Source organism: Aristolochia californica, unplaced genomic scaffold, assembly GCF_029961685.1.
Source record: "Aristolochia californica isolate CCGP_79_NKW_82.1479 unplaced genomic scaffold, dmAriCali1.0.hap1 SCAF_3, whole genome shotgun sequence".
Classification (NCBI taxonomy): domain Eukaryota; kingdom Viridiplantae; phylum Streptophyta; class Magnoliopsida; order Piperales; family Aristolochiaceae; genus Aristolochia; species Aristolochia californica.
Genome location: NW_027181992.1, coordinates 16,057,591 through 16,129,679, shown reverse-complemented (window position 1 = coordinate 16,129,679; position 72,089 = coordinate 16,057,591). Strand labels below are relative to the sequence as shown.

General features: G+C 37.1%; 1 long non-coding RNA gene and 2 pseudogenes across 1 annotated transcript; 2 read left to right on the top strand and 1 right to left on the bottom strand.

Annotated features, from left to right (window-relative positions):
- Positions 1 to 14,439: 14,439 nt before the first annotated feature.
- LOC137958744 (ferric reduction oxidase 2-like) lies at positions 14,440 to 20,514 on the bottom strand (annotated as a pseudogene).
- Positions 20,515 to 22,014: 1,500 nt separating this feature from the next.
- LOC137959407 (uncharacterized) lies at positions 22,015 to 30,229 on the top strand (annotated as a pseudogene).
- A 10,458-nt stretch (positions 30,230 to 40,687) lies between these two features.
- Positions 40,688 to 44,219, top strand: LOC137959874 (uncharacterized). Its single transcript, XR_011114084.1, has 3 exons — positions 40,688 to 40,851; positions 42,976 to 43,058; positions 43,916 to 44,219. It is a non-coding gene; the product is annotated as an uncharacterized lncRNA (long non-coding RNA).
- Positions 44,220 to 72,089: the final 27,870 nt, after the last annotated feature.

The window sequence follows — 72,089 nt, the reverse complement described above, 5'->3', positions numbered from 1 at the left end:
TTTACAGCATAAACGTGAGGCTTTTGGGAAGGAAGAACACCTCGGGTTGTTGTTGCTGGGTTGGTCGGAGAATAGCAGGAAGTTTGTAATCTCACTACAGCAGACCAGGTACACCAAGATCCCTCCCCTGAACAGCAGCCCAAACCATCTCTGGTCTCAGGTGCTGCTGTTCGTGTGTTTTACAGCAAGCCGAGACCCCTTGCAAACAGAACAGCACTCGGGGTGTTGTCTCTGGATTTGGTCGGGAGAACAACAAGGAGATTGTAGATTTCTTACATCTGAGCAGGCACAGCGGAAGGGGCTCTCTGAATGAGCCAGCACAGCAGGGAGTTGCTGCCAAAATTTTGCCAGACAACAGGGAACTGCTGCTCAGACGTCGAACCACGAGCAGCCCCTAGCTGTTCAGTTTCCGAGCATACCAGGGTGGATTCCCAGTCCACCAAGTTCAGAAGAGAGTCACGATCCCGATCGAGTAAATTCCCGCAGCTCGCAGCCCACGGCTGCTAACAGTGACGAGCATACCCGGGAGGATTTAATAAAAATCAGTCAGTTACTGCTGTCCAAACCCGGGTCGGGCACCCAGGAAAGGTTCTAAACCAGACCAGTCCAGATCTGTGGGCTCACTCTCTCACAGCACTGGATCCATCCGTCCCACGCCGTGTTACTTAATCTATGACTCGGGACCATAACAGGACAACCTTCTGATGGACTCACGATGGATTATTTTATGGGTCCCTTTTTAAGGATTTTTATTATTTGGTACGTGTTATTAGGCTTAGGGCCATTTTAGCTACTGCTATTGTGTCTTTTTGGCTGAAACATTATTATTGAAAGACTTCTCTCAATTGCTGACTGTTGTCGGCATTAGTTCCTTTGATGTGGAATTTGAATTTCTTAAAAAAATAAAACACATGGTGGCCTCAACATCCTATCTTCCTCTTTACCCATTACCCTTTGGCAGTTTATCATACCATCCTTTATTTGACTCTTATATACCCCTTTAGTATATATAAATTAAGACTTTTTATATGTATTTGTGGGTATTTTATCGCCGTCTTGTGAATGACAGACATTACCCACTTCTCACCCATTTATACCTTTGAGAGTTGGTGCCAAGGTTGGGACACTGTGATTGAAGAGGGGGGGGGGGGAAGGGAGAGATCAAGAAGAAATACAAGAAAGAGGTATTTTCTTCCATATGTTATGGTAATTTTTATGTGAACAAAATATTCAAGAAAGGGGGAGCACAAAAGACGAAGTTTTTGAATCTATGAAGAATTGTATTTGTGAAGAATTTTTTTGGAAAAATAAAATTAAAGACCAAGAAACCTTTTCATTGCAAGCTGAAGTTATAAACTCCAATTTGAGGGGGAGTGTTGAAGAACAAATATGGAAGAGTCTTACATGACTCTCACAATAAGAAGTTTTATAGAGCCAAATTATTATGGAAGCAGGTCTCACATAAGAGTTTTAGTTTAAATGTGTTTTAGTTATTTTAGTCTTCTATTTATTTTGGTTTATTTAATTATGGTAGGACTTATCTTTAAGTGTTAGAGTTTGGGTGTAATTGGGACAAAGGTAGTTTAATTTTAATTGGACTCTACTACGTTTCTCTATTATAAATAGGGGTATATGTATTCTGATTACAAAAGGTCAATGAAGTTTTTCTCTTTTCCATAAATTCAACATGCTCCATGCCAGGAAATAGATGGTATCGTTGTCATCTTTCTGGAAAGAATTAGGTCTCAAGCACGGGAAGAATGTGTTGTATAGTGACAGTTAGAGTACTATTCACTTAGTAAAGAATCCTATTTATCATGTCAGAAGAAAGCACATACAGGTACATTATCACTTCATCAGATTGGCTCTTGAGGATGGTGTCTTAGCACTTGAGAAGATTCAAGGAAGTCAGAATCCAGCTGATATGTTGACAAAGACTGTTACAATTGCGAAATTGAAGTTTTGTGCAACTTCAGTTGGACTTCTCAATGACTGTTACAATTGAGAAACTGAAGTTGTGTCCAACTTTAGTTGGATTTTTCTCTGAGGATTAAGAAGTTGTTGCCACTATAGAGGAGATATTGATGATGGATTAATTTCCAAGTGGGAGATTGTTAAGTTGTGGAGCTTAATTAATGCCTTACGCTAAGTTGGTACGTGGGTCAAACTATAAGTGTGTGTGATCTCTCATGTAAACTATTTCATCTTCATAGTGGATTACTGTAGAGGTGGAAGACAGGATGTAGTCTCACATCGAGGCGAACCTTTATAATTCTTAGTGTCTTTTATTGCTTGCTTTTTCCTTCTTCTGCATTTATTATTATTGCTTTTGTTAGTTTGGAATTAGGGTATCTAATTCCTAACACTTTGCTGGAGTGTAAACCTCACTAGAATCAGCCATATTAGATATATATAAGGTATTGAAGAGCAGGTATGGAAGAGTCTCACATGACTCTCACAACAAGATGTCTTACAGAACCAGAATTATTATGGAATGAGGTCTCATAGAAGAGTCTCACTTTATAGGTGTTTTAGTTATGTTAATGTTCTATTTATTTTCAATTGTTCAATTGTTGTAGGACTTAATTTTTAGTGTTTAACTTTGGATGTAACTAGGATAAGGGTACTTTAATTGTAATTGGATTGTACTTGTTTGCTCTATTGTAAATAGAGGCGCATGTACTCAAATTACAACAAGTCAATGAAGTATTTCTCTTTTCCAGAAATTCAACATGGTAACAAAATAGGTTTTGTGAGTTGACTCAGTTAACCCACAGAGATAATGTGATCCTTTTATTATCTATTATCTCAAGTAGTTCAAGTTTGTATTCTATTTTTTTTATTTCTATGTTGTCCCAGTAGGCATTGTTTTCTTATTGTTTTCACCTCTATACTGAGTTTTTAATAATGTAAGTTATATATTGATGAAAAGATCTTTGAGTTTAATTTCCAACAAAAAAATAAATTTGGCAATCACAATTTTGTATAAACGAAAACCAATATTTGAAGTAGCAAAGGTTAAACTCCAAGAGAAGTTCGAGCAGTAGCTGAAAGCTTCAACTTTTGAGCTATTGTAAGCCATCAGGAATGAGTTTTTTTTTTTAATTTTGGACCCCATGCTTAGAACCTCGAACAAAATTAGAGAAGGAGAAGAAAATGAAGAGAGAATAGAAGAAAGGAGAAGAGTAAAGAGAGATTTCGGGTAGAAAAAATAGAGAAGGGACAAAAGAGAAAGAAATCCTTTAGGATAAGGGAGAAAGTCTTCCACGAATTGTGAGAAGAGGAAAGAGCTTGATGCTCTACCTCTAGCCAAAGGCCTCTATTTATAATTTTTGAGTGAAATTTATAATGTTGTTGAATTTAGGACTCCATGATTGAAACCTTGAGCAAGATGAGAGAGGGAGAAGAAAAAGAGTAAAGAGAGAGAGTGAGAGCTCGGGTAGAGAGAAGAAAAGAGAAGAGAGAGAAAAAGAGTTTAGGCTAGAAAGAGACTCTTCACGAGTTGAGAAGTGGAAAACTTGATTGAACCCTTCAACCAAGACCCCTATTTATACTATTTCAATTACATATTAAGAGATAAGATAGGATCCCTAATATCCCTAATTATATCAATCATGATTATCCAAATCTACATAAATCAAGGAAAGATAAATCGATTACATTAATCAAGGAAGATTGCCAAATCTTCCAACTCATGTGATAAAGATTCCAGCTCGTGAGATGACTCGTCATGCCACCTCACGTGATCATGGTCAGTCCTACCAGCTCGTGTGATCATGGTTGGTCCCACCTTGTAACACTCTCCCTCAAGTTGGGGGTGAGAAAGCATCATAAATGCCTAGCTTGCTGCTAATGGTGGACAAGATCTGATGAGTGACTGGTTTGGTGAGAATGTCTGCAACTTGCCCTTGTGAGGAGATATGTTTGAGAGATAATATGCCGACTTGGAAATTCTCTCGTATGAAATGGCAGGCTACGTCAATGTGCTTTGTTCTCTCATGGAAGACCAGACTTGAGTGACCTTGGTTCTTATAGAGAAACCCTCTTCCTAGAGCTCCTTTCAAATATTGTAATATTCTTTCTAGTGCTTGCCAGTGAGTAAGTGGTGGTTTGTGTATGTATTGACTCACTACACTTACTGCATATGATATATCCAACCTTGTTACACAAAGATAAATGAGTTTCCCCACAAGTCTTTGATATTTTCTAATATCCATATCTTCTACAGTGCCTGCAGATAATTTTGTATTGGAATCCATAGGGGTTTTTGTTGATCTACACCCCATCATTCTTGTTTCCTCTAGTAGATCAAGGACATACTTCCTTTGAGATAGTATAATTCCATGTTTTTACTATAGTACTTTGTTGGAAGATAAGGCCCAAGCCCACACTACCAAGGAAGGCCCACATATCCAAGTGTGTTGGAAGATGGGCTCAAGCCCATAAGACCAAGGAAGGCCCATACATCCAAGAGATATAGAAGACGGGCTCAAGGCCCGCAGATCAAGGAGAATGTCCATAGGCCCACATACAATGATGACAGGATGGTAAATAAAGGGCCATCTCATAGATATGAAATTGATGTAATTAAGTTAAAGTTCCAGGGTTAAAACCCTAAACCCTAAACCCTAAGTTCAGGGGTATTATTGTAATACAGTAGTTTCATTAATCTATAAATAGAGCTTCAAGGGGAGGGTTAGGACATCAAGTCCATAGCCTCTTATTCCTCTGGTTTTCTCCCAATGGGTCTCTCTCCATTTTTCTCCATAAGCTAAATCCATGGAGTCCTAAAAATCAACATGGTATCAGATCATTGATTTTCAGGATTTCGACTATGGTTTTTTTCCAGGATTCATTGTCCTTCATTTTTTCCCATAGTTTTTTTTATATTGTTGCATGTGTTTATTTTTTAGTACCTACACCCCTTAGTTGTTCTATGTTTTCACCTCCATACTATACTGCTATCTTGCTCCATTTAGAATCAGGGAAGTTCTCTGGTTCTTTTTCTTGTACAAGGCAGAGATTATTTTCCTTCTCAATCTCTTCCTCTATTGTTAAATTTAGGACCCCATGAACAATACCTCGAGCAAGGGGAGGGAGAAATAAAAAATAGGAAAAATCGAAGAGTTCTCAGGTAGAGAGAGAAGAGAAGGAAAATAAAAGAGAGCAGACAAAGAACACTTCACACGAGAGAGAAGAGAAAAAAAGAAACTTGCTTGATGAATTTCGAGTTACAATCACTTCTATTTATAGTTGAGGAGGTGATAGAGTCCATATACAAGTAATTTTAGGACTCCAAATTACATTCCAACTAGAACTCTCCAAGATAAGCCTATCATGATAAGATTACATTATCTATTTAAGAGACTAATTTAACTCAACTACAAACACCTTCTTTAAGGACATGAATCAAGCTAGAGAGCCAACTCTTGGTCTTATCTTTGTGGGTCGCACATGATCTTCCAGCTCATGGTATCTTTGAGGGTCCCACTTGATCTTCAAATCTTTTATTTAATTCCAGCACATGTTCCTTATCTCTTAGCTAGAGCCACTTTGTATAAGGACTCTTGTTGACACCTCTCAAACTCATGGTGGGTCCCACCAGCTTGTGTAGCCATGGTGGGTCCCACATTGTAACACTCCCCCTCAGGCTGGGGGTGAGAAAACTTCGTAGATGCCCAACTTGTCGCAAATGTTGGAAAAAATTTTGTGACTGACTGGTTTGGTGAGAATGTCTGCAACCTGGTTCTGTGAAGATACATGCTGGAGAGATAAGATGCCAGTAGTGATTTTTTCTTGTATGAAGTGGCAGTCTATTTCTATATGCTTTGTTCTCTCATGGAAGACTAGATTTGATGTGATGTGAATTGCATCCTGATTATCACAATATTGATTCATAAGAGTGTCTTTGTAAAAACTCAATTCAGTTAGGAGAGATCTGATCCATAGGAGTTCACTGATGGTGTGTTCAATGGCTCTATACTATGCTTCTACACTAGACCTTGCAACTATATTCTGTTTCTTGCTCCTCCATGTAACCAAGTTTCCTCCAACCATCGTACAATATCCTGAAGTAGATTTTCTGTCATCCGGGGATCCGGCCCAATCTACATCTGAGAATCCTTCGATGTTGAATTTTCCATGATTTTTAAAGAGGAGCCCTCTTCCTGGTGCTCCTTTTAGATATCATAATATCCATTTTAGTGCTTGCCAATGACTGAGTTGTGGTTTGTGCATATATTGACTTACCACATTGACTGCATATGAAATATTTGGCCTCATTACTCAGAGATAAATAAGTCTTCCCACCAATCTTTGATATTTTTCGACATCTACTTCTTCTCTAGTACCTGCACATAATTTTGTATTCGAATCCATAGGAGTTTCTGTTAGTCTACATCCTAGTATTCCAGTTTCCTCTAGTAGGTCAAGGACATATTTCTTTTGAGATAATATAATTTCATGTCTGGATTGTAGTACATCAATACCTAAAAACTATTTGAGCAGTCTGAGATCCTTTGTCTTGAATTCAGTACATATCTTTTCTTTTGTCTTTTGGATGCCCTCGAGATCAATGCCAGTTATAATAATGTCATCAACATATACAACTAGAATTAGCTTGCCCTTTGGTGTGTCTCTAATAAAGACATAGTGATCTCCGGAGCATCTGTGAAATCCGGCCCGTATGAGTGCTTGTCTAAAATTTTCAAACCATGAAGAGGCAACTATTTGAGACCATAAATATATTTTTGTAGTCGACATACGGACTCCCCCTCAACCACATACCCAGGTGGTTACTAGATATAAATGTCCTCCTTTATATCCCCATTCAGAAAAACATTTTTTACATCAAGTTGATAGATCTGCCATAAAAAGTTGGCTGCCAGAGATAATAACAAATGTACCGAGTTTAATTTAGCCACTAGAGAGAAGGTTTCTTCATAATCAATGCCATAACATTGTGTATAGCCTTTGGCAACAAGGTGAATTTTCAATCGAGCCACAGACCCATCCGGACTGTGTTTCACTGTAAATACCCATTTGGAGCAGACGGGTTTCTTATATGAAGGAAGGGGGACTAGAGCCCATGTCTGATTTTCATAAAGAGCCTGCATTTCTTCATCCATAGCCGCCTTCCACCCTGGATGTTTGAGAGCCTCCTGATAAGAGTGTGGTATAGGTACCAATAGAAATTGACAACAAACAGGGGATAGACAATGATGAGACACAAAGTTTGTTATGGGATGAGAAGTAGAAGGCAAGGTGCATGATTTGGGCTTTTTCCTAACAGGAATAGGACGAGTATCATATTCTGGGCCAAAAATAATCAAAGAAGATGGATTTACCTTGGTAGGATCCGACAACTCAACAGGTGTGGTGTCAGCCAGTGTTTCTGGGGGCTAAGTAGTTTCTATAGCATGGGGCACAACCGGTCGAGGAGAGCCTGGTACAGAAGATAAACCTGGAGGAGCATTATCAGAATAATATGGAGAGTCTTCAAAAAATGTGACATCCTGAGACACAAATAAACGCTGAAGAGAGGGATTATAGCAAACATAACCCTTTTGTGTGTGACAATATCCTTAGAAGATACACTTCACATATTAGGGATCAAGTTTACTGTGTTTTGGGGAGGACATATGGACAAAACATTGATAGCAGAAGACTCTCAAAAGCAGTGAAAAAGGATCTTCATCAAGTAATAATAGAGAGTAGGGAGATTTTTTACCAAGAATGGAAGAGGGTAATCGGTTTATAAGAAAACATGCGGTAAGAATTGCATGCGGCCAATAAAAATATGGAACTTTCATGGCATATAGTAAATCGCGAGCTACCTCAAGAATATGATGGTTCTTCCATTTGGTTACACCATTTTTTTGAGGGGTGTAGGCACATGATGTCGGATGAATAATGCCATTTTCTTAACAAAACGAGTCAAGATCTTTGGATGTGTATTTTTTGGCATTATCCGACTGAAGGACTTCAATTTTCTGCCCAAACTGAGTGAATACCATTTCATGAAAGATTTAAATATCAATGGTATTTTAGAACACTCTTTAAACAAAAATGACCAAGTGGTATGATAGAAGTCATCAATGAATGTAATAAAGAATATTTCACGTGAGAAATGTTGAAGACACTCAAGGGTCCCCACACATCAGTATGAATTAACGAAAAAGGAGAGACTTTTAATTTTTAGACGAGGTGAGTATGTTGACCTCTGATGTTTACTCATTTGCCATGCTTCACAATGAAGGTCCAATCGCGCTTTGGAAAAAAATGATGAAGAGATAGGGTGGATGGATGTCCCAAACGGTTGTACCATAACCTGGTTTCAATGTCATAGGTGGATGTAGTATTTATTTGTGGCACATCCAGATAGTAGAGTCCCCCTTGTTCATGGCCTCCACCAATCAACCACTTCATTGTAAGATCTTGAAACACACATGAAGTGGTTGAGAAAGTGATAAAGCACTTAAAATATTTTGTGAGTTGACTAACCGATAAAAGATTCAAAGGGAAAGTTGGAACAAAAAGGATATCAGTGACCGGAAGTGATGGTGTAACAGAAGTGGATCCTTTCCCTTGAACTTTAGTTTGTGAACCACCAACAATGGTTAAAAATTTATGTGAAAGATATGGAGAAACTGAGTATAGAAGATGTCTGTTACCTGTAAGATGTTTGGAGGCTCCTGAGTCAATTATCCAGGATGAAGAGGAGGCAGAAAACATACCTGAAGCGGTGGCGGCAGCGGTTGGTGAAAAAGTACTTGGGGAGGACCCCATCATGGTCTTCTTTTTCTGGAATAGTTCATAGTCTTTATCAGTAAAAGTATTCTCATTAGCTTTATAACATCTTTTGCGAGAGTCGCCCAATCTACCACTTATAGAGCATTCTTTCAGGTGAAAGCTTGTGTCTCTAGTGTGGCCATATCCCTTGCAATGGGTGCATTCCTTCCCATCTGTTCAGTCAAAACCAGTCCTTCCACCTCTTCCTCTTCCTTCTCTATAAAATCTGCCTCTGCCTCGGCCTTGGTCAGATGGTATTCCCCTATGTCCAAAGTACATAGCGATTGGTATTTCAGTAGTAGAGGGAGAAACATCTGGAATATGGAGAAGTGTAGAACATACATCATCAAAAGTGGGAACCGCAGAAGAGTTAAGAAGGTGAGCCTTAGCAACTTCAGGATACGGTTTAATGTTAGCAAGGCATATGGCAGTTAACAAGGCCTCTTTCTATTTATCTTAGATAAAGATATCTGTAGAGGTTGGCAGGTCAAGTTTCCATTCTTGAAGAAAGCCTCGAAAGTGGGCCAAATATTCATGTATATTGTCTCCTTATTTGGTGGTAAGCATCAGTTGTAAAATATCATATGGCCTGTTATGGACTCCATAGCATCTAGAGTAGCAGGTAGACTTAGGGGGTAATTGATGTAATTTTCTACATGTTTTATTTAGTGGCATTTTTGTAATTTTGTCAGACATTTGTGTTTTGTGTGATTGTGTAGGGGGCGTTCCTATTATTTATAGGAACATCATTTGAATGAAAGGTAAGCTTGATGTTACAATGTGAGGCCCACCATGGTGGTTGAGCTGGTGGGATCCACCATGAGGACGTAGGTCATCAAGAAGAATCCTAGAGGACTTGCGACACCAAGAAGAGTCCTCTCCCAAAGCAAGTAAAGGATTCAAGAAGCACAAGCTGAGTTGATTTAGAAGACTTGAAGATCAAGAGGGGCCCACAGGACCTCACGAGCTGGCACAATTATCAAGGTGCACTGGAGAATCATGAGGGGCCCACTAGGATAAGGCCACGAGCTGGCTGATCCCTTATATTCACGTGGATAATAATGAACTCCTAGTTCTACTCCAATTAGTTTTCTGGGAGTTCTAGTTGGAATAGACTTTACTTATATTGAGACTTACTTATATTGAAGAGTTAGAGTTAGAATGTAATTAGGATTGAATGACAACTTGTATGATGACTCTACCTCCTCCTATCCTATAAATAGAGAGATTGTAATTCGAAATTAATCAAGCAACACATTCAATCCCGAGTTTGTTTTTTCTCTCGCTCTCCTTGCTTGGCTCAACTCATCCTTTCCCTTCTAATTTTTCTGCTCTACCCGAGAGGTTTTCTCCCCTTTTCTCTCTTTTTCTTTCTTCTTTATTTTGCTTGTGATTATGAAAAAGGGGTCCTAAATTCAATATAGTATCAGAGCAACATATTTAGGATCCCTCGACAAAGGAATGCCCTAGAGAAGTGATGATCAACACCACTCAAAGAAGGCTTTCGTATGATGGAAGAACACTAGCCAAGAGACAAGTGTTAAAAAAAAAAAAATTTATGCTACTGTTCTCTTTTTTAGATGATGATTCAAGGATGAATATGTGAATACTCCCATCTTATTATGTTATGAATATTCACGCCCCTCTATCTAGAAGGACCTATCAAAATAGTTTTATCGGTTTGAAAATTTTGTTTACTGAGACCAGTCCATACTCAGATTATTAAATTTTTTTTTCGTGGGATAAGATTTCACTGATAATAGAAGATTTCTATTGAGCCTCTTATGAGTGGTTTTCTGGAAAAAAAATTATTTCGCATTGATGCTATATTTACATATACCGAGTTGATTGAAGAAGTGCTACTAGGTGATATTATTTGAAGTTTTTTGAAGAAAAAGAGCCTATCATGGCTGATGAGAATATGAATATCAAAGGTGATATACTAAAAATCACCATCATACCCTTATGTGGGGTATCAAATTTTATGAGTCGGTGCACCTCGGTTAGGAGGTTTCTCATAACCAAAGACCTACTTGGTCACCACTACCCGAGGACCACCTATTGATGAAGATGATATTTTTTATAAGAAATGGCTGAAGAATGATACTTTGGTAATTGGTTGGCTGATAAATAGCATGGAAGCACATGTCTCTTGTAATGTTATTCATCTTGACACTACTAAACATATTTGGGAGACATGTACTAAACTATATTCAAGCCTTGATACGCTGCATAGACCCTATAGTGTTGGCAGAATAGATATTAAATGCACTCATTGTAAATTTTGGGGCCACACTATAGACCAATGCCATTATAGGCCATACACTTACTGTGGTAGATACGGCCACTATAAATAAATATGCTATAAGGCTAATGACAAGTCAGAATCAACAAGGGCTAATCAAGGCCTCATTAGTGATGCGCAAGCAGTCCATCCCTCAACACCAGCTGCACAGAAAATTATTACTGGTGAAGAGTATGAATTATTTCAGAAAATAAAGACCATGCTAGGGTCTTCTCCTAGCCCCTCTGCCACTACTGCTGCCACTACTGCTTCAGGTATGCTATCTGCTTCCTCTTCAGCCTGGATAATTGATTCAAGAGCCTCTAAGCATCTTACAGGTAACAAAACTTTATTACATTCTTTATCTCCGAGTCTTTCACACAAGTTTGTTATCATAGCTGACGTTTCTCAAACCAAAGTCCAAGGAAATGGTTCCACTTCTGTCACCCCATCACTTCTGCTCAATGAAATTCTTTTTGTTCCTTCCTTTCCTTTAAACTTTCTCTCTATGAGTCAGCTTACAAAATATTTTAATTGCTCGGTTACCTTCACACCTACTTCATGTATTTTTCAAGATCTTATAATGAAGCAGGTGATTGGTGGAGGCCATGAACAAGGGAGGCTCTACTACTTGGATGTGTCAAAGGTCAATATGGTGTCTACTACTGAGAATGAGACACGATTATGGTACAATTGGATGGGACATCCTTCCATATAATCTCTTCATCATATGTTTCCATCTCTTAAGATAAGGTCAGAATTCAGTTGTGAGATGTGTCAGTTAAGTAAACATCAAAGGAGTACATACTCTCCTCGTCCAGAAGTCAAAAGTAACATTCCTTTTTCATTGATTCATATTGAGTTTCTAATATTGGGGGCCTTAGAGTGTTTCTAATATTTCCCAAGCCAAATATTTTATCACTTTTATTGATGATTTCACTCGCACAACTTGGTTGTTTATTTTTAAGGAGTATTCTGAGATACCATCTATTTTTAAATCTTTTTATGCGATGGTACTCACACAATTTGGTCAGAAGATAAAAATCCTCAGGTCTGATAATACCAAAGAGTATATTTCGAAAGACCTTGACTCCTTTTGTCAAGAGAATGGCATTATCCATCAGACATCATGTGCCTACACTCCTCAATAAAATGGTGTAGCCAAAAGGAAAAATCGTCATATTCTTGAGGTAGCTCGAGGTCTATTATATGCCATGAAAGTTCTATATTTTTATTGGCGCCATGCTGTCCTTACAGCGTGTTTTCTTATAAATTGTCTATCGTCTACTGTTCTTGGGAATAAATTCCCCTACACTAAACTTTTACCACATGATGATCTGTTTGCATTACCATTGAAAGTCTTCGATTGTCAATGTTTTGTTCATAATACTTTATCTAGACACAACAAACTTGATCCTAAATCTATAAAGTGTATCTTTTTGGGATACTCTCGAAGACAAAAGGGTTATGTTTGTTGTAGTCCCTCTTTACAATGTTTATTTGTGTCTAGGGATGTAACATTCTTTGAAGACTCTTCATATTATTTTGATAGTGCTCCACCTGGTATGTCATCAGTACCAAGTTCTCCTCGACCGGTTGTGCCTCGTGATACAGAGATTGTTCAGCCCCCAGAGATAGTGGCCGATACCACACCTGTCGAATTGTCGGATTCACCAGAGGTAAGTCCTCCATCACCAGTCATTTTTGGTCCTGAATTTGATACTCGTCCTATTTCTATAAGAAAAAAACCTCGTTCATGCACTCAACCTTCTACTTCTCATCCTATCTCCAATTTTGTGTCTCATAATCGCCTCTCACCTCTATGTTGTCAGTTTCTTTCTTCTATTTCCTCCATATCTGTTCCATAGTCATATCAGGAGGCTCTACAACATCTAAGGTAGAAGGCAGCAATGGATGAAGAGATGAAGGCCCTTAATGATAATCACACAAGGTCTCTGGTTCCACTACCTACAGATAAAAAACCCATTGGTTGCAAGTGGGTTTATAAAGTAAAACATAATCCAGATGGGACCACTGCACGATTGAAGGCCCGATGGTTGCAAAAGGCTACACTCAATGCTATGGCATTGATTATGATGATACATTCTCTCCAGTGGCAAAAATGACCTCGATACGTATATTATTATCATTGGTGGCTAATTCTTCTTGGCCCATATATCAATTGGATGATAAAAATGCATTTCTCAATGGTGATATCAAAGAAGAGATTTATATGCAACAACCACCTAGATATGTGGTTGAGGAGGAGTCCGTATGTCACCATAAAGAATCTCTATATGGGCTAAAGCAATCCGCACGGGCATGGTTTGAGAAATTTAGTGAAGCCATCATACGGGCAGGTTTTTAAAAATGCTCTGCAGACCACTCAGTCTTTATTGAGAGTACAACAAGAGGTAAGGTGATTCTAACTGTTAATGTTGATGATATTACTTTAACTGGGAGTGATTCTAAGGGCATTCAAAAAATAAAAGAAAGGATATGTGCTGAATTCAAGATGAAGGAACTTGGAACATTCCATAGCAAAGGTCTACAAATTAAAACAAAAATTATATTTCATCGCAATTCAATAAAATGATAGTATTTATCATCTCAATATACATATATATTTTTACTCCATTTTGAAGTGATGTCAATATTGGTAAAACGATAATTAAACCCAATTGATTAGGGTTAGATTGGACACAATCACCATATTGGGTTAGGTTTTGAGCTTCTATAGTTGAACCAAGAAAGATTAAGGAAACAAATCTCTCAATTTAATTATATATTTTTATTGTTTTGAAGTAACATCGACACTAGTTTAACCACTAATCAAACACAGTTGATTAGGATTAGATTGGCCCAATGTATTATTGGGTTTAATAACATCGACAATAATCTTAATTAATTAATATAAATTATAAAATAATTTTTAATGAAAAACACCCACGACCACTCATTAGTTTCGACTTAATTCAAAATTTCAAATATATATTTTTCATTGACGGAATTAACATATATACTGGTTAATGGTTCTTAATGTATAAAAGGTTGCTTAGAGAGAGAGAGAGAGAGAGAGACGAACATGAACAAGTTAATAATGAAAAGTTTGTATACCTTGCCACTATTCACAAAAAAAAATTAGTTACAACATCTCTCCTAAACTCATTCTATATTGGGAAGTGGAAAGGGATAAAAAAATCAAAGCATGGAAATGTTAAATAAAGGTCACCGTCTAAGGCATCCTACAAGATAGAACTAGATTATTCCACATTTTGTTAACAAGCTCTTCAAGAGTAATCTAGCTTCACTTCAAGGTGTGCTTAGTATTTTCATCTCATCAATGGGACCCCTCTCATCCGTCGTTACCAGCTAAAGCTGATGGATTCAAAATGTAGGTTATCAGCCAAACTAGCATGACAGATCGCTGCCACATGTTGCCGCATCCCCTTTGGCCCGCTGGCTAATACTCCAACGCTTGATTCATCACATGACTCCAATAGTATTTCTACCATGAAAATTAAATCCGAGCTTCAGTCGTCATTACCATGAGGGGATTAGAAAAGAAATAGCAAATTAAAGTTTGGTTATGTATATGCTTACTTTCAATGTCCGGTCTCTTGCCGTAGTGAACTCTGATGGATTGACTGAGTGACTGATGAGGTTGACTCTCCAATTCTCTGTCACCATTATTGAACCACGACCCATCTTCGATGACCATCGCTTCCATGGCACTTCGCTTCTTATTCCATAGAACCGCAACAGTAGATGCAATAGCTATGGATAAACAGATGAACAACAAGTTAAGCAACGATCTTGAGATGTGAGGGAAGATCATGTTAGTGTCGAGGTCAATTGGGTAGAAATAATAATGTGTGGTGATCCCCAGCAATATCAAGAACATAACGAAGGAGCTGGAGATGATTGCAGCAAGCCAAAGCCAGCCGTTGGGACCCAAAACAGCTGAGACCGGGGCATGACACGGGTTAGTCTTGAACCACAAGGTTCGCGGGAGATGTTTTTGCTTGTTGTTTTCACTGTTGGGTCCTTCTCTAGTTACATAGGCGTCGATTAGCAACCGCAAGCGGGACATATCACACCCAGTTCCGGCGAGAGGTATGAGGAGGTCGGTCATGGAGAGTTGTTCTGAGTTCCTGAAGATACAAACGAGCTGCACTTGTGGTAGTACTGCTTGTTGCTCGAGTGTTGAGCTCTGGAAGATTAATTCTTGAATGATGGATATGAATGGAGTGATTCCGCTGCCTCCGCTTACCATCACAAGCTTGTCGTGCCTATAGTTTGAAGAAAAATTCACAAGGTTAATTGGATAATTAATGGATGAAGCCATACTAACGGACAAAATTGGATTATGGAGCACAAAATTTCATACAGTTACCTGAAGAAGTTGGTAGAAGAAGGTGATCCGTATGGTCCTTCAATTGAAACATCTAAGTGATCCACCGGAGATGGAGAAGAGAGTATCTGATATAGTTTCCGTTGCCAGATTCCTTCACTCTTGATGACGACACTGAGCTTATCTTGCTCCAAGCTGCTATTGGAGGTGATTGTGAAAGGGTGCCACTGTCAGCGAGAAATACTCGGCACATTTACAAACATTATGCTCGTAGGCGAATAGCTCAACCCTGTACTCTTGGAGAAGCTGAGCTCGAGTGTTTCTCAAGGGAGGAGACGGGCGGCGAGCAATCGAACTCGTTGTCGAGATTGCAGGAATCGCAAGCAGCGGTCAACCAAGAAGAGGTATATGCTAGGAAGAATAAGTCCAAAAATGGCAAGGCCATAGAAGGAGGTGTCGACATGGACTATGAAGAAGAAGAAGAAGAGAAAGAAGAGATGGTGCGTGTAGTAGAAGACCTCGAACATCTTTCGTCTCACCCTTCCAGAACTTGTAACCCACATGAGCAACCCACAAATCAAAGCTCATTCGCCTGCAACATTCCACACTCCAATCATAACCCACTTCAGCATCTGCTCCATTGAAACAACAACAAAAAAAGTCAGGAATCATCATGGAGTCGACTCGATCGATAGAATTTGTGCAGATATTCAGAAGAAGAAATCGAGAAGTCAGATATATGTACCTGAAAAATCTTTTTTTTTTTGCAGCCCAATAGAAATGTAACATAATCCATGAGCAGTGAAGAGGGCCATGACGATATGTCCAAGCCATATGTGATACTTGATGCTGGCCTCCGAGGTGAGTCCCACCAATGGCAACAGAGATGATCCTTGAGTGACGGGGAAGAAGAGAAAGGAGAAACAGATAGTTCCAACGAGGCCTAATCGGAGACCTGCACTTTCTAGCTTTTGCTTCCCACCTGATCATACATTCCAAAATTAGTCATCTTACAACTTCTCTTACGGGTTAGAATAAATAACACAATATGATACTGATCTAGATCTCTTACAGTTTCTCGCCTGATGGTGAGCAGATGTAGCATTCATCTTGGCATAGCTGTTGTGTAAATACATTGTCAAAGGCCAGACAAGCAGTGCAAGAAACATCGCGAAGAAGATCAGCTCTATTCCTGAAACGATTCCAAGAGGGCCCTTCAATAGCACTGGTCGTCTCCATAGAGAAAGAAGACTGTTGCCTCCACTCTTAGCCCCGATACTGCAATTAAAAAATGAGAATACATTTAGATTCAATCAAATAGTATCCCGTTATGGATTTCTTTTCCATTCAATACAACTACTGATCCATAGAGGAAGAAAAACAAAGAAAGGGAAGACAAAGATGAATTAAATACCTCTTCTTTTGGCAGGATTTCATATTCTTGCCAAGATGGAGATAGATGCACCCCAAAACAGACATGAACAGAATAGGTAACATGAACGTCAATAGGTCCGCCCCTGCAATAACAAGTAAAAATTGTTTGAGAAATAAAAGAAAAGAAAGATTTTAAAGAAACTAAAACTAAAAAAGTAGCAAACGAGCATTGTATCTGCAGAAGAACAATACCTTATGTCCCAAAATATGTGGAATCAACTCGGGCAGTGATCATAGCCTGCCACTTCATGTAATAGCTTATTGGGTATATTACCCACAGAAGCATCCATCCAACAAACACCACTCCAACCAGGAGCCCAATGGCCGCTCGAGCAAGTCTTGTCGCCACAACCTCTATGAGTACCCTCGTGTACACACCAATGCTAAGTTTTGAGATGAGAGAGAAGCTGAGTTCGGTCTCTTATTTAAACCCAAAAGCTAAGTAAACTCGTTGGAACTGCATTTTCTAAATTTATCCCAGCTGGCTTTGGTAAGAATAATTGCATTGCAACGGCGCTTTCCAAATTCGTTTGGTAAGAATAATTGGTGAAGTTTCCAATTTCAACAGGGCTTTCTTAGTGCCGTCATCAATATTGATCGGACGGTCCAAATGTTTTCTTTTAATTACAATTTCTCACTCTTCTGCCTAGATCTCACGCGTTCACAACTTCCACCGTCTCTTTGCGTCTCCCCGCAGCCTCCTGGATCGGACCACTTCCTTCCTTCTCTCTGTCTGCAGGCGTTGGACAAAAATCCTCGCCGCAGACGTCGGACGAGGACATTTGTTCGAGGTAATTTCTCCTCAATTTTTTTCGATATTTTTTAATGATAGATGCTTTCACGATCTATTTGTTCGTTAGGATTACCGATCCGGAGGTAAAACGATCTCTTTCTTTTGCAGAGTTCGAAGCTTGGAGTGCGGAATTATGTAATATATCTCAATATTTTTTCGGATCCTTTCTTTTTCTTTTTCGAAGTTCTTCGCTGATCTTGTTTGTGTGCGTCGTTTTGTCATTTGATTTAAGCGTCAGGATGTGGTGGTGACAAGTTTTTCAATTTGATAGGGGTTTTTCACTTTTGTTCCTTGCTGAATGACTCCAATTGGTTGCACTGTTATTCCACTTACACAACGCGCTGGATTGTATTTATATACAAGTGAACTGTGTAGCCTAAAAAGACTACGCATGCAGATTTTGAAAATTTTCGTCAAAAGAATTCGTAATGTAGTGTATGTACAGTGTGTGCTTTTCTTCTAGGATGCTAAACTCTATTTCAATTATCCATGCTTTCGTATGTTAGTTTGTCTTTATTGGATGAGTTTGCGGCAGATGGAGTGCTTCAATTTGTTCTGCATTTCATTTAAGTAATTCTTTATCACTGAGATAACATCAAGATCCTAACATACCATCTCTTACTATTTTAAGGTATCGAGAGAGCTAAAATATGTGCTTGTATTGTGTGATATGCTGGTTCAATAAATTCAGAGGACAATGTTCATCTGGATCATAAAAGATGAATTCTCTCTTAGTTTTTAAGGGCTTGTATAGATAGTTTTCAGAAGAATGTGACTTCAGGTGGTAATACAGTTAATTGAGATAGAGATTTTTTTGAAGTTTTAAAAATGAGTCTCCTAATGCTGAATGGAGGTGGAGTGGTACAACGGATCCAGTACAGTTGAGATGCTGCTGTCGTAATTCATGAAATTTTATCACATCTTAAAAGAAAAGAATCCGTTTTAGTTTCTCAGTGTGAGTTCTTTGTTTTTTCTTGGCATAGCTTTGTTCCCTTCTTTCTTTTCCTTTGTCTTGAATGAAATGAGACTTTTTTCCTGCTGAATTTACAGTTTTTTTCAATCTATGTTGTCCATATCCATGTTAAACTGACCTCTTCTCAATTTGGAACTGTCTACAGAAATGTATGAGAATATGGGAAGTCAAGCTGGCATGAGGGCCCCCCATTGAATCCTCAGCCTAGCCCCTTTGGGAATACCTTCTATGATGCTGGATCAGGACTCATCCGAGGTGGATTAGGAGCTTATGGTGAACGAATTTTGGGTTCAAGCTCTCAGTATGTGCAAAGCAATGTATGGACATTCGAAGTATATGTACCATGGCTATATAAGGGTACCCATGGATAGATCCACAGGCACTCACAAATACAAGAGGAATTTACTTTCAAAACTTGATCAGTCTCCATGTCTTTCAGTTTTGACTTCTTCTAGTGATCAATTTGCAAAAACAAGTAGGGTGATGGTCCTGACTTAAAACCATTATAATTAACTGAAATGGGGACATTGGGATCAATCAACTGATTATCATGGACAAACTAGAGCTTGTCAAATTGTGTTTTGATCTATCTTATCATAAGTTTTCAATATGATTTTTAAACTATCCTTCAGCTTAATCGTTGGACCAGTAAAAGACGGCATGACGAAAAGTTAGTTTTGTTTGTGAAGAGGTGGAGAAGTGCTTCAATTAGCCATAAACACGAATACATTGTTTTTTATGTTATAGTTATTATAGGAGTTGTAAATTTTCTTACAAGTACTTTCTGACCAGATAAGCAGGTTCTTCTCTGATCCCCAGTACTACTTTCAAGTGAATGACCAGTATGTGAGGAACAAGTTGAAGGTGATCTTGTTCCCGTTCCTACATAGAGTAAGCAATGTGTTCAAACTTATCTTTGTACTATTGATTGTTAATTAATGACCTGAGGAAGTATGTTCAGTAGTCAACCAAAAAGGTTACTGGTCGTGTGTGCCTTGGCAAGATTGATATTTCTTATGGAAATGAAATTTGGTCTTCTCGACGAGGCTTTGGAGGTCATTTTTTCTCTGGATTGTTTGTCGAAATGTCATGGGACATTCTTCAACCTTGAATTGTTGGTGCAACAGACTTTAGGATTAGTACAGACAGCATGATCGACAATTTTCGTGGTTGCTTCTACATCCTATCTCTTGTTCACTTTCAAGAAAGTAACCGACATCCTGATAGGCCATTTATTAAAACTGCTATTAATTTGTTTGCTTCATTTAGGGTCACTGGACAAGGATAACAGAGCCAGTGGGAGGCAGACTCTCCTCCAACCTCCTATCTATGATATAAATGTTCCTGACTTGTACATTCCCTTTATGGCTTTTGGGACCTATGTAGTTCTTGCTGGCTTTTTGTTGGGCATTCTTGGAAAGTAAGTGCAAAAATACTTTTACTTTCTCCATCTGTTATATTCAAGTCTCTTTCCAAGTTCAAAAAAACGTTCAAGTCTCTATTTTACATCTGTCTTCTCCTACACAGGTTTACTCTTGAAGCTTTGAGTATGCAATTTACAACAGGACTCCTTGGATGGTTCCTAGAGGCATTACTTTTTAAAGTTACGTTGTACATGTTAGGGAGTGGTGAGGCCCCATTATTGGATATGGTTTCTTATTGTATCTGCAGAAGAACAATACCTTCTGTCCCAAAATATGTGGAATCGACTCGAGCAGTGATCATAGCATGCCACTTCATGTAATAGCTTGTTGGGTATATTACCCACAGAAGCATCCATCCAGCAAACACCACTCCAACCAGGAGTCCAATGGCCGCTCGAGCAAGTCTTGTTGCCACAACCTCCATGAGTACCCTCGTGCACACACCAGTGCTAAGTTTTGAGATGAGAGAGAAGTTGAGTTAGGTCTCTTATTTATACCCAAAAGCTAAGTAAACTCGTTGGAACTGCATTTTCCAAATTCATCCCAGCTGGCTTTGGTAAGAATAATTGCATTGCAACTGCGCTTTACAAATTCGTTTCGTAAGAATAATGAGTGTAGTTTCCAATTTCTACAGGGCTTTCTTAGTGTCGTCATCAATATTGATCGGACGGTCCAAATGTATTCTTTTAATTACAAATTTCTCACTCTTCTGCCTAGATCTCACGCGTTCACAACTTTCACCGTGTCTCTGCGTCTCCCTGCAGCCTCCTGGATCGGACCACTTCCTTCCTTCTCTCTGTCTGTAGGCGTCCGACAAAAATCCTCACCGCAGACGTCGGACGAGGACATCTGTTCGAGCTAATTTCTCCTCAATTTTTTTCGATATTTTTTAATGTTAGATGCTTTCATGATCTATTTGTTCGGAGGTAAAACGATCTCTTTCTTTTGCAGAGTTTGAAGCTTGGAGTGCGGAATTATGTAATATATCTCAATATTTTTTCGGATCCTTTCTTTTTCTTTATCGAAGTTCTTCGCTGATCTTGTTTGTGTGCGTCGTTTTGTCATTTGATTTAAGCGTCAGGATGTGGTGCGGTGACAAGTTTTTCAATTTGATAGGGGTTTTTCACTTTTGTTCCTTGCTGAATGACTCCAATTGGTTGCACTGTTATTCCACTTACACAACGCGCTGGATTGTATTTATATACAAGTGAACTGTGTAGCCTAAAAAGACTACGCATGCAGATTTTGAAAATTTTCGTCACAAGAATTCGCAATGTAGTGTATGTATGGTGTGTGCTTTTCTTCTAGTATGCTAAACTCTATTTCAATTATCCATGCTTTCGTATGTTAGTTTGTCTTTATTGGATGAGTTTGCGGCAGATGGAGTGCTTCAATTTGTTCTGCATGTCATTTAAATAATTCTTTATCACTGAGATAACATGATCCTAACATACCATCTCTTACTACTTTAAGGTATCGAGAGAGCTAAAATATGTGCTTGTATTGTGTGATATGCTGGTTCAATAAATTCAGAGGACAATGTTCATCTGGATCATAAAAGATGAATTCTCTCTTAGTTTTTAAGGGCTTGTATAGATAGTTTTCAGAAGAATGTGACTTCAGGTGGTAATACAGTTAATTGAGATAGAGATTTTTTTGAAGTTTTAAAAATGAGTCTCCTAATGCTGAATGGAGGTGGAGTGGTACAACGGATCCAGTACAGTTGAGATGCTGCTGTCGTGATTCATGAAATTTTATCACATCTTAAAAGAAAAGAATCCGTTTTAGTTTCTCAGTGTGAGTTCTTTGTTTTTTCTTGGCATAGCTTTGTTCCCTTCTTTCCTTTCCCTTTTCTTGAACGAAATGAGACTTTTTTCCTGCTGAATTTACAGTTTTTTTCAATCTATGTTGTCCATATCATGGTTAAACTGACCTCTTCTCAATTTGGAACTGTCTACAGAAATGTATGAGAATATGGGAAGTCAAGCTGGCATGAGGACCCCCCATTGAATCCTCAGCCTAACCCCTTTGGGAATACCTTCTATGATGCTGGATCAGGACTCATCCGAGCTGAATTAGGAGCTTATGGTGAACGAATTTTGGGTTCAATCTCTCATTATGTGCAAAGCAATGTATGGACATTCGAAGTATATGTACCATGGCTATATAAGGGTACCCATGGATAGATCCACAAGCACTCACAAATACAAGAGGAATTTACTTGCAAAACTTGATCAATCTCCATGTCTTTCAGTTTTGACTTCTTCTAGTGATCAATTTACAAAAACAAGTAGGCTGATGGTTCTGACTTAAAACCATTATAACTAACTGAAATGGGGACATTGGGATCAATCAGCTAATTATCATGGACAAACTAGAGCTTGTTAAATTGTGTTTTGATCTATCTTATCATAAGTTGTCAATATGTTTTTTAAACTATCCTTCAGCTAAATCGTTCGACTGGTAAAAGACGGCATGACAAAATGTTAGTTTTGTTTGTGAAGAGGTGGAGAAGCGCTTCAATTATCCATAAACACGAATACATTGTTTTTTATGTTATAGTTATCATCGGAGTTGTAAATTTTCTTACAAGTGCTTTCTGGCCAGATAAGCAGGTCCTTCTCTGATCCCTAGTACTACTTTCAAGTGAATGACCAATATGTGAGGAACAAGTTGAAGGTGATCTTGTTCCCGTTCCTTCATAGAGTAAGCAATGTGTTCAAACTTATCTTTGTAATATTGATTGTTACTTAATGACTTGAGGAAGTATGTTCAGTAGTCAACCAAAAAGGTTACTGGTCGTGTGTGCCTTGGCAAGATTGATATTTCTGATGAAAATGAAATTTGGTCTTCTCGACGAGGCTTTGGAGGTCATTTTTTTTTCTGGATTGTTTGTCGAAATGTCATGGGACATTCTTCAACCTTGAATTGTTGGTGCAACAGACTTTAGGATTAGTACAAACAGCATGATCGACAATTTTCATGGTTGCTTCTGCATCCTATCTCTTGTTCTCTTTCAAGAAAGTAATCGACATCCTGATAGGCTATTTATTAAAATTGTTATTAATTTATTTTCTTCATTTAGGGTCACTGGACAAGGATAACAGAGCAAGTGGGAGGCAGACTCTCCTCCAAACCTCCTATCTATGATATAAATGTTCCTGACTTGTACAGTCCCTTTATGGCTTTTGGGACCTATGTAGTTCTTGCTGGCTTTTTGTTGGGCATTCTTGGAAAGTAAGTGCAACAATACTTTTACTTTCTCCATTTTTTATATTCAAGTCTCTTTCCAAGTTCAAAAAAACGTTCAAGTCTCTATGTTACATCTGTCTTCTCCTACACAGGTTTACTCTTGAAGCTTTGAGTATGCAATTTACAACAGTACTCCTTGGATGGTTCCTGGAGGCAATTACTTTTTAAAGTTACGTTGTACATGTTAGGCCCCATTATTGGATATGGTTTCTTATTTTGGTTATGCATTCACCGGGATTTCCATGGCTATAATGGCAAGGGTGGTGAAAGTGAATTTGAATTCACTCTACTTATCCAAAATGGTTAGTGCGTGCCCACGAGGAAAAGTGAAAGTGAATGAAGTATGTAATTCACTTTCACTCACTCCAGTGTAAAATGAGTAAAAAGTGAAATTTGAGGGTTTACCCTTTGAATTCACTTTCACTCGCTCCAGTGTAAAATGAGTAAAAAGTGAAATTTGAGGGTTTACCCTTTGAATTCACTTTCACTCGCTCACTTGATGCTCTCTGTATCCTTCTCTCTCTTGTCACTACTCGACCTCGCCGTTGCCCCCCTCCCTCTCGTCGTTGCTCACCCTTGTCGTTGTCCTCTCTCTCACTATTGCCCGACCTTGTCGTTGCTCCCTTCCCTCTCGCTCGACCTCTCGCCACAACTCGGCCTAACCCTCCCTTGCTGTCGTGTTTCTCCCTTCTCCTCTCACCACCCACACTCTCAAAACCGAAAAATGAATAATTTTTTTTTTAAATTATTTTATTATTTTTTATTACTCTAAAGTCTGTCTTATTTTATTAATAAAATACCCTATTTATTACTTTTAATAGTATATTAAATTCTTCTCAATGAGTTTCCCAATTTTGTTGGGTCTATTTTTTCTTTTTTCTTTTTTTTTCTTTTTGCTTTTCATTTGTTTAATTCTAAAAAGGCACAAGATAGAAGAAACACGAGAATAAATATACTATATTCACAAGATCATAAAGTACTGACAATAAACTCCAAGTAATACAAACACACATGTGGGCAACCTTGACGACAAAGGAGAAGGTGTTTCCAGTGATGCCTTACAAAACTAAAATAACTCCTTATATAGGAGGAGGAAACTAAGGTGGATTCAACTAATTTTGAAATCCACCACTACTACAACGATAAGCCTCTCTGATTGAGGCGGTTGTGATGAGTCATCTCTATTATTGAGATTGGTTGGACTAGTGTCTCCATAATTGAGATGTTTTTGACTTGGTTGTTCTTTATCTCCATTATTGGGATGTGAAAGAGACCTTTGATGGGCTTGGTCCCAGAGAATCTTTCTTTGTCTAAGAGCTTTTACTCTTATCCGATGAGATGGCTACATTCGGCATCCCATGAGTGTGACTTGATGGAAAATGACCGACCAAAGATATTGTAGATGCCTTGATTGATGTGACAAATAAGCCAACTATGGGCCGGAGGATAGGATTTTCTCTGTCGCTGTTGGACGGACTTGGCCGACGAATCTGGTACAGATGTATCTGACATAGTCATATCCTGCAAAATTATTTTCTTTTAGATTTTGCTTTGAATAGTTGAAACATGGTAGCAATGTATTCGTCATCTTCCAGAGGTTGACTATCTGGTAATGACTCATTAGCATTATCATCATGCTCTTCAATATTGTCATCTCCTTCTTCTTTTTCTTTTGCAGCAAATGGTTCAGACACAGACATATTGTCTTCTGCTGGGTGAGAGGATGTGCCTTCATTGCACTGTGGAACTATAGAATCCTTCATTGATTCTAATAATTTTTTCATAATTTCTTTCTCTGAAATATTTGGTATCAAACTCCTTAATTGAGTTTTGAAACTTGCAAATAAATTGTTAGAGTCATAATGGACTTCTGGGATTCTGTGTAATCCAAGATCATTTTCATTTTGAATGATAGCAAATGCAATTTCTACCACTTTAGCATCAATATTGGGGAAATTTTTCCACCAACGAACACGAAATATCCGCAATAATACTGGTAGGCCTTTATCATTAAAGCCTGTAGTACAATCCCATTTCCAGATCCATGGTATAGAAAATACCATAAAGAAGATAAGACTATTACTATTTCTGGGGGGGTTTTCAAAACCTAGAGCTTTAAGCTCTGGATTGAGTCCATTTCACAAAATGAACCTTAATTGGTTCTGGTAATATTGAAGTGGGTGGCCCAAATTTGTTCAAACATGCAAATACCCAACTGGGTAGAGGTAATGACCTCTGGTAGACATTCTTTTCCCACTGGAAAAACCAAGAATGTCTATGGGAGGGATTTTGGTAATAAAAGGTATTATTCCAAGAATCCATATAATCCCAATAATTAAATTCCTTATCATTAGGAAGATTAGTTATTTTAGCTAAATCAAAATTTCCCCATGTTGAGGGATGCATGAATCTTTGTATCGTACATTTACTGTACGCTCTTGGGCTATCCCATTTAGCCACATTTGACAGTGTATGATGCATTGCTATAGAATTTAAATGAACCAAAATTGATTCAAAGGAGTACCATCGTTTTCCTGCACGGAAGGGATAGTAGGCTTCTCCAAGCCATTTCTGTAACATCTCCTAGGAATCTAAAGTACCCTCTAAGTCCTCTCTATTGAGGACTAAAATTGTCTCCGTATCCGGAAGAGTAATATACTCTGGTTCTGTTTCAAGTGTCTCCTTATACGACACTGGGGCTTTGCCATTCTTGTCCAAGGAATATCCTCTTTCTTGATTTTTGCGGCCTCGACCTCTTGTTTGATTGCCACGTCCTCTCATTGGGAGTGGATTGCCCCTTGCGGGGTTATACATAATTTTGACCCTGGAGAAATTCACGGGTTAGAAAATCAAGTAAGGAGTTTAATTCTCCTTTGATATGTTCTATATCAAAATCAAAGGCGCTTAATTTTGCCTGCCATCTGGTAAATATTTGTTTGGAAGTAAGATTCTTTACATCCTTCTTAAGAATCGATTTGGCAGCTGAACAATCAACTCTTAAAAGGAATTTCTGATTTAATAAATCATCTTGAAATTTATGAATACACTTAATTATTGCCAATATTTCCTGTTTAACAGTGGAATAATTATTTTGTGCATCATGCCAGTTACCAGAGGTAAACCTAACAAGTTCTTCTTTACCAGCTGGATTTCTTTGTTTTAAAATGCCACCAAAGCCTATATGGGAAGCATCGGTCTCTACAACCTTCAGATAAGAAAGATTAGTCAGATTAAGACAAGGAAGTTGTTTAACCTTGCTTTTAATTAATTGGACTGTCTGAGTATGTTGAGGAGTCTAAGGCTCAGGATTCTTTCTGAGTTTTTTATGTAATATTGCTGAGTCTTGTGTAAGATGTGGATAATAGTCAGCAATATAATTGAGACTTCCTAGAAATCTCCGAAGTTGAGTTTTCTCCAAAACCGAACCATGAATAATTTAGTTTAAAAATTATTTTATTATTTTATATTACACTAAAGTCTGTCTTATTTTATTAATAAAATACCCTATTTATTACTTTTAATAGTATATTAAATTCTTCTCAGTGAGTTTCCCAATTTTGTTGGGACTATTTTTTTCTTTTTTTCTCTTTTTGCCTTCATTTGTTTAATTCTTCTCTTTTTTCCCTTCTTCTCATTCTTCTCCTTCTTTCCTTTTTTTTTTCTTTTTTCTTTCCTTCCCTTATTTTCTTCTACTTTTTCACCTTTTCTTCCTCCTTTTTTTCTTTTTTCTTTTTCCTCTTTTCTTTGTTGTCCTTTTTCCTTGTGGAAGAAAAGAACAAAATTGGAAAAAAAATGAGAAATTTGAATTTCTCCTCAGGAAATTGGGAAATTTGGTAGGAGGGGGTACTCTTTTGTAATGAATTTTCCAATTTTTTTTGGAGGGTACCCTTTCCCAGTGATATTTTCACTTCTCTGTGTGAGAGGTTTTTTTCTTCTCTTTTCTTTTTCCATTTTCTTCATTCTTCTCCTTCTTTCCTTTTTCCTTTTTTTATTTTTTTATTTTTCATGTTTACCCTTTTTTCCTTCTCTTCATTTTTTTTTCTTTATTGATTCCTCCTTTTTTTCCTTTTCTTTTTCCTTCTTCACCTTTTTCCTTGTGGGAAAAGAGAACAAAATTGGGGGGAAAATGGGAAAGTTGAATTTCAACTAATGAAATTCCCAATTTTTTTCCTTGGGAATTTTACTAGGAGAAATTTCAAATTTCGCTATGAGAAGGTACTATTTCCAACTCAAGTATGTATCTATTTATAACGAAATTCTATTCACGTAGAATGTTTTTAGTCTCGTAATAGTTGTAAAGCAAGGACTCCTTAGGAGTAAATGATTTTTTGAGCAGAGAAAGTATATTACCCAATGCTTATTCCTCATATTGGAAGTTGTTTTATTATGAAGCAAATAAGTGAGAAAGGGCTATCTTAGAAAAGTTCTAAGGATGAGGATATAATTCTTATTATGCTCGTATTTTTTACGCTTTATGTTAATCTTTTGTTTCTATATTAAATTATCATCTCGATATTATTGTTATAATTATGTCTGGTCAAACTAATGGTCCTATGACTCTTCCCTTCACTATCCAACCTAGTAACTAAGACAACTATAACAAATTTGAAAATATGGTGACTTGTCCTACAACACATAAATACAAATAAAAAAATCCACATGACGGTTTCATTGTATTCCTCCTCCTCAATTTAATTATATATTTTTATTGTTTTGAAGTAACATCGACACTAGTTTAACCACTATTCAATCATAGTTGATTAGGATTAGATTGGCCCAATGTATTATTGGGTTTTATAACATCGGTAATAATGTTAATTAATAAATATAAATTATAAAATAATTTTTAATGAAAAACACCCACAACCACTCATTAGTTTCTACTTAATTCATAATTTCAAATATATATTTTTCATTGACGGAATTAACATATATACTGGTTAATGGGTTCTTAATGTATAAAAGGTTGCTTAGAGAGAGAGAGAGAGAGAGAGAGAGAGAGAGAGAGAGAGAGAGAGAGGAACATGAACAAGATTAATAATGAAAATTTTGTAAACCTTGCCTCTATTCATCAAAATAAAATATAAAACTAAAATTAGTTACAACATCTCTCCTAAACTAATTCTAAGTTGGGAAGTGGAAAGGAATAAAAAAATCAAAGCATGGAAATGTTAAATAAAGGTCACCATCTAAGGCATCCTACAAGATAGAACCAGATTATTCCACAGTTTGTTAACAAGCTCTTCAAAAGTAATCTAGCTTCACTTCAAGGTGTGCTTAGTATTTTCATCTCATCAATGGGACCCTCTGATCCGTCGTTACCAGCTAAAGCTGATGGATTCAAAATGCAGGTTATCAACCAAACCAGCAGAACAGATCGCTGCCACACGTTGCCGCATCCCCTTTGGCCCGCTGGCTAATACTTCAACGCTTGATTCATCACATGACTCCAATAGTATTTCTGCCATGGAAATTAAATCCGAGCTTCAGTCATCATTACCATGAGAGGATTAGAAAAGAAACAACAAATTAAAGTTTGGTTACGTATATGCTTACTTTCAATGTCCGGTCTCTTGCCGTAGTGAACTTTGATGGATTGACTGAGTGACTGATGTGGCTGACTCTCCAATTCTCTGTCACCATTATTGAACCACGACCCATCTTCGATGACCATCGCTTCCATGACACTTCGCTTCTTATTCCATAGAACCGCAGCAGTAGATGCAACAACTATGGATAAACAGATGAACAGATGAACAACATGTTAAGCAACGATCTTGAGATGTGAGGGAAGATCATGTTAGTGTTGAGGTCAATTGGGTAGAAATAATAACGTGTGGTGATCCCCAGCAATATCAGGAACATAACGAAGGAGTTGGAGATGATTGCGGCAAGCCAAAGCCAGCCGTTGGGACCCAAAACAGCTGAGACCGGGGCATGACACGGGTTAGTCTTGAACCACAAGGTTCGCTAGAGATGTTTCTGCTTGTTGTTTTCACTGTTGGGTCCTTCTCTAGTTACATAGGCGTCGATTAGCAGCCGCAAACGGGACATATCACACTCAGTTCCGGCGAGATGTAGGAGGAGGTCAGTCATGGAGAGTTGTTCTGAGTTCCTGAAGATACAAACGAGTTGCACTTGTGGTAGTACTGCTTGTTGCTATAGTGTTGAGCTCTGGAAGATTAATTCTCGAATGATGGATATGAATGGAGTGATCCCGCTGCCTTCGTTTACCATCACAAGCTTGTCGTGCCTATAGTTTGAAGAAAAATTCACAATTATGGTGGACGGCTACTGCAAGGCACCAACAATTGCTGATGAGAAAAGGGTTTTCAAAAACATGAAGACATTTGCTGGATCTTCCTATGCTTTCAGCAATACAATTTTTGTTCCATGATTGTGTAAACAGCAGCAGCAGGGAGAGGTCATTGGGTTTTGCATTGAGATGTTGGGGGCAGCATATGTTGATGCCATGCCCTTGGCTGTTCAATTTCTCAGAGAACTCTCTTCCGGGACTGAAGTTACCATCCAATCACATGCTGGAAGGGAATGCTCTGCTTATGATAGTTCAAAGACTTGTGAGCTACTTGCATTTTCATGCTTTGTCATTGGTGACGACCCTATGCAGGCCACACAAAAGGGGCATGTACCTGACATAAGTATGCTGGAGCCACGGGTGAGAACATTTCAAACTGAAGTGTTAAAAAGAGAGAGAACAGGTGGCGAAGGCATACTTGTGATCTATTAGCCTTATCTTTTTGTTTACGAGAAAAAAGGGAGAGTGAAAACTCAAGTGTGGATTTTAAAGTAAAATTTGACATCTAAAATGAAAATGCACAAATGGTATCAAACAGGTGGCTCCAGCCTAACAACTTGGTATCATAAAGTGCATTTGTGCATTTGTGCACAGGTGGCTCCAGCATAACCTGATATATTAGCCTAACAACTTGGTATCAAACAGGTGGCTCCAGCATACTTGTGATCTATTAGCCTTATCTTTTTGTTTACGAGAAAAAAGGGAGAGTGAAAACTCAAGTGTGGATTTTAAAGTAAAATTTGACATCTAAAATGAAAATGCACAAATGCAGAGAGAGATAATTCTAAAAAGTCTCTGTAATGTTTAGGGATTGTAAACTCTTTCAATTTTTATATATTATGTTTTGCAAACATCGGAAAAGGGGGGAGTGGGGGATTTAATTGAGTGTGGACTCCTAATCCACAAGTAATTTCTTAAAAAATTACAGCCATTTACTCATAATTGATCGATAAATCACTTTACAATGAATTATGAATGTTAGGTCAGCTTTTCTTAAATACACAAAAAATGGCTTGCTTGGCTCGTGTAAATTTCCCACGACACGTTCACTTGAGAATATAATGAACATTTGTTGTTCTCCTTAAAAGTCTTGGATCCTTAGGTCATTTGCATGTTCGATATGTTTCATGCATGAATATCCATATTTAAAACATGTTAAGATAAATTAGCAATCTCTTCCTTATAAAATTATAAGCTAATAGGAGTTGCACTGGTGGAATTTCCGAAAACAGGATAACAAAACTTTGTTGTTCATTTGTGGTGTGTGAATAAATTTTTTTTACTTACATTTATTATTATTTTTAATTTTTTGCACACATACACTCTAAAATTTTCATAGTGTTGTAATCTATTTGCCCTATCTTTTTTTTTACGAGAAAAAATGGAGAGTGAAAACTCAAGTTTGGATTTAAAAAAAAAAAAACTTGACATCTAAAATGGAAATGCAGAGTTAGATAATTCCAAAAAGTCTCTGTAGTTTTTAGGGATTGTAAACTCTTTTAGTTTTTTATTATTAGGTTTAGAAAATATTAGAAAAAGGGGGGAGTGGAGGATTTAACTGAGTGTTGACTCCTAATCCACAAGTTATTTCTTACAAAACTATAGCTCATTATTCATGATTGATCGATCAATCACTTTACAATGATCTATGATTGTTAGGTCAACTTTTTGTCAATGGGCAAAAAATGGCTTGTTTGGCTTGAGTAAATATCCCACCGCATGTTCACTTGAGAATTTAATAAACATTTGTTGTTGTCCTTAAAATTTTTGGATCCTTAGGTCATTTGCATTTTCAACATATTTGATGCATGCATATCCATATTTAAAACATGTTAGGATTAATTAAAAATCTCTTTCTTATAAAATTCAAGCTATTATGGGTTGTACTAGTGGAATTTCCCAAACATGGTTAACAAAACTTTGGTGTTCATTTGTGGTGTGTGAATAAATTTTATTTACTTACATTTATTAATTTTTTTTAATTTTTTTATACAAAAACCGTAAAAAATTTATTTTGTTGTAATCTATTTGCCTTAGGTTTTTTTTTCACAAGAAAAAAGGGTGAGTGAAAACTCAAGTTTGGATTTTAAAATAAAACTTGACAATTAAAATTGAATTGAACAAATGCAGAGAGAGATAATTCCACAAAGTCTCTATAATTTTTAGGGATTGTAAACTCTTTCAGTTTTTATATATTTGGTTTTGCAAACATCGAAAAAAGGAGGGAGCAGGGGATTTAACTGAGTGTGGACTCCTAATCCACAAGTCATTTCGTACAAAATTACATCTCGTTATTCATAATTGATCGATCAATCACTTTACAATGATCTATGAATGTTAGGTCAGCTTTTACTAAATAGGCAAAAAATAGCTTGTTTGGCTCAGTTATATCCTACGGCACGTTCACATGAGAATTTAATGAACATTTGTTGTTCGCCTTAAAAGTCTTGGATCCTTAGGTCATTTTCATGTTCAACATGTTTATCTCTTCCTTATAAAATTATAAGCTAATATGGGTTATATGGATGGAATTTCCGAAACCTGGATAACAAAACTTTGGTGTTCATTTGTGGTGTGTGAATATATTTTCTTTACGTACACTTATTATTGTTTTTAATTTTTTGCAAACATAAACTCCAAAATTTTCATAGTGTTGTGATCTATTTGTCCTATCTTTTTGTTTACGAGAAAAAATAAGAGTGAAAATTCAAGTTTGGATTTAAAAAAAAAAAGAATTTGACATCTAAAACTGAAATATAAAAATACAGAGAGAGATAATTCCAAAAATTCTCTGTAGTTTTTAGGGATTGTAAACTCTTTTAGTTTTTTATTATTTGGTTTTGAAAACATCGAAAAAAGGGGGGAGTGGTGGATTTAACTGAGTGTTGACTCCTAATCCACAAGTCATTTCTTACAAATATATAGCTCATTACTCATGATTGATCGATCAATCACTTTACAATGATCTATGATTGTTAGGTCAGCTTTTTGAAAATGGGCAAAAAATGGCTTGTTTGGCTCGGTTAAATATCCCACTGCACGTTCAGTTGAGAATTTAATTAGCATTTGTTGTTCTCCTTAAAAGTCTTGGATCCTTAGGTCATTTGCATTTTCAACATGTTTGATGGATGCATATCCATATTTAAAACATGTTCGGATCAATTACAAATCTCTTTCTTATAAAATTCCAAGCTATTAGAGGTTGTTCTAGTGGAATTTCCAAAACATGGATAACAAAACTTTGGTGTTCATTTTTGGTGTGTGAATAAATTTTATTTACTTACATTTATTATTGTTTTTAATTTTTTGCATACAAAAACTATAAAATTTTCATTTTGTTGTCATTGAGTTGCCTTATCTTTTTGTTCACGAGAAAAAAGGGAGAGTGAAAAAGCAAGTTTGGATTTTAAAATAAAACTAGGCAATTAAAATTGAATTGCAAAAATTTAGTAGCAATTTTATCACTGGTGGTGAGCTATATGTTTTTTTTTTTTTTTTCGAGATTTTTTGCACTACCTTCTTTGTTCTCTTACTTTTCTTAAATAAATTCAAAATTTATCTTCCTAAGAACGCTCTTATTTTTTCAAGTAAAGTATTGTTTAGAATATGGCAAGCACCTCCTTCACTCCTCTACTTGTGAAGTTTGTGGGGAAGAAGGTCGGGTATTTTATCCCCCAAGGACATCCTCTGCGATAGGTAACACTTGGTTCTTCCTTCTCTTCAAAGATTCCATTGAATTGGTGATCTTCCTTCTCTTTTTTTTTTTTATAAAAACACACCTAGAGGCAAGGTAATTCTAGTAGTATATGTTGATGATATCATTTTAACTGGGAGTGATTCTGAGGGCATCCAGGAAACAAAAGAAAATATATGTGCTGAATTCATGATAAAGGATCTTGGACTACTTAAATATTTTCTAGGTATTGAAGTATTACAATCCAGACATGGGATTGTGCTATCCCAAAGAAAGTATGCCCTTGATGTACTGGAGGAGACAAAAATGTTGGGATGCAAACTAGTAGACACTCCTATGGACTCAAATACAAAATTATATCCAGGTATTGGAGAAGATGTAGATATCAGGAAATATCAAAGACTAGTGGGAAGATTTATTTACCTGTGTGTGACAAGATCGGATATATCATATACAATAAGTGTGGTGAGTCAATACATGCACAAACCACAACTTAGTCTTTGACAAACACTTGAAAGGATATTACGATATCTGAAAGGAGCTCCAGGAAGAGGGCTTCTCTATAAAAATCATGGTGACTTCAACAACGAAGGTTTCTCAGATGCAAACTGGGTAGGATTCCAGGATGACAGGAAATCTACTTTGGGATTTTGTACAATGGTTGGAGGGAATTTGGTTACATGGAGAAGCAAGAAGCAAAATGTAGTAGCACGTTCTAGTGTAGAAGCAGAATACGACACACACTAATAGTGAGCTCCTATGGATAAGATCTTTTCTCACTGAATTGGGATTCTACAAAGAAGCTCCGATGGATCTATATTGTGCTAATCAAGTAGCAATACACATTACATCGAATCCAGTCTTCCATGAAAGAACAAAGCATATTGAAGTGGACTACCATTTTATACGAGAAAAGTTCCACGCGGGTCTTTTATTTCTAAAGCATATATCATCACAAAGTCAAGTTGCAGATATTCTCACCAAGTCAGTCACTCACAAGATTATGTCTACCATCTGCAACAAGTTGGGTATCTACGATGTTTTCTCACCCCCATCTTGAGGTGGAATGTTAAAATATAGGACCCGCCATGGTTCACGAGCTGGTGGGACCCACCATGACGACTTGGGATGCCTAGAAGAGTCCTCACCCAAGCTAGCACGAGTTAAGAGATAAGAGGCACAAGTTAGAAGACTTGAAGATCAAGTGGGACCCACAAAGATACCACATGCTGGTAATCTTATCAATATGAGCTGGAAGATCATGTAGGACCCACAAATATAAGACCACGAGCCAACTTCCTCTCTTATGTCCACATGATTGAAGAAGAGTTAGAGTTCAAGTTATATTAGACCTCTAGTAGATTGTGTTATCTTTTCATGATAAACTTATCTTAGAGAGTTAGAGTTGGAATGCAATTAGGAGACTTAAAAGTTAATTGTATAAGGACTCTATCACTTCCTCTATGTTGAAACCAATGGGCTAAAAGGCTCGAACCTTTTAGGAAAGCAACTCCACGGATCTTATACAAGGACTGACCCAGTCGATATAAACACAAATTCCAATACTCCCCCGCACGGGAAAACCCGTGGATAAATTCACCGAAAAAACCCGGGACAAACTCCTGAAAAAACCTAGGACAAATTCACCAGAAATACCTGGGACAAAATTCAGTGGGAGCGGGACTCGAACTCGGGACCAACCTGCTCTGATACCATGTTGAAACCATTGGGCTAAAAGGCTCGAACCTTTTAGGAAAGCAACCCCACGGATTTTATACAAGGACTGACCCGGTCGATATAAACACAAATTCCAACACTCTACTATAAATAGAAGTGTTGTAATTCGGAATTAATCAAGTTCTAGAATTCTTTCTTGAGTAAATCTCTTTCTTTGCTTGGTGCACACCTTTCTTCTCTTCTTCTCTTCTCTCTACCCGAGTTTTTTTCTTCTTCTTTCTCTATTCTCTTACTTGGAATATTGGAAAAGAGATCCTAAATTTAACAGTTATTATGGTGGGTCTCACTTTATTTTTGGAGACCATTAATTTGGCGGTTATTTACACCCCTGCAGATTACAACACCCATCATGTCGATGCCATGTATAGCAATTTTATCGCTTGTGGTGAGCTATATGTTTTTTTTTGTCGAGATTTTCTACACTACCTGCATATTTTTGTTACTTTTCTTAAATAAATTCAAAATTTATCTTCCTAAGAACGCTCTTATTTTTCAAGTGAAGTATTGTTCAGAATATGGCAAGCGCCTCCTTCACTTCTCTACTTGTGAAGTTTGTGGGGAAGAAGGTCAGGTATTTTATCCCCCAAGGACATCCTCTGCGATAGGTAACACTTGGTTCTTCCTTCTCTTCAAAGATTCCATTGAATTGGTGATTGTAAGTAACAAGAAAAAATTAAAAGAGTCGTTTAGCTTCACAACTTACAACAGTGTCTGATTCAACATCAATGATGTTCTTCAGGAAAATCCTACCAGGGCTGATTGTAACATTTTCAATGTGGGCAATCCAAACAATGAAGTATTGTGAAGCAACTTGCTGAAATTATGAGACAGGTTAGTGAGGGATCTTGATTGAATCGAGCTTAAGTTGTATGGTGTCTTTGTTTCCTATAGTGAGGATTGGTGTTGTATTTTGTTGTTGATGTACGTAAAAATAAGTGGTGAACCATCATTGGAGGTAGCCACAATTGATGTAAGCTCCAAGGTGTTATATGGTGAAGGATATGATGACCGCGATGACATGACAATCATCAACAAACAGTTTGGTAAGTTTGTTTGCTATCTTAGCTATTTTGTGGCTTCAATGTTGCTTAAGCAAAGGCCCAAATTTTGATTTAGCATAAATGAACGTAAATTCTGAGTTGGACATTCCTATATTCTGGACGGTTAGTTTGTGTTTCATAAATATTGAGCACAATTGGGCATGTCAATGTCTACTCCTTATTCTCCTTGTTTAACTTTATCTGGAATTGATGGTATTTTCTTGGTCACTATTGGCTTCAATTCTTGTTTTGGATGTAACTTTGATTTTCAGTTGTTGGGTGCACCTCTAATTTTCTCGTTTTCTGGCTGGAACCCAAAAACTTGACTTTAGGATCTGCTTGAATCCACATTGATTTACTAACACCGGAGATAAGCAGAAGATATCAAGCTGGCCACCGCAAAAGAGATGGCATCCCCGTAAAACCGTTCACTTTCAATTGGTAAAGTGTGTAGTTTTAGAGATGCAGGGACCATAAGGAGAACGTGTCTACTCATTTCTTTCTTTTTCCAATAGAAACAAATGAACACGGAGAACGAAGGCAGTTTCTTGTTACTCTATGAATAGGTGTAATTTTGTTTTAAGGCTTATTTATTTAAATTGATCATTTTTTTTCTCTTTAATCTTGCTTCGTCAATTCAAATATGGAAAGAAAGAGCTATAAAAATGTGGGACCTCACTTGGCATCTGATCTTTCTTCATATTGCCCCACATTTTTCTATTATTTGTCTCCCACAAACTCCAAGCCCATTAGGTTATATTTGAATCGACCATATCTCTCCTTGTTAGATACCTTCTTCCCTTCTCTCTCCTCCCGATACAAAGGAAGTCATCCAACAAAAAAGAGAGGGGAAGGCGGGGTAGTCCTCTGCTGCCAGCCCTTTATGCCTCCTGCTCTGGGCAATTTGTATTTTAGGTAGCCTTTTCCTGCTCTGGGCAATTTGTATTTTAGGTAGCCTTTTCAACAATTTCAAGTTCGTTATAAACTGAAAACTATAATTATAACAATTCGATAATAAAATGAAACGGTGAAGATGAGAGCTAATTACTCAAGGTCTCCTTCAATGTAGACATTATTATTATGGGCAGCCAATGAATTGATCTGGTATAATATGTATACAAAATTGTTGGATATTAAATGTTTCCAACAAAGTTTCGTTGGACACGACTTATTACATAAGAAGAAGATGGATTTCCACCTTGCAGGAAAAAAAATGATGGTCCAAAACAGAATTTATAAATTTGATAACTCATATTACTACAGGCAGACCCAAATGATCTTAATCCAATTTCGATCTCCTCTTTCGTTTTCTTTGATCTGAATTTTCCCATCTTCGCTTTTGCCAGATCGTCAGGAGTATTGGAGAGTAGACTGACATCACGCCAATTCACACCAGAAACCTCGTCCGGGTACCTGAAATACCTGACAAACTCCCCTCGTATATCGTCAACGGTAATTCATGGAGCTGACGCAATTTCCTTATTTGCAGGACAGTGAGAGGAGTAACGCGGACGAAGCAGAAAGCCAGTTTAGTTATATACATGTATATACACGGACGAAGATCATTCGGACGCGACGACCGCAAAGCAAAGGCAATCGTCCTGTTTGTGGCGGAAGAGCCAGACACCCATCATAAGCTCGAGGTGTTGCCACTGCTTCTCTTGTAGTTTCCTTTGCAAATCATTTGATTCCACAAATCTTCTGTAATTTTTACCCTTGAAAACCAGCCAGTCGTTGCTGGGCCACTTGGCGAGCTGAACTTCATGCGTGCGACCCATTCTATCCAACACCCGAACTGGGTGTCCACCTTTCGTCCTTCCCTTCTCCCACGCTCTCATCTCCCTTGAAAGCGCCTCCTGCACTGCTTTGGGTAAGAGGAACCGATTGCTTTGGGCCTTCATCTCGGTGGCTGTCAGGTTTTTCTCGTCGAAGACCAACGGAAAAGCCCCACAAATTCGCGTCACCGACTCCACCCACCCGTGATGTTTCTCGACCTCCTCCGCTGATCGAAGCTTCTTGTAAGATCTAGAAGAGGGTAGCGAAGCGATACCCCTTTTCTTGGAAGTCCGTTGTCGTCTCCGCTCCTCTTCCTCTGCTATCTTACATGCCATGTCTCGCAGCTCAAACAGTTGGCTGAATTCCGGTGGCTTGCGCGCCTTGATCACCAACTTCATGGTCGATTGGAGAGGTGTGCCGATCGGAGAGGGTGGTATGTGACAGCGACAATGAGAGTGAGAGTTAGAGATTGAAGACTTTTAATATATAGTCAATGAGGTTGCCTCTTGGATGGTTCGGGTTGTCATTAGGATTGTGCAACTGCTTTAGTTTCCTGTTTTGATGTTTCCAAATTGAGATTCTTGAATTCCTATTCCAATTAAAATTGATAGTAAACTACTGCAAGTTAAGTTTCCTACTTCAGTTCAGAACTAATGAACTTTGTCTCGTTTAATTTCCTATTCACCGTTTTGACATTATGATGATAAAAGAGTTCATTCCTTCACCAAAATTATATCGAATCCCAGTAACAAAATGCAACGTCTTTTCTGGGTCTTCCCGGCCTCCTCATCTCCCTCTGCTCATAGCAGAAATTGGCGTCATCCACGAGGGTAGATCTCGACGGAAACCCGATACACCCGATTTCCATATGCATGATCGTTGCTGGAGGCTTCATTGGACTCCACCTCTGTGAGAAGATCCTCTCCGAGACTGCTCACAAGATCCTCCATGTCGATGTCTATAATCACAAGATTAAGCATCTTCTGGAGCCTGACGGTCTTCCCTGGGCCGATCAAATCCAGTTCCTCCGTATCAACATCAAGCATGAATCCCGCCTTGAAGGCCTCACAAAAAATGGCAGATCTTGTTTGTTTTTACTTTCTCTGTTGCTCCGACTATGCAATTTGAGAATCACGGTTTTGTTTTTTGTTAACTCTGTCTCTGTTGTTATTAACGGTGGGTGTCTCATTATTTTCATAAACCATTAATTTGGCGGCTATCTGCACTCCTGCGGATTAAGACACCCATCATGGCGACGCCATATATCTCAAATTTATTGATACGCTGCCTATGGTGAGCTTTCTGGAATTTGTTTTTTTTTTGTGTGGAGATTTTCTGTGCACCCTGTATAGTTCTCTTACTTTTCCTTACTAAATTCGAAATTTATCGTCTTAAGAACACTCTACTTGTGAAATCTGTGGGAAGAAGATCGGGTATTTTATCGCAGGGACGATCCTCTGCGATAGTTAACACTTGCTTCTTCCTCCTCTTTAAACTTGCCTTCAGTTCGTTTCCATTCTTTTCTATCCACTTGACCTGCTATTGTTGGCTGTTACATGTTTGCTTTATCATGCCACCTTGTCTTGCTGAAACTACACCTGTGGTTCATCATGTGCCCAATTATTGATTGTATTTTAGTGGATTCTCTTATTTTTAAAGCTTGAGCATTTGTTGCTAACACATTTAACAGAGTTTGCTGGTCTTCCAATTTACACAAATATCTTGTTGGCATGAGTTGAGAGGCTAACCTTTTTGAATTGGAGAAGTCTTCAGTTGGTTTTGGAAGTTTTCCTCATTGCCGAAAAATGAAATTAAATAAATAAACATAGTCTTTTAAGGATTCTGCATTTACAATACCGATCATTCTGTACTTGGTCAGAATTGTGTGTGAATTTTGATAAAACTTCAATATATGATACTCCTTTTTTGATACCACAAAAATGAGGAGCTATCTAATAATCTTCTTTTAAGCCTATTAAGTTTTACATTTACGAGTTTTTTTTGTGGCATGTTTAACCGTTTGTGTAATTTATTTAGGACCATTCTTTCCTTGACTTCTCAGATACGGCAGAAACTTATCTCAACAATTCTCTGTGAATCTGTTTTTGAGATATGATTGTAGTTTGTCAAAGGTAATTCTTCTAGAGTACTTAGGTTGTAGTTGTCATTGTTAAAACTTCTAGAGTAATTCGGTTGACACTTTGCTTGAAGAGAACATCTGTTTTAGGATTGAAAGAGATAGATAGATATTAGTGACATTTAATCATCTGTTATAGCTACTTATGTATTGACATATTCATGTTTAATACTAAAAACAAATCAAAATTTTGAATTGCCAGAATGTCAACTCTATTGGCCAATACAAGATTTGCTAAATATTAGGTCCTATAAATACTTATGTCAGAGTTCATTGTTTTTAACGGGACTCTGTCACTGTAGCTTGTTGTTTTTTGAAGAACAGGTAAATTGGGCAAATGCTTCCACTTGTAGCTTGGTGGTTGATGTCTCTATCATCTATATTTGGTGATTAATGATGTTGGACAGATTCAGTATCTTCTTGTACGTCTACCCCTCACACATGATCTTGTATGTGTAAATGAAAATCTGTTATTAAGATTTCAGGATTATGCTCTGGGTTTTCAAGCTTTGTTCTCTTTTCTTTTATGTTATTAGTAGCTTTGCTTGAAGATCAAAAATAAAATAAAAAGTAACTACAGTTGATTTGAAGTAGAGTCTCTCTTATGATTTTTGTATCACAATGTGTTATGCTTTTACTTCTTTCTGTTGTTATATTTTTAAAATAATCCAAGAAAAGACACATTGGTTTCACCATTGTCCTAAGATTGATTTGAAGATCTATTCTTCTAACAGGATTGATATTTTTATGTTCTCAAAGAAGATGCTTCCTCCTGCAATTTGTCCTATTCAGGAGCAAAGGTGATCATATGCATGTGCTAAACAGTTCATTGGAAGCCTAATTTATGGTAGGTAGGTGTTAGAAAATACATCCTGGGGTATTTTGGTCATTTTAGCCTCCACAACTATCATCATAGTCCACAACTAATGTTTGTTATAAAAAAATTACATCGATTAAATAGAGACATTGAGTAAGCTAATAAGCTAAGTTTCTGACATCCCAGCCCCCAGCATGAACATTCACATACTTTGCCTGAATCCTCCCTTCCCCATGTAGCATCTTTTGGAGGAAGATGGGTAAACTAGAAGAGCACCTAAATTTGAAGGCTGGAGTCATGACGAACCCTTCTGTGATTGAGTATGGCTGAAACACATTGCAACACGCCACCACAAGAAAAATAAGGGCAACATCGGGGAATAACTTGACCTTTCCTATGCTTCAGCTACAAAAATTGAAACACTAGATGAATGAGAACATAGCTTCACAATTCTAACTTTCATGCAATGTGCCAATTTTTGTTCTGGGGTGATAACGTCTGATCTGAGCACACACGAAAAGAGGACTACCAGATAGTTGCAGCCTCAAGTAGACCAAATCCCTAACCATGAATATTTTCTACTATGGGTTCCTATCTTATTGGTCCATCTGATTTCTGTCAGCAGCTAAATGTCCCTTGAGGTCACACTTCACATTCCTATCCTTCAACTACTGTTCCATTTCTCTGCTATATGGTTCTATGGTATAGGTCAATATAACCGATGGTGGCCTGCATTTTAATGACTCAAATGAAGTTGTGCCGATGGCTGAAGGAAGAGTAATGTTGTGGAATCAATCAACCCAAGGCCAAAGTTTCAGCAACTGATTTAGCTAATTCCCAAACAAATTAGGTCGATGCACCAATTCAACACTTGTGTCTAACCATTTCTTTGAGCATGATAACCTGTGTTTCTTTATGAATTGGTGCCCTGTAGAGTGAAAAATTCCTTCTAATAAGTATTCATAAAGATTGAGTCCACCAGAAAAATCAACTTCAACATGTCAATTAACTTCTCAAATTCCTTTGCAAAACCCTCTGAATTGTGTGAGTAGTATATTGGCATGAAGTCAACATTATACCATTCAACCATGGATTTGGAATGAAATTGGCGGTTAAATTGGTCGAACAAAGATCATTTTAACTAGTTCAACTAGAGCTCCTGAATGATTTTCAAGACACTTATTAAGAAAGGTTGAAAGAATCACATGAGTTGAAAACACTCGGTAGTAGAGACATGTTCTACAGCTTTGAGTTGCATACTGAAGGCAATTGTCATACCTACTTTATCTTTGAGAGACGGAATGAAGGAGTCACTGTCACTTTCTCTATCCTGTAGCGCTCGGATAGTGGCTTAGGCTGGTAGTGGCTTTTAGAAAATTTAGTAGAAGTCATCATCAAATCTTATGTGTTGTCCCATCTCTCCTTGCACATTTCCCTCTAGGAATAGTCAAACCAAGTTCCCTGCCAGCAAACATGAGCTCAACGACATAGCAGGTCCTTCTGTTGAGGTTCCCTGTACTATTAAACTAGAGGAAGCAACACAGCAGCATGACTACTTGCACTTTTGCAAGAAAAGAAAATCTGACTTACATGCAAGCTTTGCCAAACGATAGCCAAAACTAATAAAACCAAAACAAAAAGACAAATGCAGTGCCCTCTGGGATTTGAGTATATAACCCCAGATTCTACCAATGGTAAGTCTGGAAAGATTGAAAGTGTGCCTCATTCTCAGGTAAAAGATGAAGAAGTGGAGGACATAATGATGTGGGGAAATCCGTCTCACATTGGTTATCGAATCGGATGAACGTTGACATGTTATTTGGGAAAAAGCCTTGTAACTGTAACTATTCATTTTAGGATAGATCCAAACCCAACATTAAAATTCTTTTTTTAGGTATTTCTCTCAGAAAATTAATGTATTTAACTCTTCTTAATCAAGTTACTTTTCTCATTGTGTTAAAGAAATTAATCTATTTGACATTTCCAGTCTCCTTAAGATGCACCAAATTAAAATCAAAACATGCACAACCTGATGTTAAAGTGTGTGATGTGATTTATATAGTTTTCTGCCATGATGTGATCAACTACAGGAATTTCTTTTTCTTGCAATTTTTCTAATCAATGTCATTGAAATCTCTATGACGTTCTTAATAGGAGGGAAAATTTAAACCTTCAAAAGTTGAGGAAGATCGTGCCTTCTTGCTCCAATTGCTTTTCTGGTTCAAACCGTCATTCAGGTTCCAATCAATACTTAAGTCTCTTTGCCAATAGGAATACAGGCAATGTCTATCAATGATAAATAACTTTTCCTTTTCCTTACTTTACTTAAATCATGCTTTCTTTTTTGTGGGATCAGAGCAATTTGTAGCAATTCAAACTGTTTAGAGTTTTGCATCAATATAACTCGTCACTTACTGATAGGAGACAGGGTGGTGAATACTATAAGCTAAGGTTAATCTAGTCCTTGAGAGGAATAGATACCCCAGATTTGAGCATATGAACCTATTGATTTAAAGTGTGGTTCAAACACCAAGACCGGCTTTTAACACTTTAAAGAATCTTCTTCCGTGATTTTGAGTGCAAAAAGTTCCTTTAGTATCCCAAATAGCAAGACTGTTGGTTGACTGATGTAATTGGATTCCAAGTCCACCACCCTGGCAAGTGGTAGGTTTCCTTTAGAATTCCAATGAGCTCGATTTTTCAAACTAGGAGCTGGAAATTTTTGTGTCAAACATCTTTAATGAGTGTTGGATTTACATCTAAAGGACTTTTTAATTAGCTGTAAGAGATTCCCCGAATACCAATTTGCAGCAGCGTGGAAATTGGCAAGTTGGTGAATTGAAGAAAGTTCTTAGCTTTTATTCTTATATGTTGTGACCATCATTCTCATCAACATTTTTTCAATGCAACAAAACTTTTATACTTTCAAAAGGAGCCAAAAAAAAAGGTCATATTAGTCACATAAAATTTCTTCCTTTAATTATCTTGAACTATTTGAGAATACATTTCCTGTCAGTTGGTTTGATTTTGTTTATTTATAGAGGACCATTTAATGGCAACAGTTTCAGGCCTTCTAACTGTTCTATTTCTGTAGTTGGGTTAATTCACCTCCTTGTGATGGCTGTGGTGGTAGAACAAGTGCAATAGGCATGGAACTCACTCCCCTGCCTTCTGAGATTTAGTTCGGAGCTTAATGAGTTGAACTTTACCAGTAGAACAAGATGATGTTGCATTTTTATTAAATTTGTGCATAACTACCAAATCTATTAATCAATGAAATGCATTAGGATGTTTTGTTAAGATAGGCTTCCCACCAATGAAGTGCCACTTTATGTGCTCCATTAAACAGTGCAAGGCAAAATGCCATTTCCAATTTGTACTTTCAGATGGTTAATCAATGAAACACACGGTCATTCTCTATTATTACTAAGTTGTGTATATCCTTTTCTTGCTTGTTCTGTGTAGTTTTCTGTGTAATGGACAAATATGTTATGTAGAAGGAAAAGAATCTTTAGAATTACTTCTGCCAAATCTAAAGAATTACTTTGTTGATTGAACCTTTATTATCACTGCTATAAGTTCCAGACCGGATATGTTGACAGAACTAAGACCAATTGGAACCATCTCTGGTTTTGAAAATTTGAAACATGTCAAAGTGTAAAAATTGGATGATTTGGTTGGTTCTATTAATACTGTTTTGATGAACCATTAAACCAGCTGCATAATACCATCATTCCAATTTGCATTTGAAGAATCTTGGAAGTAAATATTTTTAAATAATGGAGAAAGTTACCACTCTTTCTTTTATTGAACTAATAAAGGAAGCCAAAGTGGTATTAATAGGTTTTGAATTAGTGATTATGCTTCACTTGTCCACTTCAGAACATCTTGAAAATAATTGTGTGGACCAACTGACTACATATATCTAGCAGGACAATACTAAACCAGCATTGAAAATCATTAAGGACTACATGGGACAATTGCTAAATAGTAGCGGCTAATCTAGACGAGGAACCATGCAAAATAAAAAAACCTTATGTGCGGTGAATGTACTTGATGTCAACAACTTGGGCTGCTTGTACCTCATGACTTTTAGGGTCATATTATTGTAATTGCTTTTTTATTATCTTTTATAGAACCTACACCATCAACTTATTTCTTGGTACTGCACATTAAGGGTTAGCTCGAAGAGGGAAAAAAGAATGAAAAAGGGTGTTTGGTGGAAAAGAGATAACTATATTGTTCAACATTGTGGTCTTTGAGTCAACTACAAGTTGGTAAGGAAGAAAGTATATGCTAAATTAAAAAAAGAAAAAGACTAGCAGTGTGCTTATCAAATTGGTTATTGAAACTAGTCAACCTCGAATGGAAATTACCAAATTGTACTAATCTGTGTTCAACAACAAGACTCTCTTACCATACAACTCGTGTAAATATAACTCGTTGGATTGAGAAACAAATCTATCCCAAAATGATTAGTTACTTAGGAGGCCTATTGCTAAATCTTATAACCATTAACTTTTTTTCCCATTTCTTAATGTGTGACTTTTTCCCACTCAACACTTCTCTTCATGTCTAGGTTCACACATAATGGGCCTAAAACATCGACAAAAACTCTCAATGGAATAAACAACATTGATTCTCACCCCATGAAGCTCATAATACATACATACCTCAGGGAACACTAATTGGGCTTTGATCCACTTACACTTGCTGCTCTGATACTACTATTGGATTGAATCATGTTCCATCCTAAAATGACTAGCCACATAGGAGGCCTTTTGTTTATAAGGTTTTTTCCCTCTCAACATAACTCTTATTGCATGGTGTCTACATCTCAGCTTATAGTAATAACTTGTTAAACTTGGAAACATATCGTAATAACTTGTTAAACTTGGAAACATATCGATCTAGTAAAAATGATAGAAATATTTTTGCAAATTTTATTAAGACTTGAACCTAGTAAGCTAGTTATTTTTATCATGCGGCCTTTCTTAACAATCTCAAAGGCCTAAGGTGAAGGTAAGGCTTTCTACTCACTAAATCTCCATTTCTAGATCTTGGACTTTAGTAACCATGTGTGGACGAAGTGCTTCTCAAATTTGCTCGGAAGGGAACAATTATTTGGTTGTCTTTTTATTTTATTATTTTTGCAAAGAAACATTTTGATGTAGAGAAATGGTAGACCATGTGCAAAAGTAACTGAAAAATATTAACTTTAAGAATGTAAAGAGAGGATTTGAGAGGGAGCAGAAAAAGAGAGATATGAGAGAAGAGATAATTATGGAAATACTCTCATTGGAGGTGTGCTTAACCTTGATCCACTTAAATAACTTAAGTGAAAATTACAGCTTTGCCCTTTTTACACTTAAATTCACTAAACTCCTTATATCTCCCACTATACATATCCAAATTATATGAAACTTGAACTAGAGATAGATCTAAACATGTAGAACAATATAAAACTTACTCGAGAGATCACATCTAATGTAAGAAGACAATACTATCCTTCAATTATTATTATAACACTCTCCTTCAAGTTGGATATATCTATCTATCTATCTATCTATCTATATATATATATACATAAGTCTCAGCATGTTACGGAAATATCCAAATTCGTGTTTACCCAAAGCGTTAGTAAATACATCTTTAAGTTGATCACCAAATCAACAACATCTTTTTTCTTCACAGTATCTCGAATGAAGTCACAATATACCTCAATTTGCTTGGTTCTTTCATGAAAATTGGGTTATCTGTAATGGATATGGCTGTTTGATTGTCAAATACATAGACATCTACTCATCTCTTTGTAGATTCACCTCTCTAACCACCGATCTAACCCACATCAATTTACTGACTGTATGAGTCATGACTCTATACTCAGTTTCAACACTGAAGAGGACCACAACGTTTTACTTTTTGCTCTTCTAGCTTATCAAATTACCTCCTAAGAAAGAAACCGGCGGTAGATTTTATGTCAAGTCTGGACCTAGCATAATTGGCCTCAAAGAAAAATTCTATTTTTAAATGATCATGGGGTCTAAAGAATAACCTCTTTCCTTGTGACCCCTTTAAGTACATTGTTGAAAAAAAGTACAAGGGTATTTTGGTTATTTTACCTTACCCTCACTCTCATATCTTGATGTAATCTTGTTACTTATGTTGAATTATGTCTATGTTCCAATTTTCATGTGTATAGGACATGTAGAATGGGAGAAATAAGAATATTAGGGTTGCACTTAACTGAGGGGGATTATTGTAATTTTGTCAAACCAACTTAAATAAATTGGTTGGGGGTTGTGGACGACCCCCAATGCACCTCTCTTTTCAGAGCTTTTTCCTCCTCTCTCTAACTCTGTCATTCTTTCTCCATCTCTCTCTCCTTACTTTTTTTTCATGGTATTTGAGCAGAAGATCACTTTTGGGATGACTCTTTGTCAACATTTTCATCATTAGAAGTCAATGTTTATATAAAAGAAGGATCTTCTCAGGTTTTCCGGCTATTGATTGGTAAAAATCCATTTTTTTCTTTTTTTCCCTCTGCCATAAACCTAGGTTTACTGGTTCTACTATTCCTAGGACAATTCTCTATGTTTTAAACTTCCCAAAAGGGTATTTTTATGCTTGTCCTGGGATATGCGCCAACTCCCATTCTGCCCTTGCTGACATTTCACCAATTTATGCTAATGTCAACCCTAATTGTTGACTATTTGGGTTATTTGATCTAGAATTTGAAGTCTTTGTAATTTGAGATTTTTCAACTGCGCACATCATAGTAACTGCCCTAACCATGATTCTGCATGGTGAGCCCCACCGAGGTTGCTCATACAAAAGATTTTGGAAGGTATAAATTTGATTTGTATTTATGTACATGCATTATTGTTGATCCTGGTGAAGTATATACTCCATCTAAAGATATTTCTAGTTTTGATGGGAAGGATATTGTTATTATTATATTAGAAAAATTGGATGGAAACAATTACCTCAATTGGGCTAAATCCATTAGGATGTATTTAAAAGACAGGAAGAAGTTAAAGTTTATTATGGATGACCCTCCTATCCTTCTTGATGATGATTGGGAAGCAGAAGACAACCAAGTTATGACTTGGATTGTCAACAATATAGACTCTTCTCTTTGGAACCAGGTTATGAATTTTGTGACTGCCAAAGCTATGTGGTTATCTCTAGAACCATTATATGTTTTAAGAGAGCAATATTTCAAGGGTGTATGAGTTATATAATGATTTCTTTGGCTTGAAAAGAAGCAACATGGTAGTGATAGAGTACTACAGTTCTATTCTGGTTATTTGGCAAGAAATTAATATTTATCATGAGAGGTCAGGAAACAACAAAATCAGCTTCTGGTCACAATCCTTGCCTCTGATGAAGTACCTAACCTGTCTACTACCTTTAATAGGGTAATGAGAGCTGAAAAGATAAGTGTGCCAAAAGCTGGGAAAGATGCAAAAATGGGTGAAGCCACGACTGTTAATACATCAACTAGTGCGTCCGATTCCATTGATTTGTCCAAGGAACGCATAGGGACTGGCAAAGGCAAGAGGTAGAGACAGTTCAAGGCAAGGACGAGGCCTAGGGGATGGAAAATTTGAAAGGAAGTGTGTTCATTGTGGATGCACTAATCATTACTCAAACAAATGTTGGATAAAGTTTGGAAAACCTGTATGGGTAAATTTTGCTATACATGATGGTACCGTACCTATACTTGATGTTACAACACCTATCACACCAAGAGCCACAAATAAAATGCAAGAAATAATTCAGCAATAACAACAAATTACTCAGTGTATGACACAACTCTCCATTACTTCCCCATCTTCATCATTGGCTCATACTTCTCCTCCAACAAGTATGTCTTCATTCACTGTGTGTCATAGGAGTGGGGACAACTGTCTCGTGACCAGTAGTAGATAGAAACACATCTAAGTTTGACAAAGTAAAGAATGAAGTATTCTAAAAAAATGTCACATTTGTCGATATAAATATTTTTTAGTAGAAGGAAAAAACATTGGCATCTTTTCTAGTACGAGAATATCCCAAGAAGGAACATTTTACTATATGAGGAGATAGTTTATCCTTGGAAGAACCAAAGACATGTGCAAAGTATACACATCCAAAAACAAGAGGGGATAAGTGATAGATGGCACCGACACATTTTAGGAGTTTCATCTCCAAGAAAAATGGAAGTCATCCTACTGATGAGAAAGCAAGTAGTAAGAACCGCATCACCCCAATATGATTTTTATACGTTCATGTCCATTAACATAGTGTGTGGCACTTCCAATAGATGGCGATTTTTATAGTTAACTACTCCATTATGCTGCAGAGTAAAGATATAATACCATGACTTTGACAAAACACATAAAAAAATTTTATTTATAAATTCCAGACCATTGTCAGTGCCAAGTACACAAATAGAAGTATCAAACTGATTGTTGATTTCATTATAAAAATGTAAAAACATATCAAATACTTTAGACTTCTCTCACAAGAGATACAACCAAATACATCGAATAAAATCATCAATAAACAAAAGGGTGTGCTTATAATGAACAATGTCAAATACTGGGCACAGGACACAAGCATTAACATCAGAATGAACAATGTAAGAAAAAAATGATTGCTTTTGGATTGGCTTAAAGGAAATGGAGGCCAGAGATGTTGTTTAGTTGATGAGTCAGACTGAAATGTAAGACTGGAAGGAAATGCAGGAAAAAGGCAAACCCATTTTGCAAGAGAGGAATGGCCTAGGTGTAGATGTCACCATAATGGTGAGACTATTGGATGTAGAGCTTGTAAAGCTTCTTTTAAGTGGCTCTCCAAACTATAATCCGTCTCTTTCACATGCAGAAACCGTCGTTCTCCTCGTTGTGAGATCATGAAACACATAATGAGAAGGGTTAAAAATGACAAAACAACTCATAGTTTTAGTGAGTTAACTAACTAATAACAAATTAATGGAAAATTTAGGAACAAACAACACATGCTAAGGTGACATGAATGCAGATGGAGCTAGAGTACTCATTCCTTGAATCGATGAAATGGATCCATCAGCTAAGGTGACATGTTTAATAGTAGAAAACTCATTTAAGTTAGAAAATTAAGATAATGTACCAAACATATATGGGTAGTAGCTCCTTTGTCAAGAACCCAAATGGATGAAGGATGCACATGAAGAGTTGGCGTGCCTGATCTAGTCTGAGTGGCTATAGGAATGTAAGACTGAGCCATAGATGTTGAAGAAGAAGCAGCAGTCAATTGTGCCATAAGCTGTACTAGTTGTTATATTCATTAGATGCACCAGGTATAACATTCACTATAGGCCCAGTAGATGCTTTTGTGCTTTCATGAACAAGAAAGTTTGCCTATGTAGGTTTACCAAATTTAGTCTTACACTTGTAAGAAAAGTAGTTGGAGTGGCCACAATGAATACATTTTCTATGAGGCCTAACATCACCCCTACCTCCTCTGCCTTGGTTATCTCTTCGTCTGCGTCTAGCACTTCCATCTCGACTTCTAGCAGATTTAGAGTTACCCAAAGCATTGAGTGCAAACATAGTAACATTAGTCATATCTTTGCTTCCCTGGGTTGTAACAACAAACTTTGTGTGTTAGTCTTTGCTTAAGCAGTGGACAAAGTGTTATGGTCCCTAGCCATGGATCTAGTAACTCGGTGAGGTAATTGTGAATCCAGCACTGTATTAGGGTTCTTCATCTCGGTAGTGAAGAAAAGAACCTCCTTTCCTTACCTGTTCTCGGTAGGATTGAAAAGGAGTTTCCTTTTCTTAGTCTTCTTGGTTATAAGAATACTTCTCTTTCTATTTTCGGCTAGGAAGGGCTAAACCCTTTTTGCTGCTCACGTCTAAGAGGGTAGGGACCCTCTAGAAAGGTTTCTGCTGCCCACGTAGGAGAGATTAAGACTTCCTAACCCTCCCTTACTCGGTTAGAGGCTAAAGCTGTGAGCTGCTCAATTAGGGAATCAAGACTTCCATTTTCTTGCTCGGATTGAAGGAGAATTATTCCCTCTTGCTGGTGTAAACGTCGAAGAGGCTAAAGCCCCTCCTTGAACTCGGAAAACAGTAACTTAAGTCCGTCTCCCTTATCTTGGATAATCTCAATGCAAACCAAAATTCAAAGAGAGAAGAGATAAAACTCAAATCAAGAGAACCATAGCTAGAGCTCGTCAAGGAGACCTCCCAACCCTAGAACTCGTCAAGGAGAACTCAAAACCCTATTTAACCTAATTCAATACTTTCTGTTTCTCTATTTTTCTACCCTCTAAATAGGGTTTGACGTCATAAGTGTTTTAGGGCTAAAACTGACAATTCTGCCCCTGTGTCCTTGCTCATTACATAATTAAAGAAAAAATATACTTAAAGCAATATAAAATATGAAATTTAAAAGTAATAAACTCAACGAGTCATTGCCTCCTACTTTGGGTGACTCGGTGTGCTAGTGAGCCCACAACATCTTCCCCCCACCCCCTCCCCTCCCCATGGAGAAAGAGCTTGTCCTCAAGCTCATAAGATGGGTGGACTTGTTGGAAGTTGGCTAGCTGCTCCCAAGTCACATCGTCTTTCTCAGTATCCTTCCACTGTACAAGAATCCCCCATTGGTCATCAATCTGACGGGCCCACAATACCGTAGCTGGAGTAAGAATAACTTGGCCATTGTCCACCGAAGGAAGAGATGGAATTATCGATGGAGGTGGAGCCTTAAAGGGTTTAAGTAATGAAACATGGAACATGGAACACATCATCCAGTTTAGCCATTGCAAGAAGTTGCAATTGATAGGCTACTGGCCCGATACATCGAATAATAGCGAAAAGCCCAAAGTATTTTGGGGAGAGTTTATGAGGAACAAATGTACTAATGTACCAAAGACCCCAACTGGTAGGTCAAAAGGAATTCAACGGTCCTTCTTATGACACCATGTTAAAAACTGGACACACAAATGTTTGTCCCATAATAGGTTATCCACATGGATGACATGATAAAAATAATCTAATATTAAATAATATAATGGATTTAGTTGGTGATATGCATCACAGCTTCTTTATGAAAAGATACTGGGAACAATACACCGCAGAAAATGTTGCTTTCTTAAGCGTAGGAATAGAAAGTAACGTCAATGAACAAGTACAGAAACTCAAGAGAAGAATTAATGCCTATCTTGAGGTACTTAAACCAGGAAATACTGAAGAAACAATACGTTTCCTTACTGATCTACAAAGCTATGTAGATCAAGAAATAAATCACTCTAGGATCTTAGAACCAATCCGAGAAGTGAAAATTAAAATGGTTAACAACAAACCATGTAGAAAAAAATTACAGGAAGTTATTTGCAAAATAGCTTCTGTAAAAACTCATCAAGGAATAGATAAAGATTGTCTTATACGAGACATCTGTTCCTTAACTCAAAATGAGGAATTGAGAGAACTAGTTATACAACACATCTCTCCTTTCATCACTTTCTATCAATTGGAACGACTGATTGAAATCTTGTTCCAAAAATTAGAAGAGACCTCAACTCATCTAAAATTCGTAAATGCCTGTACAAATAGGAATAGAATGTACTTCTCTCCAAAACAGTGTTCATGTACATCATGAAACACAGGGAGAATACGATGAACATGCTAATCTTATGCAGGATGGACAAAAGTGGACAATAAGTATCCCTAGGATAACTGAAGTCTACAACAAAGATTGGATTGAGTTCCAAAAGAAATATTTTGTCTTTCAAAAGGAACTATCAATAGAAATACATGATACCGATTCAGGTACCTTTTGCTACAGATTATTAAGTGAATCTGACTTAGCTAAGTTAAAAAGTTCAAATATGTCCATTATGGACTAGTTCGTATAGGATTAGACCCCTTAATACGAATCAATCAAAATTTACCCTTCATAGCAGCTATAGTAGATAACTCTATGAAGAATAATTTTGAAAAGCCCTACTCAAAGGAGTTAGAGCTAACTTAGGATTAGGCCCAGTATCCTTTACAACATGGCCCAATCAACAAATAGATTTAGAAGACAAGCACATCCAAGATACCTTGTCCCTAAAAGTCTATACATACAACTGGTCAAAAAATGGAATTCAACCAGGAAGAAGAGTTATGCGCATACTTGTATGCATAGTAGCCCGAGGAATCAACACTGGAAAGGTTCCAGTTAAAGATTCAATGAAACTCACAAAATTGGCCAAAAACATTGGTTATTCTTAGAACTGGACCATAGAAGAACTCGACACTAGAGAGTTAACATGGCCAACAGAATGGGTAGTCCAACCTTTGGCACCCAGACACCTTCCCCTCTCCCGAAAAACCATAAAGGAGATAGAAGGAAAACTAGTGATCACAAACACTAGATCCAGCTTTTCCATCGAATAGGATAGGCCCTCTACCTTAGCAAGTAGAACCTCAAACAATTCCCATATCGAAGGAATAGGAAATCCAAGGCCCAATGCTTATGTTCCTCTTCACATCGATGATGGCACATAACCCATATAAAGCCTTAGGCCCACCTATAGGAAATAGTGACATCGTCACCAATTCCAATCAAACCTTAGAGTCTTATGGTAAGACCCTTAATAGGTTAGAAAAATATTGTTGAGAATCTCCAACAGAAAATAGATTTCCTCTATGATGAACATAAACATAGAGAAATAATAAAGTGTCAAAACATCCTAGAAAATATTCTAGAAAAGATTGACCATGGAAATAGTCCTGTTTTCTTCAAAGATTTAACAGAACTAAAACAAAGTTTAGATAATCTAAACAAAGATAAAATGCAAGAACTTTTAACAGAAGTCTTAGCATTAAAAGAACGTCTAGGTTCTCCAGGTCCATCAAAGTATAAAACAACTTTTACACCTTGGACACCAGAATGATCTATAAAAGGAAACTTTTAGATCATTTAAAATTAAAACGAGAAAGCCTTGACCTTGCTTTACTCCAAAGAAATACTCTTCAACCAGAAGATAATACAATCCCAGAAATGGTATGGTATTACTATTTTCGGGAAAGATATATTGATCGCATCTACAACCTTAGATGCAAGATCAAGAAAATCAAACAAAAGCTAAACCTTTTAGCTTTATAAAATGATCTGTAGAGAAATACTACTAGATCAAATTCATCTGGTACGCTCAATGAAAGACTAAAATTGGCACACCAGAGAAAATCTTAGACCAATGAATGAAACCAATATAGCTTATCGAGCATATCTGATTGAATGGTGGAGATTAATCCATAGAGAAATTCTACTACGGTATATGATCAGAAGACTTCAAAGGAAGCTTCAAGAAATAGCTCTATGACAAAGTTTTTCTATTTAATGGATATGGAAACTCCATTACCATTAGGCCTTCCTGACATCACCGGATGACTTAAAAACCTAGTGTACTTTGCAACACCTTGCATAGCACCTAGAAAAAAGGATCCAACACCACTTGCTTTTAGGATCGCTTCCAAAACATCATCCTCCACCGATGATGAAGTTTACATAGAATATAATACCTTCGATATCCAACCGATTTATTATGTTCAAGAGGAAAAACCTTCCTCGAGTAAACAACAAGAGCAACACGACAGTGAACTAGGGACCTGGCAATCTGATGAAGTTGCAAAAGAAAATACCAAGAAAACAGACTACTTTGCTAAAGACAAAAAGGCAGATGATCTTGGTAAAAGATTTCGAATGCTTCGTGGTAGCGACCATATTGAAGCAGAAACATCAAGGGTACGAGACACCCGCATGGAAGATAAATTTCAAGATAACTTCCAAAACTGTACTGCGGTTCACCCGTAAGAACAAGAAAGTTTCTCCCACTCCAAAATATCCCTGGGAGGACAAAGGTATTCGACAAAATACACAAATGTCGATCCTTCAAATGCTACTAAGGGACACACATCCATAGATAGCATAAACCCTTTTGGATTTTATCTCAACTTGGATTGCCCCAAGGATGGAGAAAAAGTCCTTAAAGAATGGGAAAGAAGCATGAGCAATACTGCAAATATGCATGAATCTTGGAACAAAGAGTCGGCATTTAATTTCTTTACCCGTGCTTTACAGGGTAATGTAGCTCATTGGTGGGACAACCTTCCCGAAGACCCAAAATGAGCTAATAGCTCAATATCTATAGCCAATATCTTGAAGGGATTGGTGGCTAAGATTTAAAAAGAATTTCTAGGAATACATCCAACCCTAGAAGCTTATAATGAGAGTACTAAACAACGAAAACGTTTAGAAACTCTTAAAAAATTAAACAAGTTACAAATCTGTAACATTTGTTTTTATGAGAAGTATTATTGCGAATTTGCAAGTTACTTCTATAAACTGCAAAAAGAAGATCAGAAACCTTATCTGTCTATCTTTTATGCAAAATTTCCAGAACCTTTTGCACATGTAGCTGAACTACATTACAAAATATTGGCAAAATAATCCAGAACTTGGTACTTTAACCATGGATAATTTCCTAAACTTTGACACTTTAGGAAGAAGACACAGATTTGTACAAAACATGTTGGCAAATCTTTGTGAAGCCCAAAAACTATAAAAGAAAAGCAGTAAGACAAATAAACAAACATTATGTTGTTCAAAAAAGAACAAAAATGTAGGAGCTTATGGTTGTAAAACCACCTCCCATAAGCAACGAAAATATCCTAAGAAATTTCAACAGAAAAAATTTAGGATACAATAAAGTTCTACAACTAGGTATACTCCTAAAAAGAGATACTTTAGATAAAGAAAAAAATTTGGCCCTGCCACATCGAGTAAAGGGTCAAATGCATATTACCCAAAGGGAAAAACCCCAAGCAAATGCAAATGCTGGATATGCCAGAAAGAAGGACAATTTGCAAAAGATTGTCCAAATGATAAACAACAACGACGGTACAATACTTATATGTTACTAGCCAAAGAAAATGGATTGGAAATCATCCATTATGATGACATCCAGTCAGCAGATGAAGTATATGAACTTCATCTAGAAACTGAGTCTTCCTCCTTAGAAAACTCAGAAAATATAAGTGACTCTTAAGGCACAACCTTTGCCTAATAGATCTCTTATATTCGGCTATGCTTTAGCCTTCCCGATATATAACATGGCAGCAAGTGTGGTGATTTATCTTGGACTCAAAAAACAATAACTTAAGTCTGTCTCCCTTATCTTGGATAATCTCAATGCAAGCCATAATTCAAAGAGTGAAGAAATAAAACTCAAATCATGATAACCATACCTGGAGATTGTCAAGGAGACCTCCCAACCGTAGAGCCTATCAAGGAGAAATCCAAACCCTGTTTAACCTAATTCAATAATTTCCTTTTCTTTATTTGTCTACCCTCTAAATAGGGTTCGATGTCATAAGTGTTTTAGGGCTAAAACTGACAATTCTGCCCCTGCGTCCTTGTTCATTACATAATTAATGAAATAATATACTTAAACCAATATAAAATATGAAATTTAAAAGTAATAAACGCAGTGAGTCATTGCCTCCTCCTTTGGGTGACTCGGTGTGCTATTGAGCCCTCAACACAAAGATTGTATATCCTCTTAGGCTAATAGTTGTGCTTGAATTGCATCAAACTCTGGCCCCAAGGCATCCATAAATTTTGAAATATGTACCTATCCATGTTGTTTTGAAATTCCCTTTTATCATTAGTAAAGGGATGAAAAATATTTATCTCCTGCAATACCCAGCTGTTCACGATAGTATTCTGTAATAGATCTCTAACCTCTCTTGTGGTTGAACAATTTTGGCATTTCCTAAGCATAAATAGAATTTAAGGATACCTGTATTCCCTGAGCATAAATAGATTTTAAGTATACCTACATTTCCTTAATAATGTCACTATCGGTAACTTGATTCCTCATATTGGAATCAATGTTGTTGATCAATTAGGACATACCCTGATTATCTTCAACTTCCCAGTCAACATCCAGTGGGACAAGAGGATCATCCTTAATGAAGTTCATTTTCAGATATAAGTGAATTGATTTTGACCTAATGAGATAGTTTTGACCATTCAATATCTCAAATGTAATCAAAATCAGATATTTTCCATCTGAATTACCATATTTTCTTATTTGGGTGATGATTTCACCATAAACAACCATGATAATATCAATAGAATAATACTCACTTCGACCCTAATTTCACTTCACACCACAATTGCACAAGTTCCAATTGTGGGCCTCACTACAAAAAATTAGGGTAGGGTAAACAAACTCAATGTGCGCTGTTCACCAAGAGATTGAGCAATCAAACTTTGCAATTAAGTAACATCAGTCACAAATCCAACACAATTAGGGCTGGCATCAACCTTTTCAAGATGATGTAGGCTAGGCGATAGTAATAGGGGTACACACAACTCAAAAATAGGTAGATTCAATTTAATAAACCCTCATGAGGCAGTAATTAGTCTCAAAACTAGTCATTTTATAGTAGAGGCCATCAACCCTAAGGTTATGGTAGGCAGAGAAAACTAAAGTTCAGATTTTTGCCAACAGTCAAGCCCAAATCTCGAGGAATCCCACCTAGGAATTCACAAGCTTCAATGGAGAGAACTGGTGAAGAGTACATGCTTCCAACTAAGATCTACTACTTTGATACCAAGTAAAAGTATACAATTGAAGAATATAGACAGAGGAATTGAGAAGGAGAAGAAGGAGAGAGAGATGAGAGGAGAGAGTTATGAAAAGACTTATTGGGGGGTCAAGCTTGAAACCCATCCTCTTTAATAACTTAAGTTCAAATTACAGCTCGCGGTTATAGACTTAAATTCATTTAAGTCCTTATATCTTCAACTATACATATCCAAATTACATGAAACTTGAACTAGAGATAGATCTAAACATGTAGAACAATATAAAACCTACTACAGATATCACATCTTATGTAAAAAGACAAAACTACCTTTCAACTATTTTTCTAATAGTAACCTTTTAATACAATCAGTGGTGAGATGTCAAGCTAGGAAAACTTAATGTGAGCCACTCAATGGAACATAGATTTCTAACAGAACATAAACGGGGTATTGATAGTCTGATAAGGTTGGGCATTGTCTTGGTGGGAAGAGAATATGATTTTGACTCTTTCCATGGTTAGCCTGCATTTTATAATTCATAGATGTTGTCATGAAATGTGTACCAACAAATAATTTCTTTTAAAACTAAAGTAATTTTATATAAAATATTTTTTTAAATTAGAAAATATCTTAAATCGGTAATAAAATGTTTTAAATAGATTAGAAGAAGATTTTTGAATTGATTAATATAAATTTTTTATATTTTATTACAGTAAATAGAAGGCAATGAAATGTGCACAGATAAATAAGATTTTTGAAATCTTAAAATAATTGTTAATAAATATTTTTTAAATAACAAATATTAAATCAATAATGAAAGGAGTTAATATGATTAGAAGATGATTCTTTAATTAATTAATATATAAATATTATATTTTATTAATATAAATACAAGGTAATGAAACGGGTATAGATAAATAAGATTTTTAAAATTAGAAAATATCTTAAATCGACAATGAAAGAAGTTATATAGATTAAAATAAGATTTTTATTTTATTCATATAAAATTTTATATTTTATTACAATAAAAAATAATGTAATGAAATATGTAACAACAAATAAGATTTTTTAAATAATATATATATATATATATATATATATATATATATATATATATATATATATATATATATATATATTAATAAATAGAAGGTAATGAAATGTGTGCCATCAAATAAGATTTTTAAAACCTAAAATAAATTTTTAAAAATATTTTTAAATTATAAAAAAACTTAAATCTAAAATGAAAGTAAAGTTACAGAAAAAATCATGTTGACATGGCAACCTACATGACACTGACGTGGTAATTGATGATGTGTTAGATGATGTGGCACATGCTTTCTTCAGATTGTGACATGACAAATGACTTGTTGTGATGTGGGAGGTTAGAGTTGATGTGTCGCATTGGACTTTCCATGTGGCAATTGATTGGTCAAAGTTGGTTATATTTAAAATTAAGTTGGTGAGTTGGTTATTTTCATATTTGATTTAAAATACTTAGTTTAGTAAAATTCCCGTAATAGTAATGTCTTTTAAGGGCAAGTTGGGAAACTTCTAGTAGAACTTTTTTGGAGCAATGCTCAGGGTCTCTTCTTTTAGTTTGGCTTACTTATCTACATCGGTTGCATATCTTCTGCATTGTCAACTTTCAAAATTTTTGTCACCCTAAAAAATTTCCTTGAGGTCATACTTGGTCAAAGCAGTTTGTTAAGTTGTTTCAGTTCTACCGTTACAGACTCCTTATTACTATGGTACTTTTAGCTTCCTTTCATCCCCCCAGAACCCTATTACTCAGTTCCCTTTATCTTATCACCCTGTTTTTTACTCTCATTTACCCCTTTAGGCCAACCTCTTTGCCATTGTTTCCGTTGGTCCTTTTTTTCTATATGCATGTTTCTTAGTCCATAAAACCTTTTTTATTGGTACCTTTAAGGTGGATATTACCATCATCCTTTGAGTGTCTGACATTACCTCTTTTAGTGATTATTATCACTGTTTTTTACAAAATCTAATACAGTTGGTTTCAACATTTTTTTATCAACCATGTTTTTCTATGAAAGATTCTACAAGCTAAACCATGCCTGGTCACTTTTATTATTGATTTGATGTATGTCTTTAAAAAAATTTATGTGAAAGAATTTGTGAGTGTTGCAATGGTTGCACCTCATTTTGATTTATTTTCTTTCCATGTCAGAAATCTATTTTAAAGTTGAGCCTTGTAGTGGTTGCATCTCCTTCTGGAATTGAAGTATAAGCGTTATTATCACTTAGGAAGAAGAAGTACAATCTACAATGAAAATAAATTACAATCTATAATAAAGAATTCCATGTGTTTTGGTTATCAAAATTTAAATGACCAGAATATCTACGTCAGAGAGAGTACAATATGAAGAATTTTCCATGAAGACTGTTGATTTTCAGGATTCCATAGATGATAACTTTAGGAAAAAGAGAAAAGGAAGAAGGAAGAAGAGAGAAGAGAAAGGGAATATGATACACGTCCAAGAGGAGGAAATTAGGGTATTGGACTTATCGAAAACCCTTCCCCTTAAGATATATTTATAGGAATCAAAACTACCAATATTACAAGTATACCCTTCACCTTAATAAGAGTGAAGAAGAGACAAAAAATTTAAACTAATTATATTAGTGTCATTGTAATTACATCATATCTTCCAACACTCCCCCTCAAGCTGGGAGGTAATGGCAGTGATCCCAGCTTGAACCAAATAACATAGATGTAGAAATAATCTCCTCCATCATGATGTCCCAAGGATAAGTACGACACCTGGTACAAACTCTCAAAGGGTAGAAATGGGTGATAAAACATATGTCAAAACCAACCTCAAAGGATTTTGAACAAATATTGTGATAATAATCACTAAAGTGGGTCATTCACAAGACAACGTTAATAGACCCATGGGTACCAATAAAAAGTAGAGTGGGTGATGTCTGTCATTCACAAGATGGCAAAAAAATACCCATAGGTACACCAATAAAAAGTCTCAAAGGACTTAAAACATCCGTATAGATAAAAGGGACCAACCAAAGCAATGCTTCAAAAGGGTTGACCAATAGGGTTAAGTGCGAGTCAAATAAAAGGATAGTAGGATGAAGACAACCAAATAACTAATGGGTAATGGGTAGAGAGGAAGATAGGATGCTGAGGCCACCATGTGCTTTATTTTTCTAAGAAATTCAAATTCCACATTAGACAGACCAATGTCAACAATAGTTAGCAAATAATGAACCCAAGGCAAGCAACCTTGGAGTTCTTCTTCAAAAATAATGTCTCAACCAAGGAGACACAATAGTAGTTGCGGGAGTGGGCCAATGCCCAAATAACATGCACCACATGTTCTTTGTATAGTAGAGGATAACCGGTAAATAATATAAGTTCTTAAGAGTAATAAAAACACATGAAATAGTCTGCAACGAGTCCATCAGTAAATAAGAAAGTTGCACCAAATCGTATGTTAAAATCGAGTAATAATCCAAGATAATAATTCAGCCGAAGATAGAGAACCGACTCAAATAGTAGACTAATATAACTGAGTCACAAAAGAAATATGTATAGAACCTGAGTTAACTCATTGAGTTGACTTAGACCGAGTTGACTCGATTGACCCGACTAGCTGGGTTAACCCGAGCGGAATAGAATGAGTCAGCACCCGCATGCTGGGTTAACCCGATGAAATAGATAACTCTTGGGTCCGGTCTCAGTCAGAACAGACTCGGCCCGACACTGGTTTAATTTTTCCTAACTTAGGAAAAACTAAATCTGCAGTAGTGCGTCTTCTTCCTTGTGGTGTCGATGATTGCAGAGAGACATCGTCGCGGCTGTCCGCTTAGGCAAGTATATTCAGAAGATGTTGACAGCCAGGGAGAGAAAATAACATGGCAAAAACAAAGTCCTCGGTGGAGGAAATAATCCAGCGGGCCAGAACATAAAATAGATTCAGTAGAGTTGTCTTCTTTTGCAATGGCAACTGGAATCAATCAACGAACGAAGAGGATTGCCAGCGATGAACCAGTAATTGGACTCGTCCTCCTGAAGTGGCTCCTGATGATTGCCTGATTGTCGAGGATAGTGGGACATCAAAGAGCATATCACCGATGAACTAGAGATAACAATAAACAACAAAACTCCTAAAAGATGACTAGAGGGATTTCCAAAACCAGAAGTGGGTTGTGATCAACAACTTTCGAAAATAGAAGATCCAGCAGATTAACTTGGTGGAACCAGCAGAGAGACAATGACCGAACCAGAGATTCTCAGAGAAGCAATGACAAAGAAACAACAAAGGAAACTTTTTGAAATAAATCAATCTTGTAGAGAGAGAATTAAATAGAAACTTTACTCAGATGATAGTAGATAAGGCCAGGCTAAATCATTGGGTATTGAATATGATCAATATGGAAGACTTTCTGGAAGACTTCCAAAAATAAAACACACAACAACAGAATGTAACAGAGACATCCAGACAGCAAAGAAAAAATGGAAAATTCTACTGCTACCCATTTGCTACTCTATCGGTGGTAGAAAATACCTATTAAAACAGAGAAGAACAAGTAAGGAAAAATAATTTGAATCTAGAAAATCACAGCTCTGATACCATGTTGAATTTATGGAAAAGAGAAAAACGTCATTGACTTGATGTAATTAGAGTACATGAACCCCTATTTATAATAGAGGAAAGTAGTAGAGTCCAATTATAATTAAACTACCCTTGTCCCTATTACACCCAAACTCTAACACTTAAAGATAAGTCCTAGAATAATTAAATAAATCAACATAAATAAAAGACTAACATAACTAAAACACCTTTGAACTGTGACTCTCCTGTGAGACCACCTTTTGTGAGACTTTTGTAAGACTCCACCATATTAATTTTGGCTTTGTGAGGCTTCTTACTGTGAAAATCATATAAGAGGCTTCCATATCTTCTCTTCAAAACCCAATAAGAAGACAAGCCCAATAGTGTTGTTTTCTATCATCAATATCTCTAGTATAATCACTATCACAATAGCCTTTCAACTTGAATTCATTTGAAGATGAATACAAATTTCATGGTCAAAGGTACCATTAAGATTACGAAGAATCCTCCTAGCTATCTTCATGTTCGTTGCATTGGGATTTTTCATGAATCGACTCACAATTCCAACTGAAAATAAAATATCAGGCCTGCTACAGGTAAAGTACCTCAAACTTCCCACAAGGATATTGAACAAAGTTGGGGCATTGATGTATAATTTAGTTACATCGGCTTTAATACCTCGCAAGCATACGAATCGTTCATGTAATCTAGCAGTAAGCGAGGGTCATATCCACAGGGAGGATTGAATTCTGTGTATTCTTCAGTCAACTAGCCTAACCAAATATGATGAATTAATCTGAACTAAACACTAATTATATCCTAAATTATCAAGCAATAATCTAATTAACTACTTGCACAACAGGAAACGTCAACTCTGGATTTTACCGTGATTCGTGCCTCTCTCGAGCGCCACGTAACCACGAATCCGGATTCTCAATCCTTGCATCTAGCCCCTCTCGGGCGCCTAGAGTTAATGACAAAGAGCGGATTACAATAGAATGCAGAGAATCAATTTCCTATTGTGATGATGCTAAAATTATCAACTCTGGATTTTACCGTGATTCATGCCTCTCTCGAGTGCCACGTAATCACGAATCCGATTTCTCAATCCTTGCGTCTATCCCCTCTCGGGCGCATAGAGTGAAAGACAGAAATCGGATTAAAATACAAAAATCCAACCTCAATTATAATCCTACCCTAATTAGCTAATTTAATCAAATATCCAGAAAACAAATCTTAAATAAATATTAATTATCAAATCAGATTCAATTAACATTCAAAACCTAAGTTCAAACCATATAAAAACTAAATTCAATAATGACGAATTACTCCCCTTCTTCCTCCTCTCGCTCGGGCAGCAACTCGTTCTCACGGGTGCTGCAATTTCCCGAAATCAATGGCTTCGGGTTGGCAAGAGTGAGTGGCCGGAGGTAGAGACGACGCCGGCGACGAAGGTTGGAAGCCGACGGATGGAGGGAACGTCCGGCGAAGAACGAAACAGAGATGAAGTTCTCTAACAGGCTCTCTCGAGTCCGCTCTGGGAATGGTCGGAAATACGTAACTGATGCCGGAGGATGGTCGAAAAGCGGAGTTGGCACTGGAGAAGCCCTCTCGGATCACTTCTCGGCCTGGCGAGTGACGACTGTCGAACTCACCTCGACGGAGACTCTCTCGAGCTCTCCTCGGGTTTGTTCTCGGTTGCTGGACGGCGGTGGACGATGGTGGCACGGCGAACGATGGTGACACGACGACTAACGGAGGGAAACTCCTCTCGGGTCTTCCCCTGTTTTGGTCGACGGTCTTGCTCTGTTTTGTCTTCCTGCTCGGGTCTCCCCTCTCGGGTTTTCCCTCTCTGGTCCCCACCCTCGGGTCTCCTTTCGACCTCCTCTTTCGACGCCCCTCTTTTGCTTTAAATACCATCTTATTTATTTTAAAACGATTTGACCTAAAAATCATCTCCATTTCACTAAGGGCATTTTGGTAAATATCTCTTTCTCCACCATAATTCTCCTGAAATTCCATAATTAAATCTATAAAAAGCATTTCAGGAAGAAATAAACCTTAAAAACAATGAAATATAATTCAGGAGAGAAAAATATGCAATATCGACAGTGATTAATGCCAAATTCAATAAATGCTCATTTCATTTGAAAACCGATAAATAACCACCTATAACACAATTATAAAGGTTATTCTATTATAATTAACTTAGTTCTCATGTCAGAATATAGCATCTATCAGGCATCCTTTGCATAAGTCTCTTCAAAGATGAAAATGTCATCATCCATTTCAATTGTGTCAATTCCCAAGTAGTAAGACATGAGTCCCATGTCACTCATTTCAAATACCTGAGATATACTCTTTTTGAAGTCTTAAAACCTTCTTGGATTGATTCTAGTGAAAATAAGATCATCCACATACACAAAAACAAGAAACAATCCTCTATTTTCTTGTTTTTCATAAAGTACATATTCCATCCTAGTATTCTTGTGCTCATTAGATTTTGACTCTTCATCTACTTCCTTGAATTACACTACGATGAATAATGTCTATATTTTCCAAAATAATAACATTCAATTTTAGATTGGTCAATTCTTACTCTATTATTTCTCCAATAATTGCCTCTGTTGTTGCCTCTTACACAACCTTTTTGAAAAAGAATGGTTTCTATCCTAAAAAATGAAATATTTCTCATCATTACCTTGAGCATGTCCACGTCCTCTACCATGTCCTTTACCTCTTCTACATCTGCTAGTGATTTCACTTTTTGATTATAGAGATAGCTTTTCTTGCAATGCTTACATATGATATCTTGTATCACTATGCTTGGATTGATCATGAAACACTGGGTTCTTTCATAGGGCAAATGCTGATTTGTTGTCAATCATAATCTTGGTTGCTTCACTATGTACCAAATGGAACTCCATGAATAGCCTTCTTAACCAAATTTCTTCACTGCCGGAAGAAGTTACAACAACCTAATCAGATTCACATGTTTAGAGCGTGACTATGGGATTCTTCTTGGAACACCAAGAGATTGTACTATTTCCTAATAAGAAGATAAACCCAGTATTTTTCTATAATCAATATCTCCAGTATAATCCATATCACAATAGCCTTTAAACTTGAATTCATTTGCAGATGAATAAAAAAATCCGTTCTCAAAGGTACCTTTAAAATTATGAAGAATCCTCCTTAGATGCCTCATGTGCGTTGCATAGGGATTTTCCATGAATCAACTAACAATTCCAATTGAAAACAAAATATCAGGCTTGGTACAAGTTGTTGAATTTAGGACCCCATTTCCATAATCAGGACGAAAATAAAGAAGAAAGAAAAAGAGAGAAAAGGGGAGAAGAGATCTCGGGTAGAGCAGAAAAAATTAAAGGGGAAAGGATGAGTTGCACCAAGCAAGGAGAGGGAGAGAGAGAACCAAACTCCGGATTGAATGTGTTGCTTGTTTAATTCCGAATTACAACCTCTCTATTTATAGGAGAGGATGAGGTAGAGTCCTCATACAAGTTGTCATTCAATCCTAATTACATTCTAACTCTAACTCTTCAATATAACTAAGTCTATTCAAACTAGAACTCCTAGAAGACTAATTGGAGTAGAACTAAGAGTTCTTTATATTCCACGTGAATATAAGGGATAAGCCAGCTCGTGGCCTTATCCTAGTGGGCCACTCATGATTCTCCAGCGTACCTTGATAATTGTGCCAGCTTGTGAGATCTTATGGGCCCCACTTGATCTTCAAGTCTTCTAAACCAACTCAGCTTGTGCTTCTTGGTTCCTTTACTCGAGCTTGCTTTGGGAGAGGACTCTTCTTGGTGTCCCAAGTCCTCTAGGATTCTTATTGATGACCTACGTCCTCATGGTGGGTCCCACCAGCTCGAGCACCATGGTGGGCCCCATATTGTAACACTCCCCCTCAAGCTGGGGGTGAGAAGACGTCATAAACACCCAGCTTGCTGCATATGGTAGACATGATCTTGTGAGTGACTGATTTGGTGAGGAAGTCTGCAACTTGATTTTGTGAGGAGATGTGCTTCAGGGATAAAAGACCAGCTTGGAATTTTTCTCGTATAAAGTGGCAGTCAACTTCAATGTGCTTTGTTCTCTCATGGAAGACTGGATTCGATGCAATATGTATTGTTGCTTTGTTGTCATAATATAGATCCATTGGAGCTTCTTTATAAAATCCCAATTCAGTGAGAAGGGACATGATCCATAAAAGTTCACTTATAGTGTGTGCCATGGCTCATTATTCTGCTTCTGTACTGGACCATGCTACCACATTTTATTTTTTGCTTTCCCATGTAACCAGATTTCTTCCAACCATCGTGCAAAACCTAGAAGTAGATTTTCTTTCATCTGGGGATCCAGCCCAGTCTATATCCTCGAATCCCTCAATGTTGAAGTGTCCATGTTTTTTATAGAGGAGCCCCCTTCCAGGAGCCCCTTTCAGATAACGTAGTATCCTCTCAAGTGCTTGCCAATGACTAAGTTGTGGCTTGTGCATATACTGACTTACCACACTTACTGCATATGAAATATCTGGTCTCGTTACACATAGGTAAATAAGACGCCCTACTAACCTTTGATATTTACCAATATCCATGTCTTCTCCAGTGCCTCCACATAACTTTGTATTTGCATCCATAGGAGTGTCTACCGGTTTGCATCCCAACATACCTGTTTCTTCTAGTAGATCAAGGGCATATTTTCTTTGGGATAGAATAATCCCCTGTCTGGATTGTAAGACCTCAATACCCAAAAAGTATATTCCTATGTCTGGATTGTAAGACCTCAATACCAAAAAAGTATATTCCCATGTCTGGATTGTAAGACCTCAATACCCAAAAAGTATATCAGTAATCCAAGATCCTTCGTCTTGAATTCAGCACATATGTTTTCTTTTATTTTTTGAATGCCCTCAGAGTCATTTCCAGTTAAAATGATATCATCAACATAAACAGCTAGAATCACCTTACCTCTTGCTGTGTTCTCAATAAATACCGAGTGGTCTACAAAGCATCTGTAAAAACCTACCGTATGATGGCTTGACTAAAATTTTCAAACCATGCCCGTGGGGATTGATTTATCCCATATAGAGATTTTTTAAGGCAACATACGGACTCCCCCTCAACCACATATCCAGGTGGTTATTGCATATAAATTTCTTCTTTTATATCTCCATTGAAAAAGACATTTTTGACATCCAGTTGATATATTGGCCATGATGAATTAGCTGCCAAGGATAATAATATACAAGTCAAGTAACTCAAACTTCCCACAAAGATTTTGCACAAAGTAGGGTCTAGTCTTGCTCCATACACCATTTTGTAAATTTTAATGTCACACTCCATGGGGGTATTGGTGGGGATACAATTCAGCATGTTGAATTTCTTGATTACTTCCTTTGCATAAGTTTCTTGAAAGATTAAAATGTCATCCTCCACTTGCTTTACTTACATTTCCAAGTAGTAAGACATGAGGCCCATGTCACTCATTTCAAACTCTTGAGATATACTCTTTCTGAAGTCTTCAAACATTCTTGGATTGCTTCCAATTAAAATCAGATCATTCACATACACACAAACAAGAAACAACCCTCCATTTTCTTGTTTTAAATAAAGTGCATATTTCAACCTTTTATTCTTGCGCTTAGTAATTCTTGACTCTTTATCTACTTCTTTGAATTGACACTACCATGAATAATGTCAATATTTCCCACAATAAGAACATTCAATTTTAGATTGGTCAATTCTTACCCCATTATTTTTCCCATAATTGACTCCAATGTTGCCTCTTCGACAACCTCTTTGAAAAGTATGGTTTCTATTCTAAAAAATGGTGTTTTCTCATCATTATCATTGCCACGTCAACAAACTCTACCACGTCTTCAATCTCTTTCACATCTTAATGGGATTTCACTTTTAGATTATAGAGATAACTTTGCTTGCAAGTCTTACTCATGATATCTTGTATCAATATGATTGGATCGATCATGAAACACTGTGCTCTTTGATAGCGTAAATACTGATTTGTTGTCAATCATAATCTTGGTTGATGCACTATTATCCAAATGGATCTCCTTTAATAGTCTTGTTAACCAAATTGCTTGACTGGCTGAAGAAGTTACAACAACATACTCAAATTTACATGTTTTGAGCCCGACTATGGGCTGCTTCTTGGAACACCAAGAGATTGCACTATTTCTCAATAAGAAGACAAACCCAATAGTGTTTTTTTTTCTATCATAAATATCTCCTATATAATAAATGTCACTATAGAGTTTCAACTTGAATTCATTTTGTAGAATTTAGGATCCCATGTAGAGGACTTAGATCAACCAAGAAGAAGAAGAGGACGGAGAAGAGAGGAAGAAGGGATCAACTACAAAAGGGAGAGAGCTTGGACTAGGAGGAAGGAGAGGTGTGGGCGGGACTTTAAAGAAGAAGGAGGGAGGCGGGACGAATTTTGGAGGAAGGAGGAGAGAGCGTCAATGCTCTACCTCTTAGCCAATGCCTTTATTTATAGCTTTTACAATGCCCTTATGGCTACAACTTTAAAGAAGAGACATAAAAAGGACAAGTATTTACACCTTCATGCCATCTTTATGAGAAGCATCCTATATTAGCCATATGCCATCACTTAGAAGTGTGGGCTTGAGCCCATCTTCTAACACTCCCCCTCAAGCTGGAGGAGAAAAAAAATCATAGATACCCAACTAGCCATATATAAAGGATAGGATTTTAGATTTAACTGGTTTAGTGATGATATCCACTACTTGCTCTTGTGATGAAACATGTTTGAGGGAGATATTATCCGCTTGAAATTGTCCTGTATAAAGTGGCAATCCATGTCAATGTGGTCCTTTCATGGAAGACTGAGTTTGAAGTAATATGAATGGCTGCTTGGTTATCATAGTGTAGAATCATGAGTCCTTTATAAAATCCTAATTTGGTAAGAAGGGTATTGATCCATAGGAGTTCACTAACTGTGTGGGCCATAGCTTTATATTCTGCTTCAGTGCTACATCTTGCAACCACATTTTTCTTCTTACTTCTCCATGTAACCAAGTTCCCTCAAACAAGAGTGCAATATCCAGACATAGACTTCCTATCATCTGGTGATCCAACCCAATCTGCGTCTGAGAAACCTTCTATGTTGATCAGCCATGTTTTTTATAAAGTAATCCTCTTCTCGGACCTCCTTTTAAGTATCATTATATTCTCTCCAAGGCCTACCAGTGGGTAAGTTGTGGTTTATGCATGTACTTGACTCACCACACTTACATAATATGATTTGTTTCGTCTAGTTACTGTGAGGTAGATCAGTTTGCCCACAAGTCTTTGATATTTACCAATATAAATATCTTATGCAATCTTTTCACATAATTTTACATTCGTATCCATAGGCGTGTCAACTGGTCGACACCCCTTCATTCCTATTTCTTTGAGGAGGTCCAAAACATACTTCTGTTGAGACAATATTATCCCATGTTGGGATTGAAGAACTTCTATGCCCAAAAAATAATTAAGTAGTCCCATACCTTAGTTTTAATTCTTGACATATCATATTTTTTACCTCTTGTATGCTATGTGCATCATCGCTTGTTAAGATAATGTCATCAACATATACACCCAATAATATTTTTCCTTTTGAGTTATCTTTAAAGTATACCGAATGATCTACCGTGCACCGACGAAAACCAAACTGTAGTAGTGTTTGGCTAAAATTTTCAAACCAGACCCAAGGGGACTATTTATGCCCATATAAGGACTTTTTTAACCGACTTATAGACTCCCCCTCAACCACATAACCGGGTGGTTGAACCATATAAATTTCCTCGCTGATATCCCCATTTAGGAAGGCATTCTTTACATTGATTTGATATATAGGCATTGGTGAGATAGCAACAAGAGATAATAGGATACATACCAAATTTAACTTGGCAATGTGAGAAAAGGTCTCCTCATAAGCCACTCCATAACACTATCTATATCCTTTAGCAATGAGTTGGGCTTTAAGACGAGCAAAGGACCCATCCGGGTTATGTTTAACCAAAAACACCCATTACAACCGATTGGTTTTTTTTTCCTTTTGAGAACAGTGCTAAGTGCTAGGTTTGATTATCATATAAGGCATACATTTCCTCATCCATAACCGCCTTCCATCTTGGATGTTGCAGGGCCTCATGATAGGACTATGGAATTGAAGTAGATGAAACAGATGCAAGGAACTGAGAGCAAACGGAAAACAAACGATAATGAGACATAAAGTTGGTTATAGGGTGAGAAATAGTACTGGAACGACATTCTTTTCTTAAAGCAATAGGCCGAGTATCAAATTCTGGACCAAACATAGGAGGGGATGGACTTACCTCGGGTGGATTCGAAAAATCCATAGGTGAGGTGTCGGCCAGTGCTTCAAGGGGCTAAATAATATCGACATTGAAGGGCACAAGTGGACAAGGAGTGATATGAGGAAATGACAAACTTGGAGGAGCATCATTTGAGGAATAGAATGAGGTGTCCTCAAAGAAGGTCACATCCCAAGATACAAGCATCCTGCGAAGGAGGATTGTAAAAGACATACCCTTTTTGGGTGCGAGAGTACCCCAAGAAAATACACTTCATAGAACGAGGAGCAAGTTTACTCTTTAGTAGAGATGTGACATGGACAAAGCATGTACAACCAATAACCTTGAGGGGAAGAGAAAAGGGGTCTTCACTAGGAAATAATACAAAGTAAGGAATTTTATGACTAAGAACCAATGAAGGTAACCTATTGATAAGAAAGCAAGCTGTAGCTATAGCATGAGGCCAATAAAAGTAAGGTACCTTCATGGAATAGAGGAGGCCCCGAGCAACTTCAAAAAGATTACGATTCTTTCTTTTAGTAACACCATTCTGTTGAGGGGTATAGGCACACAATGTTTGATGGATAAGCCCATTACCCTCACAAAATAATTGGAACTCACTAGACAAGTATTCCTTAGCGTTATCAGACCTAAGGATTTGAATTTTTTTTCCCAAATTGAGTTAACACCATAGCATGGAATGTTTTAAAGATAGTAAGTATTTCAGATCATTCTTTAAAGAGATATAACCACGTGACCTGGGTAAAATCATCAATAAACATAACAAAGTATTTAACATGAGAAATATTAGAGACAGACAAAGGCCCCCATACATCAGAGTGTACTAAAGACAAAGCAGCATTACTTGTAGTTGATAGGCGAGGAGAATATGTACTCCTATGATGTTTACTTAATTTACAAACCTCACAATTGAAAGTAGAGAGAGATTTTAATGAAGGAAGTAAATGACAAAGGGAAGGTGTAGAAGGATGGCCAAGCCGGTTGTGCCAAAGTTGTGCCTCGGATGAAGTAGTACAAACCCCCTTTTTCATGGCCGCCACCAATCACCCATTTTGCAGTTAGATCTTGAAATGTACAAGAAGAGGGTGAGAAGGTGACAGAGCAATTCAGATTTTTTTGTGATTTGGCTAACTTAAAGAAAATTTAAAGGAAATTGAGGGACAAATAAGACATCTTGAAGAGGGATAGAAGATGTGATAGATGAGGAATCCTTACCAAGTACTTTGGTTTGGGTACCATTAGCAATAGTAACAAATTTATTGGGAATACATGGAGATAAGGAATGAAGCATCTGTTTGTTATCTGACAGATGTTTGGAGGCCCCGGAGTCTATGATCCAAGAGGAGGAAGAGGAAGAGGAATAAAACAGTCCTGAAGCAATGGTGGTAGCAGCGGTAGGTACTGGTGGAAGGGAAGACTCCATAAGGGACTTCATCTTCTGAAACATGGCCTAGTCTTCAGCAATAAGATTCATTTTTTTGGATTGGGAGTCAGCTTTTCTTCCTATTTATCAACGTTAACGGAGGTTGGGTTAGTTGTGGGCCTATCAGGCTTGCCATGAAGCTTCCAAAAGTTTTCCACAAGGTGGTTCTGACCACCACAGTAGGTGCATATGCGAGGCTCAGTGCTTGAATAGGTAGGACCTGTTCTACCACCTCTTTTTCCGT